The 72,089-nt window shown below is 46.7% G+C and overlaps 1 protein-coding gene across 1 annotated transcript; it reads right to left on the reverse strand.

The window, feature by feature from the left end:
* Positions 1-39,173: 39,173 nt before the first annotated feature.
* LOC123090165 (proline-rich protein 36-like) lies at positions 39,174-40,841 on the reverse strand. The gene is made up of 3 exons (XM_044511590.1): positions 40,833-40,841; positions 40,008-40,725; positions 39,174-39,232 (listed from the first exon to the last, which is right to left on the reverse strand). The coding sequence occupies exons 1-3, from the start codon at positions 40,839-40,841 to the stop codon at positions 39,210-39,212; spliced, it is 750 nt and encodes a 249-aa protein (XP_044367525.1). The 3' UTR covers positions 39,174-39,209.
* Between the last annotated feature and the right edge of the window lie 31,248 nt (positions 40,842-72,089).

Consider the following 72,089-nt stretch of genomic DNA (forward strand, 5'->3'; position numbering starts at 1 on the left):
CTGAATTCAAATTCAAACAAATTTGAAAACAGTGCCAAAACTCCCTTGGATAATTTTATGTCACTTAAGGTCTACTCCTCATAAACATAAAATATCTCAGGGCATTTGAAAATATATTCATTATATATTATGAATATAACTCCAAATTCAAATAAAATATTGATTTAAAATCAGAGCCCAAATAATTCCTTAGAAATGTCCCAAAATTTTGGTTTGATTTATAACTCTTGCCAAAATTGTCAGAGCTATTTCTAGGGCATTTTGGATTTACTGATTGCAATTTTAGGGTTTCTTGCCCCTTTATTAAAATGATTTCCGAGGCTTTCAATTTCCTCATTTCAACTTTCGGAATATAGACATGATGCACACATGAAGCTAGCCTAGAGCATTACCGGAAGCTAGGGATGTGACAACTCACCCCCACTAAACAAGAATCTCGACCCGAGATTCAAGTGTAGGGTAAAACGATGGGGAACACAACCTAACACAATCTTCACGATCCAGGTTGCCCTTCATAAGAACATTGATTCGATCACCATCATTGTCTTGATGTCTTGCTCTGAGAACTCTAGCTAATCATGACAAGAAGAGGAAAGGAAAACTCTAGAAGGATCGATCTTCTCGAAGATCGAACAACTCAGAATCAACTCATGGGATGAGACATTGACACATCTCTCGGGCTGAGACACGAAGCATAGATCTGAAGAAATGGAGTGAGATAGATGACGAGGTTTACCAGGTAGACTACAACTCCACACTTAACAGAGTAGTAAACGGTTGTCAGCGCAGTGAGGAGTTGGGTTGCCATGATACCACAACAATGCACCTTAGGGAAGGTGACTCTTGGAGATATCCCCTTAAGTGGCAAAAAGAATTACCTTTGATTCAGGGATCATTGGAACTCTTAAAACCAGCCTAAGGCAATTCTCAAGCGATCGTTTGGAGGGGGTCGGTAGAATGGCATACTCGGACTTGGATGATGTGGATTACCTTGTTGAAGACAACGTAATGGATGAATTTGCTTTCCACCGGAAATGGAAGAGACCCATGGTAGAATGGCACATTGGTGGTGCGAGCTGGGAACAAAATGCAAATGCTGGGAATGATTCTGGTAACTGGGGAAGAACCCAACAATAGAGAGTGAATTCACTGTTTGAAAAGGTCATAGCATTGCCGAGGAAACTGAGAGCACTATACGGTTAATGCCGACGATCAAACCTAGCACTTGCGCGTGCTCTCAAGAACTTGAGCAATTCCATAATCATCAAGGTTTTACCAACATCCGTGTCAAGGGTCCGGTAACACAACTTACTACCATGATGAATGGTGATGGAGGATGCAGATGCAAAGGAAGATAACACTTTCTTAGATTTCACCCTTGGCGGGGCCAAGGAAATAAAATCTGGATGATCGACCGAGAGACATTTAGCACTCCGCTCCTAATGTTCTCCTTGATGTGCTAGCGTATCCCATTCATTGAAATGGTTTGGTATCTAGAACATCAAGTAAAAGGTCGGACTTCGGGAAGACAAAAATCCATAAGGAACAACTACTAGAATAAGTTCTACGAGATCCTTATGGGGAGGTGGCCAACTTCTTCAATCAAGATACTACAATAATAGGTCTTTCGGCTGGGTGGTGCTGGCCACGACATCCACTTTACCGGTTTTCGAGGGACCGATATTATAGTTCTTGGGAAATGTTCCAAACCATCATATCTGCCTGAGATTCAGATCTGGTTGGTGTCAGGATATTCCAGACTCATCGAGTCTAGGAAGATAAATGAAAGTTTGCAACACAATTTGACGAGATAACGTTGCGAGATTCTCGGGAAATGAACTACGATAGCAAACTCCAAAACATGAGCTGATTCTGCTACACACGTGTGAACACGATGTCCTAGACAAGCATGACCACGTGGTAGTCTTACAATAAAACACTACCAAGTTCAGGTTGGGAACCATCAGCGAGGGTATCGAAGTCCTTACATAAGTCCGGATTAGCTCTTATGAAGGAACTCCTTCTCCTTGAACAAATCAATCAGTGGCTTGGTGTGCTAGGGATACATATAGATTGAAGGTTGCAAGTCTTCAAACCACAGAATTCTTCGCACGTGTGCATGACTGATTTGGAATGATTCCAAAGAAAGCAACATTGACTTTCTCGAATCCACGGCGGCAACTTTCACCAAATGCACGTGTATAAGAGGAAGTCACTCCTTTCATCAAACACATACTTCATGAGTTAGCATGAAGAAATGCTTTCAGAAGTTTCCAACACTAACTTGTTGTCCAACAAGATCATGGAGGAGATAAGCATGTTGTCAATGGGATCAACAACAATTCATCTGGGTTTCCTTTTAAAAGGAATTCCATAGTTAAGTGAACAAGTGATAGCATTGGTCAGACCCAAAAGATATAATGGTGTATGCTCGAGGGATCAACCACGAGTGAGACAACATTACGAATATCGTTGGTTCTGACTTGATTTGAGGATAGCCCACACCCAAATCAAAGGTTGGACAAGATGATAGGTACATTAACTGATCACAGGGATCAATCGATGAAGATATCATCTTTCTTCAACATACACTACACAAAAATATCCCTTTGGAACGAACTAAGTTAGGCAAGCTTTTATCTTCCAATTCTCCAAGTTGTCGTTTAGCCTAACCAACTAGCTCAGGGGTATCCAACACGGATTCTTGGAGAAATGGTGGTTCACAAGAAACCAACTTGATCACGAGCTCAACATAACAGTCAGGAAACAACCCGGTAACACTTCCAAGAAGATATTTGGAAAGTCACGAACCACCGATATGTTACTAAGCTCGAGAACAATCTCGCTTTTGAGGGCAAGACGATATGATCAAATGAGTGAGGACTTGACAAGATCCTAACTCATCAATCGAAGGGTGCACCGAAATAAGGACTAGGTAGCACGATTAGTCTTAGAAGGATGATTCAAAAACCAACACGCTAAGAATGAAATTATTGTCCTTTAACTACCAAGCAACAAGGTTGTTAGGAGTATTGATTTCACACATCACAATTCATTTGTCGGTATTCCGGTTGCATCAACACGAAGACCCAGGAATGACTAATGATGGTGAGAAGTATCACTATGTCAAAATTCATGAGAGTTGGTGCAGTTCTCATGACAATTCTGACATAGAGGGGGTAATACTCCAAGGTAGAACAGAACCAAAAGCTGGATTGGCATTTGATCTGTGGAATACAATTGTTTTGACCCAATCCTAGATATGGATGAGGTACTGGAGTTTGTTTCTCCTAGTCATTCCGGAATAGAATGGCTTGACGGACCACAAGAGTAATAGGTATCGATGAACGATTGCACGCATACTCTTGACTATCAATTGATAAACGAGGGTCAGAAGACAACTAAAGAGGGACAACTCAAAGAACATACGATTTTCTGAGTTGTGGATGCATGGTTTAGCATGTCGAACGAAGATCAACATATTTCTTCCGAATAACCCATGCAGAAAGGTAGAACTGGCAGAGCCACAATATATAATGGAGAACTCATCAAGAATAATCCTGTTGTGATATTTCAGTTCAACGAGGAACTTCTGCCATAAGTAGTTCATGGTATTTGGAAGAAGAAGATACCACGGACTTCAAGGACTATCGCAAAGGTTACTAATATCCTAAAGGCACTAGCAATTACTATCAACATGAAGTAGGTAGAGTGAATCTCGGGTTCAAGAACCCAGGAACAGAATACCTATTACTAAGTAGCATCACGGGATGCTTTCGAGAATGATGGCCAGAATCATCACACTGGGAACACAAATCATGGCTAAATTACTAGATGATCCCCTAAGACACCTAGGGTCATAATAATATCTCCAACATATATGTCAAGGTAACAGAGTACCTCAACTCACTGATTAGTGTGGTTAATCTGGCCCAAAGGAACATTGAAACGGGAGGAAGGAATTTGCAAGTGCATCAGACTGTTTAGAGACCTGAGATGACTCGGACAGCATAACGGCTGTAAATGCTCAAAAAGATTTGAAACATGCTACAAAAATGGTGGCATAGCCACTCAGAGGCACAATATCAAGGTTTGGAGATCAACAGTTAACATACAGAAGTAGTAGGAACTGAACTGAGCTTAAATCCAACAATCTTATAAGTCTACGGATTAGTAACACGTGATCCTGATAGAAAGATGAGAAGCCTAGTTCTTAATCCCCGTAGGAAAGATAAGATGACTCAGATCAGAAGGCATAAGTATAAGGAGTAAAAAGAGCCTTACGTTCCATCCCACAATCAATTCCCTTATATAACTAAAGAATTTCTAGACTCAACTTCGACCAGTTTGGCTTGGTAATCCTACAGGCAGTCAAGCTCTGATACCAACGCTGTCAGGACCCCGACTCAATGCCACATCGATCTAGCATGTAACACCTCATATCACTTTGCGGCCTCACGCACGGTATTCCCACGGGTGTCGCCTTACCTTTACCCGGGACCGTTTGCGCCTGTTGGCACACGTATATGACAGTGTCGCTAGCATCCATATGATAAGGAGCCCGGGCTGACATGGCTAGTCGTAAACCCAAAGTGGCACAAACTTACAGGGACAGGCATCCGTGACCCAGCATCGAACGTGTCGGTCATCAGCGAGTGAATCCAGGCTGTAGCACTGGGCTAGCAGGACTCCGGTGAACCGGGCTGTAGCGGGCTAACAGGACTCCGGTATTCATCGCGTGACATTTCCCCGAAGGGACAGACACAGGAACGAAGAAGGACACATGCCGGCCAGCCTAAGTGTTTCGGAGCAGTAGCAAGCTACCATGGCTCGGTGGAAACACTAGGAGACATTTCCCAGTAAGAGAGGCTACTAAAGATAAACAACTAGATAGTCAGATCCCACACATACCAAGCATTTCAATAACATACACACAATATGCTCGATATGTGCAATACAACATGGCATCACAAAATGACTCTACGACTCAAGTAGTTTATCCAATAGGCTCCGAGGAGCGAGATATTACAAACATGGGTCTCATTACCCAACATTCAGAGCATACAAATCAAAACACAAGCGGAAGCTATCATGTCTGAGTACAGACATCTATAAATGAAAAAGGCTGAGAAGCCTGACTATCTACCAGATCCTGCCGAGGGCACAAGATCGTAGCTGAGGTAACAAGCTAAACGTCGAAGTCCACGCGGAACTACTAGCGAGACCGAAGTCTCTCTGCAAAAACATAAATTAAGCAACGTGAGTACAAACGTACCCAGCAAGACTTACATCAGAACGAACTACATATGCATCATTATCAACAAAGGGGATGGTGGGGTTTAACTGCAGCAAGCCAGCTTTGACTCGGTGGCTATCCTGAACTACGACTGCAAGTAACTCTTTTGAGGTGGCGCACACGAGTCCACATATTCACCATATCAATACACCACTATGGATCCGCTCCCGTCTCCCTGCGAGAACGCCAACCATAGCACTCACGCTTATCTTGCATATTTTAGAGTATCCACTTTCACTTGTCTATGAACTGATATAAGCAACCCAGAAGTCCTTTACCGCGGACACGGCTATTCGAATAGATGATGTTAACCCTGCAGGGGTGTACTTCTTCATACATGTTTCCACCACTTAGCGTCTGCACACGACATGTGCTCGGCAGACTTCAAGCGAAAGCCGACGTGGGTGTAGACCACGACCTACCTAAACACTCAAGTCTCTAGTCCAGGTTTATCGCCTATTCGGGTTCCATCCATGAGGAGATCCGGCCGGAGTTTCGCTCATAGCCCCAAACGATGTGAACAGGGTTCCGTGACACCAAACGGGCGCCCGGTATACCCGGCCACGTGCCTACCGCATCACAGCCCACCCCTACGGTCAGCGCTGTCCACGGCCTCCAGCATACTACAAGCACCAGAAACTACTTGCAACTCCTGGACAGAGGACAAGGGTGAATAAGAAGTCGAGCGGGGTCATATTTTAGGGCCCAATGTATGGTAGTAGCTGAATCATGGATCACAAACACAGAACTCAGTTCCTGAGGACGGCTTCAATGAGACAACCCACCATGTACTCCTACATGGCCTCTCACCGATACCTTTTACCAAATCGTGTTCACACACTTAGCTCACACATAGTAGGACATGTTCACACACCTCTGATTCATCCCCGATGAATCAGACCTGACTCAACTCTAAGCAGTAGCAGGCATGACAAACAAACATGAATGAGTAGGCACAACAGGGCTCAAACAACTCCTACTCATACTAGTGGGTTTCATCTATTTACTGTGGAATGACAGGTCATGCAAAGGATAAAGGGGTTCAGCTACCGCAGCAAGTAACAGATGAATCGTTGTTGTCCTAATGCAGTAAAAGAGAGCAGGAGCGAGAGAGTAGGATTGTATCGGAATGAACAAGGGGGTTTTGCTTGCCTGGCACTTCTGAAGATAGCATTGAGTCTTCATCAGTGTCAACGATCACATCATCGGTATCACGTCTATCGAGAGGGGGCAAATACCGGCAACACAGAAGGGAACACAATCAATGCAATGCACAATATGATGCATGATCATGACATGGCAAAATGAATGTGTTTTGGGCTAATGCATCTAGCAACAAGTTAAATGGGGTTGGTTTGAATACAAGATTCAAATTCAAACTCCATATGTGATTATTTAAATGCCATTTAATTGAATTGTCCTAAACAGCACCTATAAGTTGTTCTAACATGCATGAAAATGGTACAGATGGATTCCTTGAATTTTTCTGATAATTTTTCATATATAATTTATTTAATTTGGAGTTACGGTTGAATTTCTATGAATTTTAGAAGTTTATACAATTTTCTGGAATTTTCTGAATAAAAACAAATCCAGAAAACATTACTGCGTCATCCTGACGTCATGATGACGTCAGCAGGTCAACGTGGCACAGTCCGGTCAAACTCTGACCTGTGGGTCCTGAGTGTCAGTGTCTAACTAAACTAACCTAGCTTAGTTGATACTAACCTAACTTAATTAGCCGGGCGGGGCCCGCATGTCGGTGAGAGAGAGGGGGGTCAAACCGGCCAGTGGGGTCAAACCCGGGTCAAACTCGCCGGAGTTGACCCGAGGCTCGTCGCCGACGAGGCCAGGGACGGCGGAGAGCATCGGGATTCGCCCTCCGATGACCAAAAGAGCAGCGGAGGGGCTCTACGGGATGCCCAGGCTCGCGCGCATCTAACAGGGCAAACGGGAGAAGCTAGGGTGGCCGGAGGCGACGGCAATCATGACGACGGCGGTGGCCGGAGTTCGGGTGGTGGCGGGTTTGGCGCTACGAGCGGTGGTTTGGCGCGCTGAGGGCACTAGGGAGAAGCTCTTGCTCCTCCGCATCCAAAGGAACGGACGGGAGGCCGCGAGGTGGCCGGAGTTGAGCACGGCATCGACCTCGGCGGCGGCCGGAGCTCAGGCGAGCTCGGGGTCGGTGTTAGGGAGCACGGCAGGAGGCGTGGTGGGTGTCTACGGGTTCATGCGATCGTGCTGAGCACGATGGTGGGCTCGGGAGCGAGCTGCGGTGGCTGTGGCCACGGTCATGCCATGGCCGGCGGCGAGAAGCTTCGGTCATGGTTGGGGATCGGGGCTAGAGCTCGTGAAGGAGGACGAGGGAAGGGGAAATCGGGTCAAAGGCTCACCACGGAGCTGCAGGGATGGTTAGAGGGCTCGGGGGCGCGCCGGAGTGGCCGAATCGACGGAGAAGGGCGCCGGGGCCGAAGCTTGGAGATGATGACGATGGCGGCTGCTCGGGGCCCTTCTGGTCGCGTGAGACGTCGAGGAGGTCGAGGGAGGCACTGCGGAGCTCGGGAGCGCGTCGGGGAGGAGAGGGGGTGGCGGTGGCCGCGAGGGTAGCGAGGGTCAGCGACGGTGGCGCTCGGCCGGTTGTGTGCGAGAGGGACGGAGAAGGGGAGAGGCGATGGGAGAGGTCGAGGGGATTCCAGGGGGGTGCGTGGCGTCACCGGGGCGTCGAGGAGGAGCCAGGCAGGCTGGGAGGGAGGAGGTGGCCGGGGCGCGTGGCCGCGCGCGCCACCGAGCCGCTTCGGGGCGAGGGGAGGAAGACGACAGGGGGAGAAGCGGCGGTGGGCTGGGCCGCTGGAGGAGCTGGGCCGGCTGGGCTGAGAGTGAGCGCCAGGTAAGTCTTCTCTCCTCTCTGCTTTTATTTCTATTTAATTCTGTTTTCTATTTAATTGCCACTGAATTCAAATTCAAACAAATTTGAAAACAGTGCCAAAACTCCCCTGGATAATTTTATGTCACTTAAGGTCTACTCCTCATAAACATAAAATATCTCAGGGCATTTGAAAATATATTCATTATATATTATGAATATAACTCCAAATTCAAATAAAATATTGATTTAAAATCAGAGCCCAAATAATTCCTTAGAAATGTCCCAAAATTTTGGTTTGATTTATAACTCTTGCCAAAATTGTCAGAGCTATTTCTAGGGCATTTTGGATTTACTGATTGCAATTTTAGGGTTTCTTGCCCCTTTATTAAAATGATTTCCGAGGCTTTCAATTTCCTCATTTCAACTTTCGGAATATAGACATGATGCACACATGAAGCTAGCCTAGAGCATTACCGGAAGCTAGGGATGTGACAAACATGTCTATGATAATATATTTATATGTGAAATCTCTCTTCCTTCAATATTCTTTCATAAATTGTTCAAATGACCAATACAATGCTTGCTAACCTTCAATAAACTTACTATTTCTACTTCTTAGATGTGAAGTCATTACTCCCCATGATATAAGCAAATGAGACATATATATTTTCAGATTTATGACATTCAACTCATTCAACCATTTACTCATAGGATATAAGTGAAGCACACGAGTAAATGACAAACTACTCCAAAAAGATATAAGTGAAGATCAGTGAGTAGTTAAATAATTATGTAGCTATATGAAGACTCTCTCTCAAAAAAGAATTTCAGATCTTGGTATTGTATTCAAGCAGCAAGAAAAACAAAATAAAATGACATTGCAAGGATAGCACAACTCATGTGAAGAAGCAAAAACTTAGGCTCAACCGATACTAACCGATAGTTGTTGAAGAAGAAAGGTGGGATGCCTACCGGGGCATCCCCAAGCTTAGATGCTTGAGACTTCTTGAAATATTATCTTGGGATTCCTTGGGCATCCCCGAGCTTGAACTTTTGTGTCTCCTTAATTCCTCTCATATCATGGTTTCTCTTTTTATCAAAAGCTTCATCCACAACAAACTCAACAAGAACTCGTGAGATAGGTTAGTATAAACCAATGCAAAACCTTATCATTTTCTACTGTAACAAATCACTAAAATTATTATTCAACATTGCATAATAAATTTCTCTGCATATTTAATACTCCTATCCTCAAATAGAATCATTAAAGAAGAAAACATATGCAAACAATGCAAACATAACAGCAATCTGCCAAAACAGTACAGTCTGTAAAGAATGCAAGAGTATCAATACTTCCCTAACTCCAAAAATTATAAGAAAAATTCTAAGCTGTAGAAGATTTATCATAGCTCAGTATGCAAAAGGATTCAACATTATACCATTCTCTGACTTTTCTAGGGAATTTTTGCAACAGCGGTAAACTTTCTGTTTTCAAACAGCAACATGTATACTAGTGAAATAAGCATGGTAAAGGCTATCCTTGACATTTTTATTGAAAATAAAGATGCAAAACATTAATCTAAATAATATAAAGCAAATAATAACAAAAGAAAATTACGCTCCAAGCAAAACACATATCATGTGGTGAATAAAAATATAGCTCCAAGTAAAGTTACCGATGAACGAAGACGAAAGAGGGGATGCCTTCCGGGGCATCCCCAAGCTTAGTTGCTTGGTTGTCCTTGAATATTACCTTGGGGTACCTTGGGCATCTCCAAGCTTAGGCTCCTTCCACTCCTTATTCCATAGTCCATCGAATCCTTACCCAAAACTTGAAAACTTCAACCACACAAAACTCAACACAAAACTCGTAAGCTCCGTTAGTATAAGAAAATAAATCACCACTTAGGTACTGTAATGAACTCAATCTAAATTCATCTTGGTGTAATATCTACTATATTCTAACTTCTCTATGGTTTATACCCTTACATACTAGGAATAGCCATAGATTCATCAAAATAAGCAAACAACACAACGAAAACAGAATTCTGTCAAAAACAGAAGAGTCTATAGTAATCTGTATTAAACGTATACTTCTGGAACCCCAAAAATTATGAAATAAATTGGTGGACCTGAGGAATTTGTCTATTAATCATCTGCAAAAATAATCAACCTAAAAGCACTCTTCTGTAAAAAATGGCATCTATTCTCGTGAGCACAAAGTTTCTGTTGTTTACAGCAGGATCACAAAGACTTCACCCAAGTCTTCCCAAAGGTCTTACTTGGCACTTTATTGAAACAAAAGCTATAAAACATGATTACTACAGTAGAATAATCATGTGGACACACAAAAACAGTAAGGATAAATATTGGGTTGTTTCCCAACAAGCGCTATCGTTTAACGCCCCTAGCTAGGCATGATGAAATGATGCTCACATAAAAGATAAGAATTGAAACATAAAGAGAGCATCATGAAGAATATGACTAGCATATTTAAGTCTAACCCACTTCCTATGCATATGGATTTTGTGAGCAAACAAATTATGGGAACAATAATCAACTAGCATAGATGACAAAACAAGCATAACTTCAAGATTTTCAACACATAGAGAGGAAATTTGACATTATTGCAACTCCTACAAGAATATGTTCCTCTCTCATAATAATTTTCAGTAGCATCATGAATGAATTCAATAATATAACCGGCACCTAAAGCATTCTTTTCATGATCTACAAGCATAGAAAATTTACTACTCTCCACATAAGCAAATTTATTCTCATCAATAGTAGTGGGAGCAAACTCAACAGAATAATTATCATGTGAGGCATAATCCAATTGAAAACTAAAATCATGATGACAAGTTTCATGGTTATCATTATTCATAATAGCTTACAAGTCATCACAATAATCATCATAGATAGCAACTTTGTTCTCATAATCAATTGGAACCTCTTCCGAAATAGTGGAATCATCACTAAATAAAGTTGACACTCTTCCAAATCCACTTTCATGTTCATCACAATAAGATTCAACATCCTCCAAAATAATGGGATCACTACTTACTAAAGTTGACACTCTTCCAAACCCACTTTCATCAATATAATCATCATAAATAGGAGGCATGCTTTCATCATAATAAATATTCTCATCAAAACTTGGGGGACTAAAATTATCATATTCATCAAACATAGCTTCCCCAAGCTTGTGGCTTTGCATATCGTTAGCATCATGGATATTCAAGGAATTCATACTAACATCATTGCAATCATGCTCATCATACAAAGATTTAGTATCAAACATTCTATAGATTTCTTCTTCTAGCACTTGAGCACAATTTTCCTTTTCATCATACTCACGAAAGATATTAAAAAGATGAAGCGTATGAGACAAACTTAACTCCATTTTTTTGTAGTTTTCTTTTATAAACTAAACTAGTGATAAAACAAGAAACAAAAAGATTCGATTGCAAGATCTAAAGATATATACCTTCAAGCACTCACCTCCCCGGCAACGGCGCCAGAAAAGAGCTTAGTTGACGGGGTGTGAGTGCCGTTTACCTTGCCTCCCCGGCAACGGCGCCAGAAAAGAGCTTGATATCTACTACACAACCTTCTTCTTGTAGACGTTGTTGGGCCTGCAAGTGCACAGGTTTGTAGGACAGTAGCAAATTTCCCTCAAGTGGATGACCTAAGGTTTATCAATCCGTAGGAGGCGTATGATGAAGATGGTCTCTCTCAAACAACCCTGCAACCAAATAACAAAGAGTCTCTTCTGTCCCCAACACACCCAATACAATGGTAGATTGTATAGGTGCACTAGTTCGGCGAAGAGATGGTGATACAAGTGCAATATGGATGGGAGATAAAGGTATTTGTAACCTGAAATTATAAAAACAGCAAGGTAACAAGTGGTAAAAGTGAGCGTAAACGGTATTGCAATGGTAGGAAACAAGGCCTAAGGTTCATACTTTCACTAGTGCAAGTTCTCTCAACAATAATAACATAGATAGATCATATAACAATCCCTCAACATGCAACAAAGAGTCACTCCAAAGCCACTAATAGTGGAGAACAAACGAAGAGATTATGGTAGGGTATGAAACCACCTCAAAGTTATCCTTTCTATTCTATCTATTCAAGAGTTCGTAGTAAAATAACATGAAGCTATTCTTTCCGCTCAATCCATCATAGAGTTCATACTAGAATAACACCTTAAGACACAAAAGGGACCAAAACCCTAATGTCACCTAGATACTCCATTATCACCTCAAGTATCCGTGGGCATGATTATACGATATGCATCACACAATCTTAGATTCATCTATTCAACCAACACAAAGTACTTCAAAGAGTGTCCCAAAGTTTCTACCGGAGAGTAAAGAACGTGTGCCAACCCCTATGCATAGGTTCATGGGTGGAGCCCGCAAGTTGGTCACCAAAACATACATCAAGTGGCACATGATATCCCATCGTCACCACAGATAAGCACGGCAAGACATACATCAAGTGTTCTCATAAAAGACTCAATCTGATAAGATAACTTCAAAGGGGAAAACTCAATTCATCACAAGAGAGTAGAGGGGGAGAAACATCATAAGATCCAACTACAATAGCAAAGCTCGGGATACATCAAGATCGTGCCATAGAGGGAACACGAGAGAGAGAGAGAGAGATCAAACACATAGCTACTAGTACATACCCTCAGCCCCGAGGGTGAACTACTCCCTCCTCGTCATGGATAGCACCGGGATGATGAAGATGGCCACTGGTGAAGGATCCCCCTCTGGCAGGGTGCCAGGAAGGGCTCCCGAGAGGTTTTTGGTGGTTACAGAGGCTTGCGGCGGCGGAACTCCCGATCTATCTTGATATTCGATGTTTTTAGGGTACGTAGGCTTATATAGGCGAAAGAAGTCGGTCGGGAGGTGCTCGAGGGGCCCACGAGACAGGGGGGCGTGCCCAGTAGCGCGCGGGGGGGGGGGCTCCTATCTCCTGGCCTCCTCGAGGTTCTTCTGACGTGAACTACAAGTCTCCTGGGTGATATTCTTCCAAAAAATCACGTTGCCAAAGGTTTCATTCCGTTTGGACTCCGTTTGATATTCCTTTTCTTCGAAATACTGAAACAGGCAATAAAACAACAATATGGGCTGGGCCTCCAGTTAACAGGTTAGTCCCAAAAGTAATATAAAAGTGTATAATAAAGCCCATAATCATTCAAACAGATAATAAAATAGCATGAATGCTTCATAAATTATAGATATGTTGGAGACGTATCACCGGCACGGCGGCCATCTTCTCCGAACACCTTCACGAAGAGGGTGGCTTCACCGTCGAACTTGAAGTGAAGAGTGCATCACTGGCCTAGGCCACGCACGCGGGCAAACATTTGCCAGCCACGAGTCAGGTCCACATTCCTGGCAACAGAAACCTCCACCGCCACCCAAGAGGCCCTGCTGCAGCAGCCGTCCGCCTGGAGCCAGAGCCCGCCCGTGGCACCAACCGGCAGTTCGCCGGCGAAGAAGCGGGGGAGCTGAATCCAGGTATCGGTCGGATCCTCCGACCAAATGACGAACTCCGGCAACACCTCCGCCGAATGGAATCGCGGGCGGGGAGGTCGCACAGCCACGACGCGCCTTCCCCAACCAATCAAGCGGCCCTCGCCAAGCAAGGGGCCTCCGCCATGACCTCGGGCAGTCTTCTCGGGAGTCACGGGGTGCTTGCTGGGGCGACCTCGGCCATGCTTAGTCGGAGGGGAGTCAGGCCCCTCCCGGTGGGCCTTCCCCTTCTTCGCGGCCGAAAACCTCTTCGTGGGCGCCATGGGACGCAACGAGACAAGGGGGGAGGAGCGAAGAAGAAGAGGCGGAGCAAGGAGATATGGACTGGAAGGGCTCTCGTTGTTCCATACTTATAGCCGGAGGAGGCCAACCGTCGGCCTCCATGATCGCAGGTAATCTTGACTCATTTTGCATGTAGGGAGTTGTCATGTCGAACGGTTGCCGAGGCGTCGCGGGGAAGCGGAGACGCCCACGTCCAATCAACCGCCACGCGGCGCCCAAGGCCGGAGGCTGTTGGGGCCCGCGGTGCTTCGCACTTGCCCCTTCGCTTCTTTGCTAAGCCAAGTCCAAGTGCGCCTTGGGCCCGGGGGCTACTGTCGGCGTTCTGGGAACGGGGGTCCCCAGACTTGCCTGTGTGCGGCCTACGGCGTGGCTCAAGTGGTGGCCCAGTGCGACCCATCTCCATCGACTCAAGCTCAAGACCCTCGCGAGGGGCAAAGCCTCGCGGGGCGGACGACGGGAAGCTTCCTCAAGAACGGCCTCGCCAGGCAGGCTCGCAAGGAGGCGGAGAGATCAAGGCGAGGGTACCTCGCGAGGTGCTCATGACGCAAGCCATAACGATAGAGACCAGGCGGGCACCAGGCAGGCTCCGGCCTGCGCAGTGTCTTTATTTCCTCTTTGGTGCAAAGGGAGCAAGCGCAAACCAAGGCATCAGGCAAAGGCTACTGTTTTGGTGCAACGAGACCAAGACCAGCAGGGCGGAAGGATGGAGGTCATTGTGGAGCCCAAGACGGCGTCATCTTCAGAGTCTTTGGCAGTCAAAGACCGACTTTAGTCAGGATAAGTTGTACTAGATGTTCCCCTTCAAAATGGCCGTTGTTGGCGCCCTTCCCGCTCAATATTTGGGAAGAGGACCAGGGCCTCTATATATAGAACTAGCCACCACAGTAGGAGGCATCTCGTTTGGATCTCACCCAGAGCCAACAGAGACGGAGCAACTCCTCTCCAAGCACAAGAACACCCCTCGCGAGTCTATTCTTCCTTTGTATTATTCATCATCAGCCCCTGAGGCAATCCACACACCACACACTGGAGTAAAGTATTATACCACAATGGTGGCCTGAACTAGTATAAACTCCGTGTCCCTTATGTTGTTCATCTTGCTAGCCTAGATCCTTAGCGAGGCTTTGGGACGTAGGTCGGTAGAGGAGAGATCTTTGCGCGCACCCCAGAGGTCGAACCTCAAGGGTCTGCCGAAACCCGAAATCTGACAATCATCTAATAATTTTTGAAATGCAAAAGAAAGTAGGTAATAAGAACATAAAGCTTCTACAGGACACATAAAGCTTCTACAAGACACAGAGATGTCACATGGCAGAGGGGATCTCTATGATAAAGGGAAAAGAGGTATGTGTATGCTAATCACATATCTGGACATAATAAGCTTTCATAACTTTGCCTACATTAATCTTTATCAGTTGTTGATTATGAGAGGAGACCAAGATCACAACCCACCACTACATCCCTGCCACCATCTGGTTTCTTCATACGCGAACAAACGGACACCAGTAACTACAGTGTTTCGTCTTCCGATGATGATGAAAATGTGCGCACACAAGTGCCTATGATGGTTCCCATAGCCGGCAATCTCACAGCCTTCCACCCAGTACAACATGTGCAAACCTCAATCGGTATCAACCTTAAACATGACATTTTTTCAGATTGTGCATTCATACATTTGTTAACAAAGTGATCCACATAAAATGGTTCTTCAGGAAATCATTCTCGTGAAGCCACTTACTATGATCACCGTTTATCACTTCAGCATAATATTGGTTCAGATATACCGGTTGGACTCAACACCTCACACACTGGTCCTGAACACATTCCTTCAAATGCAATCATTACATTGGACAAAAAACAGAAAAGGCGAGAACAATACATGGCACGGCGGGATAGATTAACTCCTCAAGAGAAGGAGAAAATCAATGCACGTCGCAGAGCAGCTAGGAAGAATAAAATAGACGAGGAGAGAAATGCCCGTTAAAGAGAAGGCATGCAAAGATGACACCACAAGAGAAGCAACAAAGTAACACCCTAAGAAGGGTGGCCTACCAATATATGATGATCAAGGAGAAGCAACAGAGGAATAGCTGCAGAAGGGTGTCGTACCAAAATATGTCGATCGAGGATAGACAAGAGAGGAACAGCTACAGAAGGGCGTCCTACCAAAATATGGCAATTGAGGACAAGCAAGAGAGGAACAGGTGCAGAAGGGCATCATACCAAAATATGCCGGTCAAGGACAAGCAAGAGAGGAACAGATGTAGAAGGGTGTCCTACCAAAATATGTCGGACGAGGAGAAGCAAGAGACAAACGCCCGCCGAAGAGCACGTGTGCACAACATACCACCCAAGGAGAAGCAGAATATGCTAGCTCAACGCAACACAATACTCGCAGCTAGGCGCAACATCCCTTGCGCTGAATCCATTGCAATGCCACGCCCAGATGCAACTACCTTAGCTACACCCAACCTGATGTCGAGCACTCATGCATTGGCTGTCAGAGACCCCGCCGCTTCGGCTCCTCCCCCCGGTTAGCGAGAAAGGCTGGTTACAACTACGAATCAGACGGTAATCCTCCCAACTTTACTCTACTTGTTATATCCATGTGCATTGAACCTGTATTTGCCGGCTCCCCAATCGTGCAGGCGAGTACCTTAGTCATACCTTGGATGATAATGAGGCCCCCAGTGACCTCATAAATGCCTCTGAGCAAACCAATGATCAGCGAATACGCGACATCCAGAATCAAGCCCATGAGCAGAGGCAGGAGACCAGAGCACAACGTAGGGCTCGCGGGCGAGCTCACAAATGAGGTATGGCATTAAATAACATTCAAGGGAGTGCCGCAAAATGAAGAGCGCACAAAAAAAGCATAGCTGAAGGTGAGAGGTCAGCATTGCTAGATCATCGTAATGCAAGCTTTGCAGCTAAGCGAAGGTCTCCACAACCAAGTACCTTAGATGTGAACAGAGCAGCAACAAGCTGAGAAACACAACCCACGCGAGCCACTTCACCGGCTTCCTCCCCTTCATGAAGCACGTCATCTTACACCATCGGGACCGATGGTAACACTCTCATCTTTACTCCCCTCCCGGTGACCACTCGCACTAAACCATTACTTACCGGCTCAACAATGTTGCAGCTGACATGGAGGCCTTCCTTAGCGGCATCATGGACGAGAATGGACTCTCCGGTGACCTCATGGATGATGAGTACTACCTATTTTCCGGTGAAGGTACCCCGAGGCGTCTTTCGCTGCTCATCCCTCTATACTATTGATTTATGTTGTGCATCCTAGCATGACATATTATGTCTTGACAATGCTTGCAGGATCCGACGCTAATAGCACAGATGTCAATGAGCCCGTAGACTCCTCGAACACGGGATCTATCGAGCTTGATCCTTTCGACTATGTGTACTCGAACATCCCAGACAGCACACACATCTTGAAGCACGCTGTGAACTATGACCATTGCAAGGCCAAGAAGTTCTAGTACGAGACTGACGGTTTCTGTTGCCGGAACAGGGAGATTGAGCTGGCTGAACCGGAGCCTATCCCGGAGATGATGAGGTTATGGTCTAGCGCGGATGCAGACTCTTGGAATTTCCGGGAGAACATTCGGTTCTTCAACGGGCACTTCTCCTTCACTACCCTTGGCGTCAGCCTAGATAACAACTACACAAACATGAAGTCTGAGGTGTACACATTTCGGGCACATGGCACTATGTACCACAAGGTGCACTCATTCGGTCCAAGATCTTGTCCGAAACATCTGCAGTTGTACTTCTATGACGACAACCCTAGCTTAAGCCATCACAAGGAGGCCACCAAGCAATTGGACCAGTGTGTTGTTAGCAAGTTAGTGGACATCCTCAGCGAAAATCCCTATTCGCAACAGTTTAGGAGTTTGGGTGCCCATAAGGAAAACCTCGAGGAGTACCGAATAGACCTCAACATTGACCAGAAGCTAGACCAACGGAGATATAACAGACCGGTGTCATCTAAGGTGGCTGCGATTTAGGTCGAGGGAAGCGATCTAGCAAACAGGTTCAACCGCAGCATGACACTCTATGGTGACAACAACGAGAAGCATAGTATACATGACACAGAAGGCTGCTATGACCCGCTATCGTATCCCCTCTTTTTCCCAAGGGGGGAGCTTAGTTGGCATCCAAATATCCCTAAGCATAATGTCCCTTGGGAACTTACACAACAACCAAGAGGAAACCGTGGTAACAATTCAGGTTCGCCTGTTTGGTATGCTTATATGAAAAAAACATTGTCTATCCTTCCCATATGGTACATAACCTTCTTCTTTCACATATTTCCATAGAGGGGAATAACCGGTTGTGTGTCTCTGTTAGGGACTACTACTGTTACCGGCTACAGACGCGCCCTACGATATTCAACCCCATACTTCAGGGAGCACGCCTGTTCCAGTAGTGGGGTGTCGACATGTTCATCAAGATTGAGGGTTGTAGGCTGAAGTGGATCAGGGACCACCAAACGCAGATACATGTTGATCTATACCAAGGCCTTGTGGATAGCATGGCAGTTGGGGAGATGCAAGCGAGCGCTGTTGGCAAGAGGATCGTGCTCCCAGGGACACATATGGGGTGCGGACGAGACATGAAGCAGAGGCATATGGACGCCATGGCATTGGGGCAGACGTATGGGAAGCCTGACATCTTTTTGACTATGACATGCAACCCTAGCTGGGAGGAGATATTCAATGAGCTACTTCCTGGCCAGACACCCCAGGACCAATTAGATGTTGTGGCACGCGTGTTCAGGGCCAAGCTGGAGACCATGAAAGAGATGTTGTTCAAGAAGCACATCCTGGGTGTTGTGGTAGCACATGTGTATGTCGTTGAGTTCCAGAAGAGGGGCCTCCCCCATGTGCACTTCCTATTGATTATGAATTCAAATTATAAACTTGTGGTGCCAGAGCAGTATGACCGCCTCATATCTACAGAGCTCGCGGACAAGCATAAGTATCCAGAGCTCTATGCCATGGTAGTGAAGCATATGATGCACGCCCATGCGGTAATCTAAATCCCGGAAATGTGTGCACGCAAGCCTTGAAGTGCAAGAGCAAGTACCCACGGCCGTTCAACCAGAACACCTTACAGGGGAAGGATTCATACCCGGTCTATCGACGGCTGAACGAAGGTCTTAGGGCTAAGGTCCGCCGTCATCTGCTAGATAATAGATGGGTGGTGCCTTACAACCCTTATCTGTTGTGGATGTTCAACTTCCACATTAATGTTGAGGTGTGCTCCAGCATCAAGGCCGTCAAGTACCTTTACAAATACGTATACAAGGGCCACGATCGAGCTTCAATCAGCATCGACCAGCCTGACAGCAACGGGGTTGTAGACGAGATTAAAAGGTACATTGATGCGAGATGGGTTACTCCACCAGAGGCGATGTGGAGGATATTCGGCTTCAACCTTTCTTAGAGTTTCCCATCAGTCCTACAGTTGCCGCTTCATCTCCCTAATATGCATAGTGTCACATTTGAAGTGCAATAGGACCTGACCGATGTCGTCGCCCGTGATAATGCATCTAAGTCAATGCTGATTGAGTATTTCCTCGCTAATCAGAAGCACGAGTTGGCTCGGTATATCCTGTACAAGGACTTCCCGGGAAGTTTCACATGGCAGAGACAGAAGTACTGTAGGCTGATACATCTCCAACGTATCTATAATTTATGAAGCATTCATGCTATTATATTATCTGTTTTGAATGATTATGGGCTTTATTATACACTTTTATATTATTTTTGGGCCTAACCTATTAACCAAAGGCCAAACCCACATTGCTGTTTTCTTGCCTATTTCAGTGTTTCAAAGAAAAGGAAGATCATACGGAGTCCAAATTGAATGAAACCTTCGGGAAAGCTATTTTTGGAACGGAAGCAATCCAGGGGACTTGGAGTGCATGTCAGAGAAGCTTCGAGGAAGCCACGAGGGTGGGGGGTGCCCCCCTACTGGGTGCGTCCCCTGTCTTGTGGGCCCCTCGAGCGTTCCCCGACCGACTTCTTTCACCTATATAAGTCCATATACCCTAAAACCTTCGAAGATGAAGATATATTGGGATTTCCGCCGCCGCAAGCCTTTGTAGCCACCAAAAACCAATCAGGACCCTATTCCGGCACCCTGCCGGAGGGGGGATACCTCACCAGTGGCCATCTTCATCATCCCGGCGCTCTCCATGATGAGGAGGGAGTAGTTCACCCTTGGGGCTGAGGGTATGTACCAGTAGCTATGTGTTTGATCTCTCTCTCTCTCTCTCTCTCTCTCTCTCTCTCTCGTGTTCTCTCTCTATGGCACGATCTTGATGTATCACGAGCTTTGCTATTATAGTTGGATCTTATGATGTGTCTCCCCCTCTACTCTCTTGTAATGGATTGAGTTTTCCCTTTGAAGTTATCTTATCAGATTGAGTCTTTAAGGATTTGAGAACACTTGATGTATGTCTTGTCGTGCTTATCTGTGGTGACACTGGGATATCACGTGATCCACTTGATGTATGTTTTGGTGATCAACTTGCGGATTCCGCCCATGAACCTATGCATAGGGGTTGGCACACATTTTCGTCTTGACTCTCTGGTAGAAACTTTGGGGCACTCTTTGAAGTACTTTGTGTTGGTTGAATAGATGAATCCGAGATTGTGTGATGCATATCGTATAATCATGCCCACGGATACTTGAGGTGACAATGGAGTATCTAGGTGACATTAGGGTTTTGATTGATTTGTGTCTTTAGGTGTTATTCTAGTATGAACTCTATGATAGATCAAACGGAAAGAATGGCTTCATATTATTTTACTACAGGCTCTTGAATAGATAGATAAAAAAGGATAACTTTGAGGTGGTTTCGTACCCTACCATAATCTCTTCGTTTGTTCTCTGCTATTAGTGGCTTTGGAGTGACTCTTTGTTGCATGTTGAGGGATAGTTATATGATCTAATTATGTTATTATTGTTGAGAGAACTTGCACTAGTGAAAGTATGAACCTTAGGCCTTGTTTCCTAGCATTGCAATACCGTTTACGCTCACTTTTATCGCTTGCTACCTTGCTGTTTTTATAATTTCAGATTACAAATACCTTTATCTACCATTCATATTGCACTTGTATCACCATCTCTTCGCCGAACTAGTGCACCTATACAATTTACCATTGTATTGGGTGTATTGGGGACACAAGAGACTCTTTGTTATTTGGTTGCAGGGTTGTTTGAGAGAGACCATCTTCATCCTACGCCTCCCACGGATTGATAAACCTTGGGTCATCCACTTAAGGGAAATTTGCTGATGTCCTATAAACCTCTGTACTTGGAGGCCCAACAATGTCTACAAGAAGATGCTTGTGTAGTAGACATCAGAGGCCTAGAGAAAAGCAGCACCAAGTAGGTCGAATCGTGTCAGCCCATCCAGCAGAGGGGAGCGGTACTTTTTGCGAGTGCTTCTCAACCACGTACCAGGCAAGACATCCTTCGAGGACCTGCAGACCGTGGACGGTGTGCTATGTGATAGATTCCGTGAGGCTACCGAGAAATTGGGCCTCATCGAGGCTGACAATATGCTTGACGAGTGCTACCTCTTGAGCACTGCGTTGGTTTTCCCTTGAAGAGGAAAGGGTGATGCAGCAAAGTAGCGTAAGTATTTACCTTAGTTTTTGAGAACCAAGGTATCAATCCAGTAGGAGGCTACGCGCAAGTCCCTCGTACCTACACAAACAAACAAGAACCCCGTAACCAACCCGATAAAGGGGTTGTCAATCCCTTCACGGGCACTTGCGAAAGTGAGATCTGATAGAGATAATAATAAGATAAATATTTTTGGTATTTTTTATGATATAGATTGGAAAGTAAATATTGCAAAATTAAGTAGATTGGAAACGTATATGATGGAAAATAGACCCGGGGGCCATAGGTTTCACTAGTGGCTTCTCCCAAGATAGCATAAGTATTACGATGGGTGAACAAATTACTGTCGAGCAATTGATAGAAAAGTGCATAGTTATGAGAATATCTAGGCATGATAATGTATATAGGCATCACGTCCGCGACAAGTAGATCGAAATGATTTTGCATCTATTACTATTACTCCACACATCGACCACTATCCAGCATGCATCTAGAGTATTAAGTTCATAAGAACAGAGTAGTGCATTAGGCAAGATGACATGATGTAGAGGGATAAACTCAAGCAATATGATATAAACCCCATCTTTTTATCCTCGATGCCAACAATGCAATACGTGCCTTGCTACCCATGTTGTCACTGGGAAAGGACACCGCAAGATTGAACCCAAAGCTAAGCACTTCCCCCGTTGCAAGAAAGATCAATCTAGTAGGACAAACCAAACTTATAATTCGAAGAGACTTGCAAAGATAACCAATCATTCATAAAAGAATTCATTGGAGATTCAAATATTTCTCATAGATAAACTTGATCATAAACCCACAATTCATCGGATCTCGACAAACAGACCGCAAAAAGAGTTACATCGAATAGATATCCAAGAAGATCGAGGAGAACATTGTATTGAGATTCAAAGAGAGAGAAGAAGCCATCTAGCTAATAACTATGGACCCGAAGGTCTGTGGTAAACTACTCACACTTCATCGGAGAGGCTATGGTGTTGATGTAGAAGCCCTCCGTGATCGAATCCCCTTCCGGTGGAGCGCCGGAAAAGGCTCCAAGATGGGATCTCATGGGTACAGAAGGTTGCGGCGGTGGAAATAGGTTTTCGTGGTGCTCCTGGATGTTTTTAGGGCACGTAAATATATATAGGCGAAGGAAGTCGGCCAGGGGAGCCACGAGGGGCCCGCGAGGGTGGGGGCGCGCCCTGGACCCTCGTGGCCGCCTCGTTTAGTTCTTGACGTCCACTCCAAGTCTCCTCGATTGCGTTTGTTCCAAAAATAACTCTCCCGAAGGTTTCATTCTGTTTGGACTCCGTTTGATATTCCTTTTCTGCGAAACACTAAAATAGGCAAAAAAACAACAATTTGGGTTGGGCCTCCGGTTAATAGGTTAGTCCCAAAAATGATATAGAAGTGTATAGTAAAGCCCATAAACATCCAAAACATGTAATATAATAACATGGAACAATAAAAAAATTATAGATACATTGGAGACGTATCAACGAGTGTCTTACAGAGTCAACAGAGTTCGCGATGCCAGCCTCACTCAGGAGGCTCTTTGCAACAATCTTGGTATTCTGCGAGCCAGGTGATGTGCGCGGTCTATGGCATAGGAACCTAGAGGCGTTGTTTGATGACTATCGCCGATCACACACGTGCTCAAAGGTAGTGGAGCAGATGGTGTTGCTTGACATCAGGGGCATGCTACAGTCCATGGGCAAAGACATAGCATTGTTCCCTCTTCCGGACATCAACGAGACCTATGACACTACTGGAGGTGAGGCCAGAGAAGTCACCGAGGAGTCCACAATCAAGCTTGACGCGAATGACGCTGCTTTAGCATCCTCGCTAAACCCTGAGCAGAGGCTTGCATACGACGAGATACTGGCAATAGTCGATGCCGGGGGTGTATTCTTTGTCGATGGCCCGGGAGGCACCGGGAAGACCTTCCTATACAAGGCACTACTCTCAAAGGTTCGAGGCGAGGGCAAGATCACGGTGGCTACGGCGATGTCTGGCGTCGCAGCTTCCATCATGCCTGGAGGAAGGACAACCCACTTGAGGTTCAAGATCCCACTCAGCATTGAAGATGGGGGGTCATGCAGCTTCACCAAGCAAAGTGGGACGGCAAAGCTCGTGCACATGGCTTCGCTCATCCTATGGGACGAGGCCACCATGACGAAGCTGCAATCGGTTGAGGCACTGGACAATAGTATGCGGGACATCATGGGATGACATGACCAACCATTCGAGGGAAAGACTGTCGTGTTCGGTGGGGACTTCAGGCAAGTGCTTCCGGTCATCAGGAAGGGGTCACGGGGTCAGATAATCGATGCGACCCTGCGGAGTTTGTACCTTTCGAAGGGCATGCGCCAGCTAAGGCTCGTCACCAACATGAGGGCGCATAAGGACCTGTAGTTCACAGATTACTTGCTAAGGGTAGGTAACAACACCGAGGAAACCGACGAGGAAGGCAACATAAGGCTCCCCGAGGATATTTGTGTGCCGCCAACAGGAGACGATGTTGACCCAGAGAAGCTAATCGAACATGTATTTCCTGCTCTAGACCACAACAAGGCTGATCCAAATTACATGACATCTCGAGCGATCCTCTCCACCAAGAACGACAACGTTGATAAGATAAACACACACACATGATAGAGCGCTTCCAGGGTGAAGAGAAGATCTACCATAGTTTTGATAGTGCAGAGGATGATTCACACGGCTAATATGCCCCCGAGTTCCTGAACAACCTGACTCCCAATGGTCTGCCTACGCATGCACTCAAACTAAAGATAAATTACCCCGTTATACTGTTGAGAAACATTGATCCAGCTAATGGGTTGTGTAACGGCACAAGGCTTGTGGTCCGGGGTTTCCAAAGGAATGCCATCGACGCAGAAATCGTGCTAGGACAACATGATGGTAGGAGGGTGTTCCTTCCTCGAATACCTCTCTGCCCATCTGATGACGATATAGTCCCTTTCAAGTTCAAGAGGAAGCAGTTCCCTATTAGGCTCATCTTTGCCATGACAATCAACAAGGTGCAAGGGCAGACCATCCCGATTGTCGGGGTGTACCTACCAGACCCGATTTTCTCTCGCAGTCAGCTCTACGTTGCATTGTCTAGAGCCACCACGAAGAGGAACATTAAGATTCTCGCCATCAAGGACAACAGCAATGGTAAGGGCAATGGTAAGGGCAAGGGCAAGGACGAAAGCAAGAATTCAAAGAAGCAAAAAAGATCTAAGCCCTTATTAACGACCATGAAGAACATAGTCTACAAGGAAGTCCTTAGCACATGAAGTCGCCGGATCAAATTATAGCAACTCAAGGTAAATTATGTTCAATTCTGCATTACAACACATAACTATTGTAGATCTTAATGCACATGACTGAGTTTGTTGTTGTGTAGTACTCGCGGGAGCATAGTCAGTCTTCACAAACCATGAGCATTCCTTTTCCAACATCTGCCTGTCCTATGCTTGATCAAAGATGCACCTGTTTAAGCTAGAAATAACAAGAGACAACGTGAAATTTCAAACATATGCAGGAGGAAGATGCTTGGACAGTGACTTGCTAAAGAAGAACAAAAATAATAAGGTGTCGTATTTCTTTCTAAGGCATAAGTGCTTTTTAAATATGGTAAAAACCTGAGGCATCTAATATCATATAGCAATAAAAATACCGACTTAAACTTCACTTGCATAGAATCTCTTGTTAGAAATACATGGATAAGGAACTATGTATCTAATAATTTGTGAACAAACCAAATTTGAGCTGAGTTTGCCATCAGTGAGCTCCTCGTATCTCTACTATCTCTACCATTAAAGGATGAGTCTTTCAAGCCAATAAATACTTCGAAATGAATAAAAGGAATATAATCTATTCATCTACTTTTTTCTTAGCTTTGTGATAAGATTTAGCACGCAGGTGTTCTTAGATTCTAACACGTTCTTAAACATTAATTTCAGGCCTCAAAATTCATTGCAGAAGGTGATTCCAAAGTGCCATGTACAAGATTACAAACATCAACCCTCAAGCTATTCAGCAAAAGCGTTGTAGTGATTGGTGAATGAGAAACATTGGCCAATACCACTATAGCGCGTTCTACTGAGTTCATTTGCCAAAAGATGCAGACCTGATTGTCACCATTGGAGAGTGCTGACTTTTATGTCAGGTTATCTTGCATAAATTTGTATGATTCTCCCCTCGATGTCCGCCCATCAGGGCAAGCACGGCTTGTTCCAGAGTCTCTTCGTGCTGCATGGCGGGCGCTAGTCGCCGGGCGTTGCCACCAGATGATTCCGACCGGCTTCACCCTGTCGCAGCTGGGGGCGCGGGGCAGGGGCGTGGGGCAGGAGGCATCGCGATATGGATGCCGCCGCCAAGACTACGCGCGCCCCCACGAGAGCGCTGCCCCCGGATATTGCCGGACAGCGGGGAGTGTTGGGGCTGGGTGTGGGAGGCTCGCAATGGCGCAACCAGGTAGTATGGATGGTTCGGAGGCAGGGGTGGGAAGTTGGGCCGGGATGGGTGCCTCGCACCGTCACACGATGTGCAGATGCGCGCCATCACACGTCGGCGGCTGCAGAGGGGAACTCAATGGGTGTAGCTGAAGGGGAAAGGGATGAGTGGTGAGGAGAAAGTGAGACTGAGACTCGCCGCTGTAGAATTGCTTTTGGTCGTAAGGCTGTATAATTTTTTTCATATATTGGTGTATACTGTATATTATAGCATATTACAGAACTGAGGTATTTATACGGTTTGTGAGGGCTATCAAATTTCATACTTTGCTTTTAGAACATCAAATTTCTTACTTTTGGAGTTCTGTGTGGGCCTTTACAAAAATATAAGTACTTGGACCAGGCCCACTCTCAACGAAATCCATGGCGAGACCTAGCATGTAAGTAGGCTTTGTCTTCCTCTAAATATCAGCAGTCGCACCAGCTAATTGCGCCACATCGATATGTACTCCACTGTTTACAAATATCATCATGTTCTCTCAAAAATAAACTTTCAACAAATGAAAATTCTTGTCAGAGTCCACAATGTGTGGCCTAACAAATAAGACCATGTTCGTGTTCTGTTGTCGAAATATACCCCATAGAAAGCAATCATATAAAATATTCATTGTCGACTAATCTTTTCACATCATATTTTGTATTCCCGTGGCAACGCACGGGCATCCAACTAGTAGTCATAGTATATGTATACTCTGCAATAAAAAATGCCGCACATGTTGGTTCAATTTTTTCGTTGTGTTAAAAAATTGTAGCTTGATGCCTACTCGCTCTTGCCTGGGACACACCTTTGATAAACGGTGGATTAAAACAAAGACTTTACTCTACTGTCATCTCCCACAAAAAAGAGGGAAATTTTGAGTTGCTAAAAAGACAAAGCAAGAAACTGGACATTTTGTCTGTGCCTTCTCTATCCTATGTCCCCGTTTAAGAGTGGCAATGGTCTAATATTATGATTTTAGCAGCAAAGTGACTATATACACTTGTATTGTTTTGGACATCATAAAGTCATTATAGTAAGTAGTATATCTAGGTTGCCAATTTTATCACCCTAATTTAAACTATATAACACAAAAAGTATACCGTTTAAAAATAGAACATCTGAAATTTATATTGGTATATTTTTTTCTAATATATGACTTGTATTAGGTTGGTCAAATTGATGATCTAGGGATACGCGCATGCCCTGTAAACTGAGAGAGAGGGAGTAGTAGAGAAGAGTAGAAAACATTTATTGATGAACGAATTAAATATACTGATGCCAGTTATTAGCATTGCTAAAATAAATCTACTTATATTTGTATTAATAGAAATGCACCTGACTAGAAAAGGCGAGCTTTCTTATTTTCTGAACTCAAACTCAATAGGTCTAAACTCTATAAGACTCGCCATAGTGCATAGGAACATACACATATCTCTAGACTATGTTACTGCCTTCATAATGTGTAGTAATATAAGTGTGGTGTCATGCAAAGCTTCATTTATTAGTTTATATACTCATACTACCTCCGTCCTGGTTTATTGGTCCCCTTTATAATTTGTGCCAAATTTTGACTAAATATTTAACTAACAAAATGTTCATGCATGTCAACAAAAAATATGTCGTTGGATTCATATTTAAATGTAGTTTTCAATGATATAGTTTTTGGTGACATACATGAACATTTTGTTAGTTAAATTTATGGTTAAAATTTGGCACGGAATACAATGTGGACCAATAAACCAGGATGGAGGTAGTAGTGAACTGAGACATGTGATGTTACGGTAACTAGCTAAGTTACCTCTTTCCTCATTAACTCATTGCCACATAAGCAAATTTGCTTAGTTGGACTTGATGTTACTGCTAAAGTTACTCCCATTGTGGCTAGTCTAAGAGGCAATTGTTTTAGTAATAACTAAACCCTCTTTTTCATTTATTTGTTTGTTCCGCCTCATGGTTTGAAGAAACATTAATTGAATTGGGAATGTTTGCACTGAAAAAGTAGGCACATGCTCATTCATTTTTGTGAACATCGGAAGATATGAAGTGCACAAATATACCATATGTCACTTCCGGACGTAGATTGAATATGCACTAGTATGCTACCTATTTATTATTGCACAAATGGAACTCAATATTGAGATGACATGTTAATTACTGGCAAATTTTTGAAAGAGTGACGATGATTTATTTTTGTTGTATACAATAGATTCTACTCGCTTCGTTCCTAAATATTTATCTTTTTAGAGATTTCAAATGGACTACCACATATGGATGTATATAGACATATTTTAGAGTGTAGATTCACTTATTTTGCTTCGTATGTAGTCACTCGTTGAAATCTCTATAAAGACAAATATTTAGGAACAGAGGGAGTAGAATATAGAGAACATAAGTTGGCATCCTCGAAATGACATCCTTTTGAGGAGTAAGTACATAGGTCTATTCCTAACTTGGTTAAGCAAACAACACGACATTAATGAAAACCATGATAATCTCTGGAGCTATATTCCATAGTACTAAAAAGGTTTTTCTTTTGCTTGTCACCAGAGTGTAAATACAACTATGTAATCAAAATATGAACTGATCAGCAGAAACAAACGCAAGATGCTAATAAATAACAATCACTTAGTTTCTTGTAAGTTAATGCATGATGATTATAGTTCTGGATCAACAAAAAGGTAAGATATCATTTTTGTAGAGATTCAAATGGGAAAAATAAGACAATGATGTTTTTTTAAGGGAGCGATATATTAAGTAAATAGAGTATATCCCATTCTCCAGCCAGTTCATTAGATAATACATTCTTTCTTTAGAAGGACCAAACTGAAAAACTGCCAGATTTGATTCTACTCAGCAATCTATGTTCACTACAAAAAAAAGACACATCCGTGACATTTTTTGTGCTGAACGGAACTTTTTCTGTCATGCTTATGGCACTTCTATGACGATAATTATGAAAAAACCCGGTATCATCATAGATGTGATGGGCTCCTACTTCTATGCCAAAAAAATATGACAGAAAATGGGCTTTTCGTCCTGGGCGGGCTGGAGACGCAGCTGCATGACATTATTTGGGCCGTCCATGACGGAAAAAACCCGTGGTAGAAGCGAGGGCGAGGAAAATATCGGGGAGTTCCCGGTTATGGTGGGTGGTCGGGGCCGAGCGATGCAGGAAGGTTTTCACGATTCTCTTGTGTATGCGCGTATGTGCGAGGCATTGGCTAACTGAACCCGAGCGATCGCACATTACTAAATCGAACGGTCGATCCCTTGGCTGTTAACTGAACCCGAGCGATTCCTTCACTGCTGCTACTAACTGAACCCAAGCGATCAATCACTCCTGCTGCTTATTGAAGCCGATCGAGCCCCTGTGCCAGACGTAGCCAACCGGTGTTGGGTTGTGTCTCAATGAACAGTGGCCGTTGCTATCATGCACGCAGTACGTAGAATGAGTCGAGACATGGTGAGTCGAGCCGGCTGGTTGGATTTGGATGAACAGTTCCTGATGGGGTTGGATGAACATGACCCCGTGGTAGTAGGTCGTTGCCGCTAGATGAACATGACCCCGAGGAGGCCGCCGCACCCTAGCCGGTTGGTGGTGGATGAACAGGACCCCGTGGAGGCTCTATGAACAGCAGTCGGTGGAGGCTGGATGAACACTAGTTATGGATGAACAGTAGCCCATGGAGGCTGGATGAACAATAGCCCGTGGAGGCCGGAGGAGGTCGACGGTGGATGAACGGTAGCCCGTGGAGGTTGAAGCGAGGCAGTAGATGGTGGATGAATAGGACCCCGTTTCGACCGTAGGTGCTCCAACACAAGTCCGTCTCCTCCGTTTTGCGGTACACCACACCCCTCCCGATCAACAGGATCCCGTTTCGACCGTAGGCACTCCAGCACAAGTCCGTTTCCTCTGTTTTGCAGTACACCAGACCCTTCCCGATGAACAGGACTCCATTTCAACCGTACGCGGTCGAACAGAATGGCCCGTTTCCTCCGTTCTTCGGTACGCCGAACCTCATTTCGGTTGTTCCATCCATGCCGGTTAGCTCCCAATGAACACGACGTCTTTGCTGCCATCCTATGTCTCTCCATGTACACGAGCCCTGGCCGTACGTATACGCGAGTAGGCGTTCGAGACCCCGCCCGTATGTACATACGTGGCCGTATTTTTTGGCATCTAGCTGTACGTACGTGTACACAGTTTAGAAGGGACTACCTGAACTGCTACGTCGGGGGCATGCCGAGTCTTCCTCCGCCACTAACTTGATGCCATCTACTACTACATGTGCTGCTGCTTGCCCGGCCATGGTTCATCATTGCAGAGAGACCGATCGACTAGTGTGTATGTACACATTCGCGACAACTCTACGTATGCTTCGACCGGGTGGGTCCCAGCTGTCAGGGAGGATAAGGATGCACTTCCTTGCATGCAAAGATATAGCTGGTGGGTCTCGGCTGTAAGGGGGAGGAATCATTTTTATTTTTACGAGTAATAAGGAGGCACTTCCTTGGTTTCGAAGATGTAGCTGGTGGGTCCAGCTATCAGCCTCACGGCCTAAAGTCCACCTCTGATGGATGTCGTTTGTTGACCTCGTTGACCACGAGGCACCGAGAGCATCAAGGCGGTGGACGATGGCGAGGCCTAGGAAGGGAACATCGATGAGCTAGAGAAGACGAGGCGGGTGGATGCCCATGTGGAGGGGAGTACGAGGGTTCACTGGTTCAGCTGCGGCATAAGTCCGCCGTCGCCGGAGAATAACGGGGGATGTGGGTGAGTAGAGGGAAGGTCTGGCCAGTCGTAGTATGGTCGGTCCATGAGGCATGCGCGGCAGCATAACCCGCCACGAAAGGCTGGAGCAGGCGGTACGACGGGCCTGGTTTGGGCGGCTGGAGCAAGAAGACCAAAGGTTGAAGACGCAAAATGGCCAATGATTTAACATCCAACGGTCAGTGCAGCTAGAATCGTTGACTAAGTTGACAAAGCCCGTATGCATCAACTTAGTTGGCCCACAAGTCAGCCTCCAAATCTGGTGGGTCCCAGCTAGCAAGGTGAATCATATTTTTGCTCGTCATAAGGTGGCACTTCCTTGCGTGCGAAGATGTTTTCTGGGTTTTTTAGTCTCTTCTTTTCCGAGTTAGAATAAAAAGAATACAATTTAGCATCTTTGGTACATCTATATTTTCGTGAAATGGATCGTAATAAAGCTGGTGGGTCCCAGCTATCAGGGAGAGGTAACTTTTTTCCACGTAATAAAGGAAACACTTCTCTGCATGCGAAGATGTAGCTGGTGGCTCAAACCTGTCAGGGAGAGAAATCATTTGTTTTTGCATAATAAGGAGGGACTTGCTCGCGTGTGGTCATGAGCCATGCGGGTCCCTACTGTCAGCCACTCCATGTTCATGCCTCTTCTGATGGATGTCGTTTGTTCACAAAGTTTACCACGTCGCGCTTAGAGAACCAACGCGGTGGACGATGGCGAGGCCTAAGAAGGGAACGACCTGGAGCCGGCGAAGACACAACACTGGATGCCCACATGGAGGAGAGTACGAGGGTTCACTAGTTCGGCTGTGGTGTGACAGTGTCGTCGCCGGAGAATAACAGGAGGTGTTGGTGAGTAGAGGAATGGTCTAGACGGCGATGGGAGTAGGGTGGGCCGGTGAGGCCTTGCGGCAGCACAACCAGTCACGGGAGGAGGTAGCAGGTGGTACCACCGGTGGTGGTTTGGACGGCTAAAGCATGAATATCCGAGATTGAAGAAGCACCACAGCCGTTAGATGGACATCCAACGACCACTGCTAATAGAATCGTGTCTTGACTATAAGTTGACAAAGCCTTGCGTATGCGTCAACTTAGTAGGCCCACAAGTGACCATCACATCTGTGGCAGAGAAAATATAGCCCATTTATGAGTTGTTATAATATACAACCCATTTTTTAATTCTAATGGAATTTACTCAGACCATTTATTGTTTGTTAAAATTACAGCCCATTTTCTAGCCAGGACTTTGTTAATAATTCAGCTAACCGCTCAAAATAAATTCAACAAAATTTCCAACATTTTGATGGGATCCGAAATATTTTTTCACCCGAAATTTAGAGTCAGATTAAATATAATTTCAAAGTAAATTTGTATTAGGTAAAAATCCAACTAAATTTTGCGCGCGCAATAAGTAATGAAATTAAAAAATGTAACTTTTTTTAGAAGAATAAAAAAATTCATGTTCGGTGCGTTTTTTATATTTACAACCAATTTTTTTTAATTACAATCCATTTATTCTTTCTTAAAGCCCATTTTCTTGGCAAGTCTAATGCGGCCCGGAGAATAGCAAGTTGACCTAGGTTGGGTATTCCGCAAAAAAAGAATAGCTGGGCTAGTCATTTTCATACTCAAATATTAATATCTGGACTGGATATTTTGTCGACATAAAATAATGGCCTGGGCTAGATGGGCCACGGCCCGCCCAGTTGATACCCTACTCCTGTAAAGAACAACAAAAACATCGCTCAAGAAAAACTCTGCTCACACCTGAAAAACACAAATACTGCTTGAGCTGCTAGGTCCCAGCTGTCGGCCGCTCCTTGTGCAATTTTCTTGTTTATTGACTATATAGGTTAATAATTGTGTGGGACCTTAATGTCAGGAAACCAGCAGGAAGAAAAAAATTTATAGTTGTATATACTAATAAGGAGGCACTTGCATATGTGCGGCTATGGCCCTGATGGGATCCACTGTCATCTTCTCCAATTAAAGTCATCTCCTGATTCCTCATGTTCATTGACCATGTTGACAACGCGAGACGGCGGCGCCATGGTGAGCGCAACAACTCAAAGGACGATGAAGAGGGACCCACGGGCCCTATGAATGGTCTGATACAATGCCCACTGCTCATTCAAGAACCCAGGATCATAAGGCTACATGTCCGCGACGACATTGTCGTTCGCTTGTTCGCCGATGACTCGTCCTTCCGCGAGCCGGTGCTCGTTGAGGAGACGAAGGTTGCAGCACAGGTCCTCCTGCGCTGGTAGCTCTTCCACCATTAGGGCATCGAATGTGGCCGCACCTGCTCTATGGTGAACACGGCATGAACCGGCTTGGGTGGTGGCGCCGGCTCCTGGTCGGAAGCCACGTCCATCGTCTGATTGTCGCCGTTCAGCTCGGTGAAATCGTTCGCGAGCCAACATGTCTGACTGCTAGACCGGACCGCTACCAAGCATGAGTTTACCACCCTGGCCCACCCAGACCGCCTCCCTTGCCCACACGCGCTTTCCGCCCGAAATGGTCAGCGCCGCTTCCCTGTGCAGGTGGTTGCTCCACGCTCAAATGACACAAGTGCCGTCCGTCTATCCGTCTGCCGCCCAAATTAATGATACACGGTTGCCGAGGCGGCTACTCCGGCACCACCCGTCCGCCCCTCTTCCGCTCACCATTGCTATATAAACTGCTGCACCGGCCATAACTGCAGTCTGCATATAAGTTTTGTCTAAAGTCAAAGTATCTCTACTTTGACCAATCTTATAGAAAAAAGTATCAACATTCACAATGTAAAATCAACTAACTTGAAAGAAATATAATATGCGAAGTAAAAAGGAACAGAGGGAGTACAAAAATTTTGAGCAGCTTTTTAGCGTTCCTGTACGTTGCAATCAAACACACATGCCTGACAATTCACACAGAACACTCAAAATAATTGATGATTATGCATCTCAGTGATTCACATGTTAGAGCCAATATTTACTTCACAACTAAAGAACAAATAAAAATCAATCGATGCTACTGACAGCAAAGGGCGTCCCACTCGAAAATATCAAACGCATGTCTTCTTGCTAACATCAATGAGCAAAATTTGAGAAGGTTGTGTCATTCCAAAATATCAAATGCTTGTCGTTTTGCGTACATCAATGAGCAAACTTTGACAAGGTTTTCCCATTCCAAAATATCAAATGCCTACAATTGTGGATTAGGCAGGGTTTGCCATCAGTTCAGATATTGACATGGCACCTCGTGCTAAATAAACCAGGTGTTATTTTTTGTGTAGTTCCATCAAAATCAACCAAATTCGCGCGTAGCTTGTATGTTTTCGCCTTTATATGTTGCAACACCTTGAACATATCGACACCTCCTTTCTTGTGGTGGAAATGATTGATTCGAGAATATTCGATGTATTCGAGAACATTTTGTGTAGTTCCCATTGAAATCAAGCTGAGCACCCCTGTTTGCATAAATACAAAAAAAGTAATTAGTATAAAGCAAATTGTACTATGAATTGACAGTTTAAACAGGCAACCTACATGATCCATGCCAAGCACACATTTAAAAAAATGGAACTCACTGGAAAGAATCCTAAAACAACATTGTATTGTCCATCATAGCAACACAGATGGAGATCCGTGAGTCGTTTGGAGCTGAAGTTAGTTTGTTCTTGTGGGCAATAATGTAACCATCCTGGGCTTATGGCAAACATGTCAAAATGGTGAGGTGACAACCGGCCACTGACGAAAAACAATTGATTGCTTGAGATCACCGAAGAGATGAAAAAACACCTCTTTCACCGAGAAGGATATGGAGAAAGCTTGGATCATTGATAAGCACCACAAATAGCAACATCCCCAATGGAAGGCTTTAGGTGAAATATAACCCAAGATACTCCAACGAAGAGATTGCTGGGTCGAAAAGATCTCTTGAACGAAGAGAAAAATGATGGATTTAAAATACCTCATTCTTGACAATATATGAATCATGAAACATGAATGAAATTGTCAAGAGTGACATAACACCACCTCAGAAGATAAAATAGAGAGAATTGCACTTCGGAATGCAAGATGAAGAATGCTTGAACGCCTCAAAACAAAACTTGTGTTGAGCAGCATGTTTATTTTTGAGTATAGCTTGGCAGATCATAACTTCGAGAGAAATCTTGAAGAACAATTGAAGAATGAAAGGAATCCTTGACAAACCACCATGTAGAGCCTCCATGAAGAACTCCGGTAAAAAAGGATGATAACAAAGAAAGAGAAGTTGAAAACACAAGGTGAAGCCTTGCAATGATTTAGATGGAGCTTTGCAACGATATAACCGAGAAAACTTGGAACTCCGGAAAGAAAAGATGAACACTAGAACCGAGAATTACTTCATGATGAACAATCTCCAAAAGAAAAGAGTTAATCACTTGGATGAAACAAGAATAAGAATTATGTCATGCCTATCCTTCACCAATTTAAATTGATGACAAGCAACGGATTTGGCATACTACTTATTCTCGTAGAAAGAATTAAGAGAGATATAGCATAAACTTGAGAAGGTATTGATGGAACCACCGGTGGAATTGAAACAACGAAAGAACAAATGAATTGATACGATAATGAAGGAAGTGAAATCTTGAACAAACCACCGTAAGAATTGAAAATGAATGAAGAAAAGATAAAGAAACACCGGGAAGAATTGGAAAAATGAATGAAGATAATTGAGGGGATTTAGATACATGAGAACGAATAGAACATGAACTGATTAGAGGATATTTGAATGATGCACCGGTTAGATTTGGAGAACAAGAGTTGAAGGTTGAGAATGAGGAATTATGACATGATGGCCTTCTGAGGAAAGAAATGGAAACAACTCATGAAATGCTCCGGATGGGTGAAAAGAATTCTCACAATCAAAAACAATTATGAGAGGATGGCATCAAGCTAGAACCATGAATCTTGAAGAGAATGGAGGAAGATTTAAGAGAAATCCTTCTTCGGTCTTCAAGATCCGAGAATGACGACGAAGAACACCACCAAGAATTGTTGAGATACTCCAGGATGAAAATTAGAAAGTTTGAACCAAGGATGAAAGAATTTGAAAGATCTTGGAGAAGGAATATGATTGATGATAATTCATTCTTACGTCAAACTTCAAAAGAATTTGGGAATAGCTCCGGGAAAATTAGAAGAGTCAGGTAAGATCCTGGGAAAAGATCTGTGGGTTAGGGCCCACTCAAAAGAAAACACCGTTGAACGATTTTGAAGAGAGATTGCACCGGTTGAATTAAATAGCTTGAATGAGAGAAAAACTTGAAGTAACTCGAACGGATTAAGAAAGGAAACATGATTCTTCTGAGATATCTTGAGCACTCCAGAACAAATGAATAGCAAGAGGTGAGTGATTGAGAGGTGCACCGGCATGAGAAAGCATTTGACATGAGGAAAGGAATATGATCAACACTGAAAGCTTGAATTGGATCCACCGGAGAAGAATACAAGAATGAAGAATGATGAACTTGAAGCTCGTGAGCATCTTCACGAGGGATCACCGGATCAAAACAATGATTGAAAAGAGTGAAGAGACTTCACATGATTAAATGGATACTTGATTATAATATATGAGTCCTTGAAGAAAAGGGGTGGGAGGGTGGGGAAAAACAAAGACAACTTGGGACGAACGAAACAAACATCGTTGAGAAAACTTAGAATTGATCTTGCGGATGGGGAGAATGATGGGATCATCTCGAAGAGAAGCGCCCTGGTTGGAAAAGAATTAACATGACAACCTCCATGATCAAAAGGATTAGTATTCACATAGCAATATGAGAACACCGTTTAGGAAAGGTATGGAATCAACACTTGACATTGAAGCAACTCAAATACCACAAATAAAACAAAACAAAGGATTTGGCTTGCAGAATAAGCCGGAAACACACATATGATAGATCCCATATGGTATCATGTGTCTGTTGGAAAGATAAAACTAGAGCTACTTGAATTCCCACCTATAAAACTCCCGAAACTTTCTGGTTATGCAATCTGGTGTTGGGGATACAGGGGAAGCAATATATCTCACCCAAACTAACAATACCTACATCCAAGTTGTATCCATCTGTCAACACATAACCAAGAAACCTTCGGAAATCGTGTACCTCAACCTTCGAAAGGCATCCGTTATACGAGTTATGGCAATACTCCCGAACTCCCCAGTACTGGGTGACGTCGAGGTTATCTCACCAACAACTGCATAAAAGAGATTTTCGATGTCTGCAAAACTCAGGTATTCCAGAACTGCAACGATAAAATTGTGACGACAACACCTCGGAGCTCAACTCCCCGGGTCAAAGCCACATAAATAGACAGGAGGCACCAAGAACAATGTTCTCGTCACAAAACCATCGAAATGATTCCAAGATACCCGCGTGATCCTAATTTTTTTTAGTGAAATTTGAGGAGAGGAAAGACAAAACATCTACGTCAGGAGACCTCACCAGAGCGACGAAGGGACTGAGGAGTAAAAAGAATTCTTACACTCCGATATATATAATCCTAAGACTCAAAATAGTTTTCTTCTAGACTCAACAACGGCCAACAATCAAGGGGGCTCCTATGGTCGGTCGAGGCTCTGATACCAACTTGTCATGCCCAATATGCGACCCTATCCAAAAGGAACTCGAAGGTCCCACCAAGGATAGACCCGCATATTAAAACGCTTTTGCAAGGTGGATATCATTACATCAACATTACATAATAGATGGGGATACATACATAAGGCATACAATGACACACGAATACAACATCACAAAACATCAAAGCATCATCCGACTACGGATGAAACACAAACAGAAACTCAAACGACATCCACCCTGCTAGCCCAGGCTGCCGACCTGGAACCTATCCCCTGATCGAAGAAGAAGCAGAAGAAGAACTCAAACACAAGCAAACATCGCTCTCGCGTCATGATCATCGCATAAACCTGTACCTGCAACTGTTGTTATAGTAATCTGTGAGCCACGAGGACTCAGCAATCCCATTACCATGGGTATCAAGGCTAGCAAAGCTTAAAGGGAAAGGAAGGGGTAAAGTGGTGAGGCTGCAGCAGCGACTAAGCATATATGGTGGCTAACATATGCAAAGAAGAGCGAGAAGAGAACAAGCGGAATGGTCGTCAACTAGTAATGATCAAGAAGTGATCCTGAACTCCTACTTACGTCAACCATAACCCAGAAACCGTGTTCACTTCCCGGACTCCGCCGAGAAGAGACCATCACGGCTACACACGCGGTTGATGCGTTTTAATTCGGATCTGGTGTCAAGTTATCTACAACCGGACATTAACAAATTGCCATCTGCCAATAACCGCAGGCACGACTTTCGAAAGATTATACCCTGCAGGGGTGTCCAACCTTAGCTCATGACAAGCTCTCGCGATCAATGAAGGAATAGACCTTCTCCCAGGAAGAACCGATCAGACTCGGAATCCCGGTTTACAAGACATTTCGACAATGGTAAAACAAGACCAGCAAAGCCTCCCGCTGTGCCGACAAATCCCGATAGGAGCTGCACATATCTCGTTCTCAGGGCACACTAGATGAGCCAGACGTCGGGTTGGCATAGACCCTGGTTGACCAGGGGGAGCCGGACATCGCTCGGTTCGGACCAACACTTAGACAAGCACTGGCCCGGGGGGGGGGCTAAAATAAAGATGACCCTCGGGTTGGCCGACCCAATGGAAAGGGATAGGTGGTGGTGAGGCAAATGATAAAACCAAGGTTGGGCCTTGCTGGAGGAGTTTTATTCAAAGCAAACTGTCAAGGGGGTCCCATTAATCACCCGACCGCGTAAGGAACACAAAATCCGGGAACATAACACCGGTATGACGGAAACTAGGGCGGCAAGAGTGGAACAAAACACTAGGCAAAAGGCCGAGTCTTCCACCCTTTACCAAGTATATAGATGCATTAATAATATAAGAGATATTGTGATATCCCAACCAAAATCCTGTCCACCATGGAGAAATCTTCAACTTCACCTGCAACTAGCAACGCTATAAGAGGGGCTGAGCAAAAGCGGTAACATAGCCAAACAACGGTTTGCGTAGGAAAGGTGTCAAAGGTTAGAGTTTCATGGCAATATGGGAGGCTTGATGAGCAACAGATAGGTAACGCAGCATAGCGATAGAACGAAACAACTAGCATAGCAATGATAGTAGTGAGATCCAGGGTAGCGGTCATCTTGCCTGAAATCCCGCAAGGAAGAAGAACGAGTCCATGAAGAAGACGAACGGAAGTAGTCGAACGAATCCTCACAATCGCAACATTACCGGAACTAAGAAGCAACACCGGAAAGAAACAAACAACATGGTAAACACACAAGCATAATCATGGCATGATGCACAATCACGTATGATGCATGTCCGGTTTAATGAGGCATGGCATGGCAAAGTGCACAAACAATACTACAAATTAAGTGGAGCTCAATATGCAACGAGTTGCATATTGAAAAAACACCACATGCAATTATTTAGTTTGATCTCGGTTAGGTACCCAACAATATTAAATGTTATTAAACATGGCAAGGGGTGAAGCATAATGAAACTACCTATCTAGGCAAGTTTAAATGAGGCCGGAAACAACAAACAACAATTCCGGAAAATCCCCATATGCAAATTATGGATTTGGTACGGTTCTGCCCTAAACCATATTTTAATGTTGTTAAACATGCAAGATGAGTGCACCAAGTTAATCTAGGCATTTTTTCCACCCCATTTACATATAAAGTTTATTAAATTCGGAGCTACGGTTATTTAGTTATGAAATAAATCATTTTAACATGGCATATTCGCAAAATAAACACAAACAGCATGTTAAACATTTTTAACATAGATGAAAGTGGCATATTATTAATCTACACAATTTTCTGAGCATTTTACATATATAAATTATTTTAATCTGATGCACAGTTTGAGAGATATTAAATGCATGAAGTGCAAGGACTTTTCTGTAAAACATTAATCACTAGATAATTGGACAAATTGCAGACAGAAAAAAAACATGATCCGGGACACATCTGGAGGCGTACTGGGCTGGGGAGAGCTGCTCACGTTGGGCTCCAGGGAGCTGGGCCTTGGCGCGGCTGGAGAGGCTGGCGCGCTGGGCCTGGAGGGCTGGGCCGCGGCGAACGGAGGCGTCATCCTCCAGGAACAGATCGGCCGCGAGAAGGACCAGGAGCGGCGGCGGCCGGCGGTCAACGGTGATGGGGAGGCGCGGGGAGGCCGGAATGGGGCCGCAGGTGGCCGGATCCGGTGGAGGTCGTGGCCGGGGACCCGTTCCGGGCGTCAGCGGCGAGACCTCGGGCGGCGGCTGCAGTTCCCTGGCAGCAAGGAGAGAAGGGAGCTGTGAGGGAGGAGAGGAGGGAAGAAAGGAGGAGAAGGAGGCGGGCGGCGCGTTCTGGCCTGGCCGTCGAGGTCGCCGGTGGCAGTGGTGCGCGGCCTCCGGCGAGGACGAGTGGCGGGGCGGCGAGGATCCCACGCGCCGGCGGCAGAGGAGTCGGGCAGCAAGGACGGGATTGAGCGGGGCGCGGGCGGGCGCCTGCGGGCACCTCGGGCCCAGATCGGGGCCCGGGCAGGCCTGGCACGGGCCTGACGGCGCGGGGAGGCAGGGGAAACAGGTGGCGCGCCCAGAGTGGCTGGAGGCGGCCACGTGTCCGCGCGGGAGAGGTGGAGGGCGACGGGTGCGGTGGCGCAGGGCGGCGGCTGGCCGTTGGGCCGGCGCCAAGTGGCGGTGGGGTGCTGTCTGGGCACGAAGTCTGAGGAGGAGGGGCTAGGAGGTAGGGGAAGGGCTAGGAGATGCCCAAAATGGCATGATGGGGTCTATTTATAGGGTAAAAGCTAGGGTTTAGGGGGGTTTGAGGCCGTTTTGGACCGTACGATCGCCATCGTGCGGCTCCGGTTAGAGGGCTGCGGGAGGGATTAGTGGGCTGTGTAGAGACCATGGGCTGCAGGAGAGAAGAGGGAGAGAGGCCCGGCAGCAGTTTCCGGAGACCGAAAACGTCCGACGATAGACCGGCTATATTGCGGTTGTAGGTTGAACGGTTGGGCTATCCAATGGACTCCGAATGCGACGAAACTTGGTAGGCGGTCTGTCTACACTATAATAAGACCGCACGACAAGTTGCAACCCATTCCGAGAACATTTTTATGCCACTTATAAAATAATATTTCGGAGGTGCCGCGGGTGCGTGCGAGTGTGGTCGGGCTCAGAACGGACAACGGAGAGAACTGGCGGAACCAGAACGGATGCAAGTTTTGAAAAACATGCAGATGAAATGCAGATGAAGTGCAGATGATGACATGAGACGAGATGCATAACAAGAACAAAATGCAAAACAACAGACAAAAACCCAACCATGGAGGAAATAATAAATCACATAGCCGGAAATGGCAAGAGTCGGAGTTACGAATATGGAAAGTTGTATCCGGGGCGTTACAACGGGGTTCTCACCTAAGGAAACCACAAGACCCCTCGGCAAGGTCCTTGCCGGGGACGACCGCAACACCGCGGCAAGACCCTTGTCAGGGCCCCGGCGAGGTCCTTGCCGAGGACATCCGCGAGGCCACGACCAGGCCCGCGCTCGTCAAGCCTCTACCACCACTCCCATGCAGCTACCAACCCACCAGCTGGGCAGGCGCCTGCGTGTCAACATGAGGCTTCTCACAATCTCTGTGCATGCCTACGTGGTGGTATGCAAACCTTCATGAAGGCCCTACCACCGCGCCACCTCAGCTGCCTGCTAGCTTACATAGCGCTGACCGCCTTGTTGGCCTAGGCACATGTCAAGACAGGGCGAGGCGACGATAAAGTGGGGGGGACACGTCAGGGGGCGCATTAAATGCGTCTTGTCCCGTAATAGCTAGCGATAAGCTTAGCTACAGTGCCCCGATGCCACCTCCTGTGTGCCATTGTGGCGATCCCCTTGCCTATAAAAGGAGGCCCGAGGCACCCAGGAGAAGGATTTGGACTTTTGGACAAGTTACGCCCATTGTAGCTAGTTCAAGAACCTCCAAGAACACAAATACACACATCCAAGCAGGACTAGGGTATTACGCATCCCCGCGGCCGGAACCTGGGTAAACGACACGTGTATTTGTACTGACTGCTGATCCCGCTCTTCTCAACGCCCAGCACCCCGCAACCATAGTAGGGATGCCCAGTGATCCCATAGGTGTCGTCTCCGCACTGACAAAAACAGAAAGATCAGTTTGTTACAGATGTGCGTACTGTGTTTGTCATTGTTTTCCCTTTTGACCAACGTAGGTGCTGGATAGCCAGTTTGTACTACTTTCCCCCTTCGTTTCCTCTTTGAACCACGTCCTATATTCATGCTATGCAACTTTCCCCACTACTTTCCTGTTTGATCCAACACCTAGATTCGAGTGCAGAAGTGGAAAAAGCCCACATGCAGCTAGAACAATGCATGTGGAATAAGTAAATTATACCTTAAGGTTCTTGGGGTGTGGCTTAGTGGGCAGCCAGAGGCAAATCTGCCTACACTATGTACGACAACAAGGAAGAAGGGGTCGGAGGCCCTCCCGTGCCGCTGCTGGGTGAAAGAGAACAATTGCGTCAGTAGTGGATTCCCTCCCTCGCCGACGGCTACAACGTTAGGCCTCCTTCCCTTCTCGGCGGACAGATTATGTCGGCTCTTTGACCAGCAGTGAGGGGAGAGACAGAGAGAGGCCAATGAAGTCTTGTTTAGTGGAGAGAGAGTGTGAAGAGAGAAAACCTGGAAAACAAGCGTCGAGGCTGTAGCGTATATAGATGGAGTGGTTTTCTTTTTCTTTCCATAAAAATTGTTTTAAATTGTGCATGAAATGGAACTCTTTATTTAACGTGGTGAAGAAAAATACTAGGGGCAATGCTTACATGAAGAAAATTTAACGCTCGAAGGAGTCAACTCGCAATTAACATTGCACGCCTCCCGGTCGTGCTTACTAACGTTCACGTGTGGTACACGACCCTCCGAAGTGAACAACAACTAAACCACACACGATCAAAATATCGAAAAGGTGGGATGCACCATCCTCCAATTTTAAATATTTTGGGCACTTGTATTCGGCCTAAGTCAGTGTGCCACCATATGTACTAAGGGTTACAACGGGTGCTAAGAAACTAGGGCGTATTGAGAGTAATTGCCATGCCGTTTATTTGTAGGGTCACTTGCAAACTGTGAAACTCTATTCTCCTCTTATTTAGTGGATGAGGCAAATCTTTTGCCTCTGTTTCGAAAAAACCCGAGAAATTCAATTTTAATTATTTAGTTTGTACACTTTGCTCTTTTCCAATAATTTTGGGCACCTGTATTCGACGTAAGTCACTGTGCCACCGTATCTCCTACTACTCCCTCCGTCTAGGTGTAAGTCATGTTAGAAGGTGCAGCGAGACCAAGGTGGAAGCAGATTGGAGGAGAAGGAGAAACTTGACCGGTCCTTCCTCCAATCAAAGCCCTGATTTCTGTCTCTAAACACAACAATTAATCACAACAATTAAGAGATGCCATTTTAGCTACCATGCAGGGCCACGTATTAACTCGCATGCAAGCCGACTTTGATTCCTTGACTGATCAACGCATAGTTGCGCTCCATGCATTGGGTTTTCGGGGGGGATAACAAGGCTGAATAAGTAACAACGCTTGCTAGCAACGAGGCTAGGAGGGGATTGAGATGCGAAGTTAAAGGATGACGCCTAAAAATTTTGGGAATATCTGATTTTCGTAAGATGACTTAACACCTAGACGGAGGGAGTACTACTCCTCAGTCCAAGTTTGATGAAATATTCGTCACCTCTTCTCTTCTTGTACGTACTCCATGTATCTCACTTCGTGTGGCTTCCCACTCGCACGATATTCCTATTATATGAGCATGTGTGTGTGTGTGTGTGTTCTAGCAACGTGTGTGTGTTAGAGAGAGCGACACATTGACCTACTCCTACAAAGAGATGGTGTGTAGTGTGCGATTTAGCCACGAGAGTCGGTGCATCCTCTTGTTTTCGGGTGTCCGGTCAGGACAGCTGCCACGCCCGCTCCTGACTAGCCTGGCCCACCCAAAGCCCTTCCATTGCCCATGCGCTTCCCTCCCGAAATGGTCAGCGGCACTCCAGAGAATCGGTGCCGCATTCATGCCCGGGCAGAGCGGGCGCGACCTCTCACTGGCGCCTATGTTGAAGGGAGAAGCGGATTCAAGAGTGATGGTGGCTTTGTCCGTCCAACTTACTTCTATGTCCTCCGCTATGTGATTTTACGGCTCATTGGTCATTATTATCAAGGTGGTACGTCTGCTCGATGTCCCACGTTTCGGCGAAAGGAGGTAGATTACAATTTTCTCCATTCTTATAGCGGAGGGGTGCAAAATAAGTAAAAACACGCAAGCTCAGTGATTACATGGCCCACCTCACACTATCACCATATTTTCTGGACACCGTGTGACACCTAACTCTTTACATAGTAGTATAATACGTACTGTAATTCCTCAGCGAGATAAATTTGTATAATTCTATGAAGCTTCCAGCTTCTGTTTCATGTATCTCGCGTCCAAGGTTGCCCCGTTGCAACATTTCATCAAATACAAAGGTGACTAACATGCATGCTATTGCATCTCAATGATTGACAAATCATAGCCAATATGTACTCCCTCCATTCCAAAATAAGTGTCTCAACTTTATGCAAACTTTAGTACAAAGTTGTACTACTACTAAAGTTGACACTTATTTTGGAACCGAGATAACTAAAGAAAAAAAATGATCCATGCAGTCCCTAGCCCTTGAACCCTAAACCCTAACCAGGCTTTAATTTGCTGGCGACGTTGAACCTTCTGAAGAAATGAAGTTTGCAACCCTTTGACCATCGGATCATTTTGTGCAGTTTCACTAAAATCGAGATGAGCATCCCTGTGGCAAAGAAATTGAAGAAGCGTGATTAGAATAAGATTACCGGTACTAGTTGATGCAACATAAACTCATCACAAATATAGTAGAAGCCAGTAGAGGTATGTGCGGGGCAAAGAAGTAGAGCAATATCCACATGGAGCAATGTGGGCAGCCGGGGCAGTGGTGCAAGCCGACTCTATAGGAAGTTGTACCTCAGGAATGTCGGGACGTAGCTCAACCTAGAGGATGGTGGTGGAGGCGGCAACTTCCCACACCACAGCAGTGAGCAAGGGACAAAGGCAACCACACCGGCTTTGTGAGAGAGAACGTCGGGGACCCCTGATCGGGGCGTGCCGACGGTGGTTTTTCACCGTTGGCGACGATGACCGCATCTACACAAAGAATCCATCCCTTCCCCCGGCGCACGTGATCTTCCCGGATGTTAGAGATGTGGCCAGAGTCGTTTTGTGCGAGAGTGTGTGAAGAGAGCAACCCCAGCAAGAAATAATGTAGGCTCGTCCTGGATATGTATATAGTGGAGTTGTTTATTTTTCTCTCCATATGAACCTATTTATATTGCATACGTGCCACTGAAGAAAAAAACTTTATTTATAAATGATGCGGCACCATTCATATGTGGTTCCCGACCCTCCATTATTTATATGTGAGTAACTACTACTAGACGCGTCAAATTATCATGTGGGCTACATCATCATACAGAAATGAGCTCCACCATGTCACGTGTGTGGTTGGGGAAGACGCAAAGAGTGCTACAGGTACTACATGTGTGGGTGCGTGCACCTCTTCTCTTAGAGCATGGTTATTAAAAGTATAGCCCACTACTCTACCACGCGGTTATTATATGGGAAAAGAGTATAGGCAGTAATAATGGCTAATAAGCCGTCAAATCACGAGGCCCAACTTTCTCTATGTTTGACCGGGGAAGGAGCCATCATTTCACTCCTTGTTGAATATCCATCCGCTTCTACCTCCGCAAATAAATAAAAATCTGCTTCTACCTCCACAGCATGGTTAATAATATAGCCATGTCAATCACGACATTGAAATATCATTCACTGATACAATAGGGGTGGCTCTAAGGTTGGTGATTTTTTTACTTTATCTCTTTCTCTTTTTGTCTCATTTACTCATTCTACATAGGAGCACGTGTAGAGGATGGCTATTCCTTTCGATGGGACTTCTTCATGGGGTTTAAGACTAAGTAGCTCCGAATTATTCCCGCTGCCCACCACTCTGAATCATGCCATCTATGATAGTACTCCCATTGAAACAATGAGGTCCACTAGGTCTAGCATGTCTTGTAAGAAGAGACTGTCACGCAAAACATACATCTTGTTGCCTTCTTCCTCGTATAGTACACACCACTGGTACGTACTACTAGTACTACTACTACCCGTTCTCCTATAAACCTTGCGCTTGGCATCTCAAAAATATTAACCTTGCACTTGGCTCTTCGCCTCTTCGGGAAGTTGAGCAATAATGGTACTACAGTATATCATTCTGGCTATCTGAGACCGAATGAATTGTTGCACGTCCACCACGTGGGTGAGGGTCAAGGGGCGAGGGAGAGTGCGTACTAGTACGTCCGTTTCAATATGGACTACATACAGAGGAAAATGAGTGAATCTACACTCTAAAATACGTCAATATACATCATTGTTTGGAGTATGTACTAGTAGTTCATATTGAAATCTACTAAAAGACATATATTTCAAACAATATGATAATCTCTCTAATCAAGGTAGGTACGGGAGTAACGGAGGGACTAGTAAAATTTTCTCCTCGTTCTGCGAGCCACCGTGCGCATGGGCGAGGGAGCGGGCGTAATCATAGTAAGCAAGCTTCTCCTCGTCCTGCGACTCTACGAGCCACCGCACCCGTGGGCGGGGGATATGGCATAGTAAGCAAGCTTCTCCTTGTTCTATGAGTTGATGGGACATATCAAAAGTAATACATACAGAGCATCTCCAGTGTATAGAGCCTTGCCTCTAAGGTAGGCCCCACATGGTTTGCCTCTTTTTTAACATAACACGTCAAGTTACAATTTGTTTGTTCATCCATGGTACACGATCCTCCATCAAGTGGACAACTAGTACATGTATCATGTACACGATCCTACATCAAATTACCAAGGGGGCGATCCACGAGAAGAGAGGGAGGGGTCATAGAGATCGATAGAGTTGAAGAGAGGATCAAGAGGGTCATCAAAATTGTGTGTGCAAGTCAAACATATAGGGCGACTGACCTACCGGAACGTCAGAGGGCACAAGGCAAGTTTGTTAGTGGCAGGGAGACATGCCTAGAGCGCTCGATGTATCAGTGTGTGTGTGGCGGGGGGGGGGGGGGGGGGGAGACAGATACCTAACTAGAGGGGTAGATCAACTCGTATATGTGTTGAGAAGGAGATGCCCAACTATGTCTTGAGGGAGATCGGTCGACATCCATACATAAGTGAAGGATGGGAAATAGGTCAGGACAGAGAGAGAGAGGAGAGAGAGAGAGAGAGAGAGAGAGAGAGAGAGAGGGAGGGAGAGGGAGAGGGGTAGAGTGTTGGATGGGTTGTGGAGTTGCTTCTTGAAGATGGTGGGAGAGGCCTACTAGACAAACTAAGGGTAGAACTGCAATATTATCAACAAGAGTGGGGATGTGTTTCTGTGTGTGTATGTGTGCGTGTGCGTGATAGATGCGTCGGGAGGCATGCATGGATGATGAAGGGGGGCCATATGTTTGGTAAGTAGACCTAACTAGATCGGTAGATCAATTGTTGTGTGTCGGAGGAAGGGAGAGACATAACTAATGAGGTAGATCGATAGACGCGTGGGCAAAACGAGTTATAACGACCTAGATAGCTATATGTATAGTGGGAGATCGGTCGGTGTACATCCATGTGTTAGAGGCAAATAAGGCCCGGCGAGATGGATAGACAAAGAGAATGGAGCTAGGAGGTGGTGCGAGAGGCCTATTAGCTAGATAGGGGGAGGAGTGTGCGATTGTGAGATTGATGAAAAGAGGGGCGAGTGTTTACATGTGTGTGGGACCGTATGAGAGATGCAACTTCTTGAGCTTGCATTGGTTTTTCCCTTGAAGAGGAAAGGGCGACGTGGTAAAGTAGAGTAAGTATTTCCCTCAGTTTTGAGAACCAAGGTATCAATCTAGTAGGATACAACGCACATGTCACTGAATACCTACAAAAACAATCAACAAACTTGCACCAACGAGATAAAGGGGTTGTCTATACCTTCACGGTTACTTGCAAAAGTGAGATCTGATAGATATAGATAAACGATAAGGTAAATATTTTGGTAGTTTTGGTTTATAGATCGGAAAGTAAAAGATTGGAAAATAGTAGATCGGAAACTAGTATGATGGAAAATAGAACTTGTATGAGGGAAAAGAGAACTTGTGTGATGGAAAAGAGACCCGGGGCCATAGGTTTCACTAGTTGCTTCTCTCATGATAGCAAATAATACGGTGGGTGAACTAATAACTGCCGAGCAATTGATAGAAGAGCGCATAATTATGACGATATCTAAGGCAATGATCATGAACATAGGCATCACGTCCATGTCAAGTAGACTGAAACGATTCTGCATCTACTACTATTACTCCACACATCGACCGACTCCTGCCGGCATCTAGAGTATTAAGTTCATAAAGAACAGAGTAACACATTAAGTAAGATGACATGATGTAGAAGAATTAACTCAAGCAATATGATGAAAACCCCATCTTTTTACCCTCGATGGCAACAATACAATACGTGCCTTGCTGCCCCTACTGTCACTGGGAAAGGACACCGCATGTCGGGGAAACAGATCCTCGAACACCTATGGGGCCGGCGGACCGGGCCCCTTTCGGTTCGGCGGGGGGCGGAGATCGCACGAAGAGCAGATTGAGGCGAAGCACACGAGCAGTTTACCCAGCTTCGGAGCTCTCCGGAGAGATAACACTCCTACTGCTGCTTGTCTGGTTCTATTCTGTTCTTGCTCTAGAGAGAGAGCGTAGTGTCTTTCTGGGTTACGAATGAGTCGACCGAACCGAACCCCGAACCCCCTCTATGTTGCGCATGGGCCTCCTTTTATACGCTAAAGGGGTCACCGACAGGTGGCAACGCAGAGAAGGGCACAAATGTAAAAAGTGAGGTGGTTGGTACAGTTACTTGTACAGTGCACCCTACCTAACCCTGACGGCAGGGGACAAGGGCATTAAAGGCCCGTCTGAGTCGCCCAAACAGTGCAGAAAAGGACCGTTAGGGGCGCCACCGTTCGCCACGATGGCGATCTTGTCAGCTTCGCATGCCACTGCGCACCGCTGGCTGCACAGCCTCCCGCCACGCGCGCCTGGAGAGGCCCCCAGAGCGACACGTTGGTGAATGCGCTGGAGCGTGGGCACAGAGTGGCCGCCTGCCGCGGCAAGCGCCTTGCCGCTGTTGTTATCTTGTCGGGTCCGGAAGCTTGTCGCTCACCGGGCCTCGAGGTACCTTGGTTGGTCTTCCCGGCAAGCTCCTCTTGCCGGGGCCTTGTTGCCTTGCCGGAGCGCGAGGCGCGTCGCGGCAAGTTCCTTGGAGTGCCTGGTTGGCCTTCCCGGCAAGCTCCTCTTGCCGGGGCCTTGTCTCCTGAGCTTAAATACTTTGTTCTTGAATGGCTCCAAGGGAACCTTGGAGGATCTTGGCGTTCGCCCGGCAAGCCTTGCCGCGGGGTGCTGCAACTGCCCGTGCACAAGTTCGGGGTACTAGGGTACCCCTATTCTAGTACACCGACAGGAGCCCCCGGGCCTGGGCCAGACACGGTGCCGAGCGCTGTTGGGCCAGGCCCAAGACAGGGCACGGGCACACGCGGACTGGGCCACACCGAATCTCGCTCCGTATCCACCGCGCTCTCCCATAACGGCACGCGTTGAATGCGGCATCGTGGGAGAGATCGTGGGTGGTTGTTTATTCGGAAGGGCGAAACGTCCGCCCCGTCCCTCTTTATAAGCAGAGGAAACAGGGGCAGTTCGTTCCCCCTCGCTGGTTGCTGCTACTCCATCTTCAAGAACCTCCGCCGCTCCCCCCTTCTTCTCGAAGCCGAGAGAGCAGCGCTCCGCCCCCCATTGCCACCAGCATCACCACGCCGTCGACCTCCCTCACCACCTCCGCCATGGCCCCGAAAGCCGACAAGGGAAAGGGCGTGAAGTCGGCCGAGGCGCAGCGGCTCGCGGCGCTGCGGAAGGAGCGGGCGATCTTCTCCCCTCAGCTCGGCGTGCAGGAGCTGAGGGAGTACTTCTACCTCTTTTGGGCGACGGAGACGCGTGCGCATCCGCGCACGAGGGTACTCCCGGCCGCTGCTTCGGAGCTGGCTCCAAACGGGTACCCATTCTTCGCGCTATTCTTCTATTGCGGGCTCTGCCCGCCCTTCTCGGAGTTCTTCTGCGATATCATGAACACATACGGCTTCCGCCTCCTTGACTTCACCCCCAACGCCGTTCTGACCATGGCAGTTTTCGCACATTTGTGCGAAAACTTTGTCGGAGTCCACCCCAGTGTTGCCCTTTTCCGCCACTACTTCATACCTCGGGTAGAGAGAGGAGAGCCGCTTGCCGGAGGGATTGCCTGGATCTCGAGAGTCGGCAAGAAGGAGGCGTACTTGGAGGGTGAGCTCCGCAGCAAGTGGGATGAGTGGAGAGCGGAGTGGTGCTGGATTGTCGAGGAGAATCCGCAGCCCTTCACCGCCGTGCGCCAAACTCCAATAGTGCGCGGCAATGACTGGAGCAACGTGGCCCCGGAAGACGAGAGGCTGAAGATCGCCATTACTAGGATCCTTCGCCTCAGGCTTGCCGGGCTCACTGTAGGCGCTGTAGGCGCAGATTTCCTCCGCCGCCGCATCGCCCCCCTGCAGGAGAGGGGGAGGCCCGCCTGGGAATTCAAGAACTCGGCGGACATCATGAGGCTGCGGCCGGGCCTCAACTACAACTTCACCGTCTTGGAGCTGGATGCAATGCTCCTGGAGTTGTTCAAACGCGACCCCCAGCACCCATTCACGCTGCCGAGGGGCGTTGTCCCATTATGCAACAATTCTTCGCTTGACCGGATCCGCGCCATGATGCCGTTGTGTGATTCACACGGAATCGTTCCAACTTGGCAAGAGCCTGCGGATGACGTCGTGCAAGCGTTCTTCGACAACTTGGAAGAAGTGCCGGTCCACGCTGACGAGCAGAAGAGCCTCACCCGTGACACCACCGACGAGGAGCTGCAGCGCATCGCCACTAGGGCGGAAGAGGTTGCGGCCGCAGCTGCCGCGGGCGTGTTTGGGTTCACTGTGGAGGAGGCGGAGGCTGCAGAGGCGGCAAACCTTGCCGAGCGCGCGGAGTTCATTGGCGAGGAGGAGCCTGCCGGTTCCGAAGCCGAGCCGAGCGAGGCCGGCGAGGAGGAGCCCGAGCCTTCAGAAAACTTGCCGCAGGCGGAGCCCCCGGCCCCGCCAAGAAGGCGCCTTCGCAGGGCCGGGGACGCAGCGGGGCGGCAGCCGGGTCAACAGCCGCCGAGCCGTGCGACGCGCTCTACCGCGGCAAGCAATGTTGCCGCGGGAGCGCCTCACGCAACAGCGGCAACTGGAGCGGGATCTTCCCGGGCCACCGCCACCGCCCCCGCCAAGCGGGCAAGGGATCCTACTCCTCCGCCTCGCCGCACCGGAGGAGGGCCGGACTTCGATCTTTCCGCGCTCAGCTCCGACGAGGAGGAAGAAGAGTAAGTTTCTTTGGTGCTCTTGTAGTTCTTCAATCTTGCTGTTTATATCTTGTATCTGACTTGCTCCAATCTGGACTCCTTTCTTTTCAGGACGCTGGCCCAGAGAGCGGCGAAGAGGGCCAAGGCCGCGGTGATTGTCATCGAGGATGACCCCACCGTGTCAGCAGGAGGTGGGTCCGAGACCACCTTGACGGACCCGGCAATCACTCCTCAAAGCAGCCCCCAGCGCAGCCCCCAGCGTAAGTTCATAGTTTAGCCTTCTGCTGCCGGGCGCGCTTGAGTGCTTTTTCCTTTGTTGATATCTTGCTTGTTGATTTGTGTAGGAGCAGAGCAGCCACATCAGGAGCGCCCGGAAGCTGGTCCCGAAGTGCCATCTGCTTCGACTACGCCGCCAAGGGAGGGGTTCCCGGTAAGGGAGCGCTCTCCGGCAAGGGAGAACTCTCCGGCAAGGGACAGCACCGTCGATCCTGCGGCGACCGAGACCGCAACTGCAGATCTTGGCGCAGGTAATTCACTTGTCCAAAAACTTTCCCTTGGGTTCTTCTTCTTCTGATTTTCTTCTCTTGGATTTTTGATTGATTTTTCTCCCTTCTTCGTTCTTCAGACCCCTCTGCTACTGAGCCAATGGAGACAGAGGGCGCCGGCGAGGAAGGGGCCGGTGCTGATGAGACCACCGGTGAGGAGGCCGCCAGGGCTGCCGCTGCAGAAGCCGGCGAGGGGTCGGGCGATCGCACTGACGACCCTGAGGCCGCAGGAGCGCCAGGCGCTGCGCCGACCGCCGATCCCTCTGCCGCTTCTGCGGAGCCGGGCTCCGAGGAGCCCCAGCCCGGCGCCTACTTGAAGGCCGGCGACAATATCTTCATCAAGCTACCCTGGGCGTCGAGCTCCAGGGCGCCGATCGAGGGGGAAACTTTCGACGGGGAGGTGCTCGCCTCTGCTGGACTGTCGTTAGTCGATGCGCCCAGCAGCAGCAGCGGCGAGCCTGAGGAGGAGCAGCTGCTGTCACTCTACCGCGCCCGGCAAGCCAAGCTGGCTTCCCGGGAAGCGCTTGTCGCGAAGGCGGGAGTTGACATGGAGAAGCGCGCGGAGGAGCTCCGGGGCCACAATCAAGAAGCTCTCCGGTCCCTGGCGCAGGAGCGGGAGCGACTCGACGAGGAGCGCACGGCCTTCCTTCTCGAGAAGGCCGAAGCTGAGGAGGAGCAAAGGCTGGCCGCCGAGAAGCAGTCCGCGCGGGAAGGTGAACTAGTGCAGCGGAAGGCCAACCTCGACAGCTACGAGGAAGAGCTCGCCGAGCGCGAGCAAGCACTTGGCGGGGCGCTCAAGGAGGCAAAGGACGCTGCGGCAATTGCAGAGGCCGCCAAGAAAGAGCTGGAGGAGAAGGTGGCGCAGCTGGAGGCCAACATTGGGAAGAGCGGCGAGGAGCTTGCCGCGCTCAAGCGTGAGCGTGAGAAGGATGCTGCCGCCCACGGTGAGCTGCAAGGTCTTCTCGCTGAGAGGGGCAAGGAGCTCAGCGCCGCCAAGGATTCCAAAGCAGACCTGGAGCTGAAGCTGGCCACGCTGACGCAGACGCTGGAGGCCGCCAAGGAGCGGGAGAAGACCTTGTCGGAGAAGGTCAAGGCTGACGCGGCGCTGCTGGAGAGCATTGCAGTTACCCAGAACTCGTTCAGAGACACTGTGGAGCACTGGACCGAGGGTCTGGTGAACATTGCCGCAGTCATCAACGAGGAGCTGGCGCAGCTGGGGATGGAGGACTTTGGGTATCCTTCCGACGAGAGTCTTCAACCCAGCGCCAAGCTCAGCCTGTTCTTCAAGGGCGTGGCGACGGCACTCCAGCGGCTCCGGGAGAGGATCCCGAAGCAGCTGGCCGACGAGTCGCGCAAAATCTGCGCCGGGGTTCTCCAGAAGGTGCTGATGAAGGTGGCCTTCCGCAATCCAGGCCTCAGCTTCACCAACGTCCTCAGGTCCTTGCCGCCTGACGCCGATCTGGATGCACTCAAGGCCCTTGTCGCACCCATTGTGGACAAGGTGAGCGAGATCAAGAGGGTCGAGGGCGGACGCGTAGACTAGGCCGTCCATTTCTTCTTTTCCCTTGCCGCTGCTAATCATGTTATGAAAACATTCTGTTAGAGCTGCGACAAGTTATCTTGTAATATAACTTTATTTCTGTTATCAATTGCTATGTTATTTCCTCTACTAGATTCCTTCCTTTGTATGTTTTTACCCTACGCTTCTAGGGAACTTGTCGGCGCAGGCACCCGAGCCGCGAGCGCTGAGTGCGGAACTTCAGCAGCCTGCTGGCGGCGCTGCTTCCGACAAGAAACCTTGTTGCGACTAGATGCAGCACACTTAAGCTGTTGAGCGGACTCGAAACAAAGTAAGGGCGCAACTAGCCACGAGTTGGTTCCTCCGCGCACAGGTTTTCCATACAAAGCAGGGTCGTTCGAGGAAGATAACTCAAAAATTTAAAAACTGATTGCTCAAACTTTGGCAACTTAGCTTTTCTGTCGTTTGCTTCCCGGCAAGGCAAAACTTTGCTTGAACGACGCCTGGTCCATACCACAATCTTCTCCTCCCCCCCGGCAAACTTGTGTGTGAGGGAACCTTCTTTTCCTTTGTTGAAAAAGAAGAAAGAAGAGAAAATAATAATATGGAGCTCTTCGGCTCGTTACTGCTTACTGGATGTAGGTGCTGCACAAAGTGTCAGATAATCGCATGCAAGAAAGAAACTAATGCATGAAATGGACAAGTTGTGCGGAGCACATGGGGTTTTACTTATGCACGGGATCTGCGCCCGGCTTTGTACAAAGGATTACATGCAACAGCGGCAAGACTTGTACAAAAGGTGGTTGCCGGAATGGGTTCCGGCAACCGCGCCCTACGGGAAAAACTTACGAAGATATTCTAAGTTCTAGGAGTTGCTCACCGGAATTCCATCTTCGGTCTCAAGGCGGACAACGCCGGGCCTTGTGACTCGTTTTACCCTATAGGGGCCTTCCCACTTCGGCGCCAACTTGTTGGAATTCTTGGCGGACTGAACGCGCCGAAGAACAAGGTCGCCTTCCTCGAAGCTTCTGGCCTTAACTTTGCGGCTATGGTAGCGGCACAAAGCTTGCTGGTATCGAGCAGCTCGTACAGCAGCCTGAAGATGATCTTCCTCGAGGAGCTAGGCAGGTCCAATGAAATGGACTCCGGAGGCGGAGGCTGCGCTGCAGGACTTGAAGAGATACCCGTCCTCCACTCCAACACTTGTCGCACCTAAGCCGCAAGAGAAGTTGCTGCTCTATATAGCGGCAACCAATCAAGTGGTTAGTGCTGCGTTAGTGGCGGAGAGAGAGGCAGATGATGAGCCAGCAATCACGGCAAATGCATCCAGCGACAAGCAGGGGGCTTCGCCGACAAGCTCTGGTCCCGACAAAGATGGATCTGCGCAGGAGCATGATAAGATGCAGAAGAGAATGGTGCAGCGTCTAGTTTACTTTGTCAGTTCCCTTCTACAGGGGGCTAGATCAAGGTACTCTGGTGTGCAGAAGTTGCTTTTCGGCCTCCTCATGGCCTCGAGAAAGTTGCACCATTACTTTCAAGCACATGAAATCACAGTCGTCACTCGCTTTCCGCTGAAGAGGATACTGCAAAATCCAGAAGCAACAGGCAGGATTGTCGAGTGGGCACTCGAACTGTCAAGCTTTGGCCTCAAGTTTGAGAGCACTTCAACTATCCAAAGCAGAGCATTGGCAGAGTTCATAGCAGAGTGGACGCCAACCCCAGATGAAGAAATTCCAGAGACGAGCATCCCCGTCAAAGAGGCAAGCAGAGAGTGGCTGATGTACTTTGATGGTGCCTTCTCGCTGCAAGGCGCTGGTGCGGGCGTGCTGCTTGTCGCACCCACCGGAGAGCACCTCAAGTACGTAGTCCAGATGCACTTTCCCAAGGAGCAAGCAACCAACAATACTGCAGAGTATGAAGGATTGCTTGCTGGTCTCAGAATCGCAGCAGACCTTGGGATCAAGAAGCTCATTGTCAGGGGTGACTCACAGCTTGTCGTCCGCCAAGTGAACAAGAACTACCAGAGGCCATTGATGGAAGCATATGTTGATGAAGTGAGGAAGCTAGAAGAGCACTTTGACGGCCTACAGATGGAACATATCCCGAGAGCTCAGAATGACATTGCTGATGGCCTGTCAAAGTGCGCCGCACTAAAGTTACCTGTGGAACCAGGGATCTTTGTGCTCAAGTTGACTCAACCATCCGTAACACCCTCAACTGGACAAAGCAAGAATAGGAAGTTGGTTTCTGGCGACTACTTTCCGGCATAGCTCCCCGAAGCCGCCGCCAAGAAAGTCCCCAAGATCAACACCAAGAATGCTGAGGGGCAGTCTGCTCCGGCAAACCTTATGGTTTGTTCCGTTGAAGCAGACACACCCAACAAGTTTTGCTCCGGCAAGCTTGCCGGGGAACATCAAGCTCCGGCAGGGCTGCAAGTCCTTGCCGTAGAAGCGGATGTTCCCGCAGCAGCAGATGTGCCTTTAGTCCTTGTTGTCGAGCCACAAGCTCCAGCATGGGCACAGCAGATTGTCCATTTCCTTCAGACAGGAGAACTTCCCCAAGAGCAAGAAGAAGCGGAAAGAGTAGCCCGGCAGTCAAGTATGTACCAGTTTGTCGATAACATACTGTACAGAAGAAGACTCAATGGTGTGAAATTGAATTGTATTTGCCGGGAAGATGGACAAAAGCTGTTGGCAGAGATACATGGAGGCATATGTGGTCACCACATAGGCGCAAGGGCACTTGCCGGCAAAGCTTTTCGGCAAGGCTTCTTTTGGCCGACAGCCCTCCACGATGCAACTGCACAAGTAACCAAGTGTGAAGCGTGCCAGTTCCACTCCAAACAGATACACCAGCCAGCTCAAACTCTCCAGACGATCCCTTTATCCTGGCCATTTTCGGTCTGGGGGCTCGATATCCTCGGCCCCTTCCCCTGAGCTGTCGGGGCTTTGAGTACTTGTACGTCGCAATCGACAAGTTCACAAAGTGGCCAAAAGTGCAGCCAGTGAGGAAGGTGACAGCACAGTCAGCAGTCAAGTTCTTCAGGTCAATTGTTTGCCGTTTCGGGATCCCTAACAGGATCATTACCGACAACGGCACGCAATTCACGAGCCGCACCTTCATGCAGTACGTCCAAGACCTTGGCGCCAAGGTCTGCTTCGCTTCTGTTCCTCATCCGAGAAGCAACGGTCAAGCAGAGAGGGCAAATGCTGAAGTGCTGCGCGGACTCAAGACCAGAACTTTCGACAGGCTGCGCAAGTGCGGAAGAAACTGGATCGAGGAGCTGCCGGTGGTTCTTTGGTCGATCAGAACGACGCCAAATCGAGCCACTGGCCAGACACCTTTCGCTCTAGTCTATGGAGCAGAGGCAGTTCTCCCCACGGAACTCGTATACGGATCGCCTCGAGTGCTCGCTTATGATGAGCTTGAGCAAGAACAGCTGCGACAAGACGACGCGCTGCTCCTTGATCCAGTTTCTTCCGCACTTGCGCAGCCTGTCGAAAGTTCTGGTCTTGAGTCCGCGCAACACTTCAGCATTTGCCCTCTTTGCTTGACCGTTGCTTCTCGGATGAGCAACAGAAGCGAAGCAGACCTTGGCGCCAAGGTCTTGGACGTACTGCATGAAGGTGCGGCTCGTGAATTGCGTGCCGTTGTCGGTAATGATCCTGTTAGGGATCCCGAAACGACAAACAATTGACCTGAAGAACTTGACTGCTGATTGTGCTGTCACCTTCCTCACTGGCTGCACTTCCGGCCACTTTGTGAACTTGTCTATTGCGACGTACAAGTATTCAAATCCCTCGACAGCTCGGGGGAAGGGGCCGAGGATATCGAGCCCCCAGACCATAAATGGCCAGGATAAAGGGATCGTCTGGAGAGGTTGAGCTGGCTGGTGTATCTGTTTGGAGTGGAACTGGCACGCTTCACACTTGGTTACTTGTGCAGTTGCATCCTGGAGGGCTGTCGGAAAAGAAGCCTTGCCAGAAAGCTTTGCCGGCAAGTGCCCTTGCACCTATGTGGTGACCACATATGCCTCCATGTATCTCTGCCAACAGCTTTTGTCCATCTTCCCGGCAAATACACTTCAATTTCACACCGTTGTGTCTTCTTCTGTACAGTATGTTATCGACAAACTGGTACATACTTGACTGCTGGGCTACTCTTTCTGCTTCTTCTTGCTCTTGGGGAAGTTCTCCTGTCTAAAGGAAATGGACAATCTGCTGTGCCCATGCTGGAGCTTGTGGCTCGACAACAAGGACTAAAGGCACATCTGCTGCTGCGGGAACATCTGCTTCTACGGCAAGGACTTGCGGCCCAGCCGGAGCTTGATGTTCCCGGCAAGCTTGCCGGAGCAAAACTTGTCGGGAGCGTCTGCTTCAACGGAACAAACCATAAGGTGTGCCGGAGCAGACTGCCCCTCAGCATTCTTGGTGTTGATCTTGGGGACTTTCTTGGCGGCGGCTTCGGGGAGCTCTGCCGGAAAGTAGTCACCAGAAACCAACTTCCTCTTCTTGCTTTGTCCAGTTGAGGGTGTTACGGATGGTTGAGTCAACTTGAGCACAAAGATCCCTGGTTCCACAGGTAACTTTAGTGCGGCGCACTTTGACAGGCCATCAGCAATGTCATTCTGAGCTCTCGGGATATGTTCCATCTGTAGGCCGTCAAAGTGCTCTTCTAGCTTCCTCACTTCATCAACATATGCTTCCATCAATGGCCTCTGGTAGTTCTTGTTCACTTGGCGGACGACAAGCTGTGAGTCACCCCTGACAATGAGCTTCTTGATCCCAAGGTCTGCTGCGATTCTGAGACCGGCAAGCAATCCTTCATACTCTGCAGTATTGTTGGTTGCTTGCTCCTTGGGAAAGTGCATCTGGACTACGTACTTGAGCTGCTCTCCGGTGGGTGCGACAAGCAGCACGCCCGCACCAGCGCCTTGCAGCGAGAAGGCACCATCAAAGTACATCAGCCACTCTCTGCTTGCCTCTTTGACGGGGATGCTCGTCTCTAGAATTTCTTCATCTGGGGTTGGTGTCCACTCTGCTATGAACTCTGCCAATGCTCTGCTTTGGATAGTTGAAGTGCTCTCAAACTTGAGGCCAAAGCTTGACAGTTCCAGCGCCCACTCGACAATCCTGCCTGTTGCTTCTGGATTTTGCAGTATCCTCTTTAGCGGAAAGCGAGTGACGACTGTGATTTCATGTGCTTGAAAGTAATGGCGCAGCTTTCTCGAGGCCATGAGGAGGCTGAAAAGCAACTTCTGCACACCAGAGTACCTTGGTCTAGCACCCTGCAGAAGGGAACTGACAAATTAAACTGGATGCTGCACCATTCTCTTCTGCATCTTATCATGCTCCTGCGCAGATCCATCTTTGTCGGGACCAGAGCTTGTCGGCGAAGCCCCCTGCTTGTCGCTGGATGCATCTACCGTGATTGCTGGCTCATCATCTGCCTCTCTCTCCGCCACTAACGCAGCACTAACCACTTGATTGGTTGCCGCTATATACAGCAGCAACTTCTCTTGCGGCTTAGGTGCGAGAAGTGTTGGAGTGGAGGACAGGTATCTCTTCAAGTCTTGCAGCGCAGCCTCCGCCTCCGGAGTCCATTTCATTGGACCTGCCTTTTTCAAAATTTTGAAAAATGGCAGGGCGCGCTCAGCAGATCTAGAGATAAACCTGCTAAGAGCAGCCACGCAACCGGCAAGCCTTCGTACATCCTTGACGCGCTTTGGTGCTTCGATCTGCTCAATGGCCTTGATCTTGTCGAGATTGGCTTCAATTCCCCGCTGAGACACGAAGAACCCGAGAAGCTTGCCGGAAGGGACTCCAAACACGCACTTCTCGGGGTTAATCTTGAGGTTGATCTTGCGTAGATTCGCAAATGTCTCGTCTAAATCTTGAATCAGGGTCGCCCTATTCTTGCTCTTGACCACTATGTCATCCATGTAAGCTTCCACATTTCTGTGCATTTGCGGCTCAAAAGCGTGGTGGACTACCCTTGCGAATGTTGAACCAGCATTTTTCAAACCGAAAGGCATCCGTATGAAGCAGTACGTGCCACACAGGGTGATAAATGCGGTTTTCTCTTCATCCTCTTCTGCCATGAAGATCTGATGGTATCCTGAGTATGCATCAAGAAATGAAAGCAAATCACATCCGGCCGTGGAGTCAACAATCTGGTCAATGCGCGGCAAGGGAAATGGGTCTTTGGGACAAGCTTTATTAACATCAGTGAAGTCAATACAAAGTCTCCATTTCCCGTTAGCCTTGCGCACAACAACAGGATTGGCCAACCACGTGGGATGGAGCACTCCTCTGACAAGGCCTGCTGCTTCCAACTTCTTGATTTCTTCTGCGATGAATTCTTGGCGCTCCACTGCCTGCTTCCTGACTCTCTGCTTGACGGGCCGCGCATGAGGACAGACGGCAAGGTGGTGCTCAATTACTTTCCTGGGAACACCGGGGATATCAGACGGTTGCCATGCAAACACGTCGACATTCGCCCGCAGGAAAGCAACGAGCGCGCTTTCCTATTTGGGGTCAAGAGTGGCGTTGATGGTGAAGGTACCACCAGTGCCATCCTCCTTGGCGGACACCTTCTTGGTCTTAGGTGGAGCTGCCATTGCCTTCTTACACTTGCCGGTGGAGCTCGATGGTGCGTCCTCGATGGTAGCGCAGCACTCCGAAGAGGTGCGCTTGCCGGAGTGGGCATCATAGCTCTTGCCGGACTTGGTCTTCTTCTTCCCCCCGGGAGCTTCAGCGGCAAGTGTCTTGCGTTCTGCTGCGGCTGCTGCTTCCCGGTAGATCTTGTCGGCACAGATAAGAGCATCTTTCTTGTCGCCAGGGACAGAGATGACACTTATCGGGCCTGACATTTTCAGTACGTTGTACGCATAGTGAGAGGCTGCCATGAACTTGGCGAGTGCCGGACGGCCAAGGATTCCATTGTAAGGTAATGGAAAGTCAGCAACATCAAATGTGACCCTCTCAGTCGTGAAGTTCAGCTTGCTGCCAAATGTTACCGGCAACGTGATCTTTCCCTTCGGCTTGCTCCTTCCCGGGTTGATTCCTTAAAATGTGCCGGTCTCTTCGAGCTCGCTGTCAGGGATCTGGAGTTTCTGGAGCACCGCGGAGGAGATCAGGTTCAAGCCGGCCCCGCCATCAACTAGCATCTTAGTGACCTTGAGGTTGCGGATTGTTGGTGAAACCAACATCGGCAAGCACCCGATCGCAGTTATGCGATCAGGGTGGTCCTCAATATCAAAGATGATAGGCGTGCTGGACCATTTCAGAGGCTTGCGTGACTCGATGGGTGGTTCTGCTGCATTAACTTCCCGCACCCACTGCTTGAGCTGGCGGTGCGAGGTGTGCAGAGAAGCACCACCGTCAACGCACAAGACCTCCGTGGCTTTCTGGAGCTCCTGCTCATCAGTCTCCTCATCATCCATGTCTTCATCGTCGTCGTCATCTTCATCCTTGTCGCGGCCGCGAGGAGGTCTGTCTCCTTGCCGCTGCTTGGCCTTGCCGCGGCGTCCTCCTCGGCCGGGACGTTTCTTGCCGGATCCCCCAGCACCTTCCTGGGCCTTCTCCTTGTCGCGCCGCTCGTATTCAGCTTTCTGTTGCTCAACGAGTTGCTCGACTTTCTTACAGTTCTGGAGATCATGGCCCTTGGTGCGGTGGATCTTGCAAAACTGCTTGTTGGTGCCGTCCTGCTTGTCGGCGACCGCCACCTCCGTGGCAACCTCCTTGCCGGAGTCACCAGCTTTGGCTTTGTTGGCGCCACCACCGTTGCCGGACTGCTCAACAACTAGCACCTCTTTGCCTTTCCTCCTTCTGTTGTTCCGCCGCCGGTTTTTCCTTGACAGGGCAGCATCTTCACTGTCAGATCCTCCCACTCCTACATTCTCTCCGGGGAGTCTCCTCCCTTCCTCAGCGCGTGCACACTTGTCGGCCAGTGCATATAACTCACTGACGTCCCTGATCTTGCACATCGCCATTTCCTCCCGCATCCTGCGGTTTCGCACATTCTGATGGAACGCGTTGATCACCGCGGCAGGGTGGACGTCTGGGATGTTGTGCTGCACACTACTGAATCTCTGAATGTACTTGCGCAGGGGCTCCCCTTCCTTCTGGGCGAGCAGATGAAGATCACTCTCCTGGCCATGAGGCTTGTGTCCGCCTGTGAAGGCGCCGACAAACTGATGGCACAGATCAGCCCAAGAAGATATGGAGTTGTCCGGCAAGTGCATGAGCCAGGACCTGACGTTGGGCTTGAGTACCAGCGGGAACTAGTAGGCAAGGATCTTATCATCCCGTCCCCCGGCAGCCTACACCGCGATGGTGTTGATGCTGAGGAACTCTGACGGATGCGTCTTGCCGTCGTACTTCTCCGGTACGTCTGGCTTGAAGTTCTTTGTGCTGGGCCACTGGACTTGCCGCAGCTCACGAGTGAACGCAGGGCAACCTACCGCGTACGGCAGATCGCCTGGTTCCCCTGGCGCATGCATGTCAACAGAGGGCCCAGCGCGCTTGTCGGATTGACGTCGCGCTTCTCTTCGGCGCTCGATGCGAGTTCGAGCGTCTTCTTGTTGTCGATCATGAAGGACTTGGCGCTGATCGCGACGAGCTCGTGGATCCGACGATGCAGTGGAGTCGCTGTCAAGGTGGATCCGGCGAGTCAGCGATCTTGGCCTTCGGGGCGGTGATTGCATGGTAGTTGCACCTCCACCCGTTTCGTCGCCACCGGCTCGCACCTGGCGACCCTGCCGCGGCGGTGACGCGCTCGGCCGCTGTGGAGTGTCGCCGTTGGCGTAGCCGATGAGACTCTGAATCGTGGCCCTCCATTCATCGATCTTGTCCGACGTCGGAGGGTAATCTAGGAGAAGTTGAGCTCGCGCCAAAGCTTCTGCTGGAGTGGTGGGTGGCAGTGGCGGACGGCGCGAGGAGCGGGACGTGCTCGGACTTCTAACTATGTTGGAAGGAGCAGTATCCCGTCCAGGCGATCGTGCCCCGCTCGTGCCAGCACGCTGGCATGCATGCTGGTCTTGAGCACCCCGAGATCCACCAGCTTGGTCTTGGCCTATCATGCGTATGGTACTGCTAGTGCCATGACGCTGTTGGTCTTGCGCCTCCTGAGAGTGGCGTGGAACATGTACAGTCGCCGAGGTTTGTGCAGCCTTGTTCTTGGACCTGGCGGCATCATGAGCTTCCTCGTCGACGTCTATTCTTCCGCCGGCGTCCATTCCACCACCCGTTTGCTCCAACGGTGGCGGAAGTGACGTGGACGGAGTGGCTGACGCTGAAGTCTTCTTCTTCGGTGGCATGTTGATGAAGGGAATGAAGATCTAGCTCGTGTGAACGCCGGATCAGGTTCGCACAATCTCGACGCCCCCTACCTGGCGCGCCAAAGATGTCGGGGAAACTGATCCTCGAACACCTATGGGGCCGGCGGACCGGGCCCCTTTCGGTTCGACGGGGGGCGGAGATCGCACGAAGAGCAGATCGAGGCGAAGCACACGAGCAGTTTACCCAGCTTCGGAGCTCTCCGAAGAGATAACACTCCTACTGCTGCTTGTATGGTTCTATTCTGTTCTTGCTCTAGAGAGAGAGCGTAGTGTCTTTCTGGGTTACGAATGAGTCGACCGAACCGAACCCCGAACCCCCTCTACGTTGCGCTTGGGCCTCCTTTTATACGCTAAAGGGGTCACCGACAGGCGGCAACGCAGAGAAGGGCACAAATGTAAAAAGTGAGGTGGTTGGTACAGTTACTTGTACTGTGCACCCTACCTAACCCTGACAGCAGGGGACAAGGGCATTAAAGGCCCGTCTGAGTCGCCCAAACAGTTCAGAAAAGGACCGTTAGGGGCGCCACCGTTCGCCACGATGGCGATCTTGTCAGCTTCGCATGCCACTGCGCACCGCTGGCTGCAGAGCCTCCCGCCACGCGCGCCTGGAGAGGCCCCAGAGCGACACGTTGGTGAATGCGCTGGAGCGTGGGCACAGAGTGGCCGCCTGCCGCGGCAAGCGCCTTACCGCTGTTGTTATCTTGTCGGGTCCGGAAGCTTGTCGCTCACCGGGCCTCGAGGTACCTTGGTTGGTCTTCCCGGCAAGCTCCTCTTGCCGGGGCCTTGTTGCCTTGCCGGAGCGCGAGGCGCGTCGCGGCAAGTTCCTTGGAGTGTCCTGGTTGGCCTTTCCGGCAAGCTCCTCTTGCCGGGGCTTTGTCTCCTGAGCTTAAATACTTTGTTCTTGAATGGCTCCAAGGGAACCTTGGAGGATCTTGGCGTTCGCCCGGCAAGCCTTGCCGCGGGGTGCTGCAACTGCCCGTGCACAAGTTCGGGGTACTAGGGTACCCCTATTCTAGTACACCGACACCGCAAGATTGAACCCAAAGCTAAGCACTTCTTCCATTGCAAGAAAAGCCAATCTACTGGGCCAAACTAAACCGATAATTCGAAGAGACTTGCAAACATATCAAATCATGCATATAGGAATTCACAGATTACTCAAATAATGTTCATAGATAATGTGATCATAAATCCACAATTCATCGGATCTCGGCAAACACACCGCAAAAGAATATTACATCGAATAGGTCTCCAAGAACATCGAGGTGAACATGGTATTGGGAATCAAAGAGAGAGAAGAAGCCATCTAGCTACTAGCTATGGACCCGCAGGTCTATGGTAAACTACTCACGCTTCATCGGAAGGGTAATGGTGTTGATATAGAAGCCCTTCGTGATCGGCCCCCACCGGTAGATGCAGGAAAAGGCCCCTAGAAGGGATCTCACGGGTATAGAAGGTTGCAGTGGTGGAAAAGTGTTTTCGGTGCTCCCCTTGATGTTTTGGGGGTATAAGAGTATATATAGGCGAAAGATCTAGGTTAGGAGAGCTCCGAGGGGCCCACGAGGTAGGGGGCGCACCCTCCACCCTCGTGTCCGCCTCGTTGCGTCTCCTACTTCATCTCCAAGTCTCCTGGATTTCTTCTGGTCCAAGAAAGATCATCGCGAAAGTTTCATTCCGTTCGGTATTCCTTTTCTACGAAACTCTAAAACAGGCAAAAAAACAGAAACTGGCACTGGGCTCTAGGTTAATAGGTTAGTCCCAAAATAATATAAAATAGCTTATAAATGCATATAAAACATCCAAAACAGATAATATAATAGCATGGAACAATAAAAAATTATAGATGCATTGGAGACATATCAAGCATCTCCAAGCTTAATTCCTGCTCATCCTCCAGTAGGTAAATGATAAAAACAAAATTTTTGATGTGGAATGCTACCTAACATATTTATCCATGTAATTTTCTTTATTGTGGCATGAATGTTCAGATCCGAAAGATTCAAAACAAAAGTTTAATATTGACATAAAAACAATAATACTTCTAGTATACTAACAAGGCAATTATGTCTTCTCAAAATAACATGACCAAAGAAAGTGTATCCCTACAAAATCATATAGTCTGGCTATGCTCCATCTTCATCACATAGAATACTCAAATCATGCACAACCCCGATGACAAGCCGACAATTGTTTCATACTTTGATGTTTTCAAACCTTTTTAGTTTTCACGCAATACATGAGCGTGAGCCATGGACATAGCACTATGGTGGAAGAGAATATGGTGGTTGTGGAGAAGAAAAAAGAGGGATATAGTCTCACATCAACTAGGCATATCAACGGGCTATGGAGATGCCCATCAATAGATATCAATGTGAGTGAGTAGGGATTGCCATGCAACGGATGCACTAGAGCTATAAGTGTATGAAATCTCAAAAAGAAACTAAGTGGGTGCGCATCCAACTTGCTTGCTCGTGAAGACCTAGGGCATTTGAGGAAGCCCATTGTTGGAATATACAAGCCAAGTTCTATGATGAAAAATTCCCACTAGTATATGAAAGTGAAAAAAATAGGAGACTCTCTATCAAGATCATGGTGCTACTTTGGAGCACAAGTGTGGAAAAAGTAGTAAGATTATACCTTCTCTCTTTTTCACTAATTTTTTTCTTTTTTCTTTTCTTTTTCTTTTTTTCCTTTTCTTTTTCTCCCTTATTTTTCTTGGCTTCTTTGGCCTCTTTTTTCTTTTTTATTTCCTCACATGGGACAATGCTCTAATAATGATGATCATCACACTTCTATGTACTTACAACTCAATGCTTAGAACAACATATGACTCTATGTGAATTCCTCCGGCGGTGTACTAGGATGTGTGACGAATCAAGAGTGACATGTATGAAAGAATTATGAAAGGTGGCTTTGCGACAAATAATACGTCAACTACATGATCATGCAAAGCAATATGACAATGATGGAGTGTGTCATAATAAACGGAACGGTGGAAAGTTGCATGGCAATATATCTCGGAATGGCTATGGAAATGCCATAATAGGTAGGTATGGTGGCTGTTTTGAGGAAGGTATATGGTGGTGGTATGGTACCGGCGAAAGTTGCGCGGTACAAGAGAGGCTAGCAATGGTGGAAGGGTGAGAGTGCGTATAATCCGTGGACTCAACATTAGTCAAAAAGAACTCACATACTTATTGCAAAAATCTATTAGTCATTGAACGAAGTACTAGGCGCATGCTACTAGTGGGATAGATTGGTAGGAAAAGACCATCGCTCGTCCCTGACCGCCACTCATAAGGAAGACAATCAATAAATACTTCATGCTCCAACTTCGTTACACAACGGTTCACCATATGTGCATGCTACATGACTCACCAACCTCAACACAAGTATTTCTCAAATTCACAATTACTCCACTAGTATGACTCTAATATCACCATCTTCATATCTCAAAACAATCATAAAGAATCAAACTTCTCATAGTATTCAACGCACTTTATATGAAAGTTTTTATTATATCCGTCTTGGATGCCTATCATATTATGACTAAATTTATAACCAAAGAAAATTACCATGATGTTCTAAAAGACTCTCAAAATAATATAAGTGAAGCATGAAAGTTCATAAATTTCTATAAAATAAAGCCACCGCCACGCTCTAAAAAGATATAAGTGAAGTACTAAAGCTATATTGCCTAGCTAAAAAGATATAAGTGAAGCACATAGAGTATTCTAATAAATCACAATTCATGCATGTCTCTACCAAAAGGTGTGTACAACAAGTATGATTGTGGTAAAGAAAAAAGAAAAGACTCAGATCATACAAGACGCTCCAAGCAGAACACATATCATGTGGTGAATAAAAATATAGCCTCAAGTAAAGTTATCGAAGGACGAATACGACAGAGGGGTTTCCTTTCGGGGCATCCCCAAGCTTAGGCTTTTGGTTGTCCTTGAATAATACCTTGGGGTGCCTTGGGCATCTCCAAGCTTAGGCTCTTGACACTCTTTATTCCATAGTCCATCAAATCCTTACCCAAAACTTTGAAACTTACCCAAACTCATTCTTTATGTCTATTGGTGTAATATCTACTATATTCCAACTTTTCCATGGTTCCCCGATACTACCCATAGATTCATCAAAATAAGCAAACAACAGGCAAAAAATAGAATCTGTCAAAAATAGAACAGTCTGTAGCAATCTGTAACTCGCGAATACTTCTGTAACTCCAAAAACTCTAAAAAATTAGGAAGACCTGAGCAATTTGTGTACCAAAGCAGAGCAAAAAGAATAAGATCAAAAGAACGTTCCTGTAAATTTTGAAAATTGTTATCCTGGGTGCAAAAGTTTCTGATTTTCAGCAGGATCAACAGAACTATCACCGTAAGTTATCCTAAAGGTTTAACTTGGCACAAACACTAATTAAAACATAAAACCACATCTAATCAGAGGCTAGATGAATTATTTATTACTAAACAAGAATAAAAAGTAAATAACAAAAATAAAATTGGGTTGCCTCCCAACAAGCGCTATTGTTTATCGCCCTTAGCTAGGCATAAAAACGTGAATAGATCTAAGTATTGTCATCTTTGGTATGCAATCCATAAGTGGATCTCATAATAGATTCATATGAAAATTTAATTTTATTCCTAGGAAAGTGTTCCATGCCTTTCCTTAACGGAAATTGGAATCTAATTTTTCCTTCTTTCATATCAATAATTGCACCAATCGTTCTAAGGAAAGGTCTACCAAGAATAATTGTACATGTAGGATTGCAATCTATATCAAGAACAATGAAATCTACGGGCACATAATTCCTATTTGCAATAATAAGAACATCATTAATCCCTCCCATAGGTTTCTTAATAGTGGAATCCGCAAGATGCAAATTTAAGGAACAATCATCAAATTCACGGAAACCTAACACATCACACAAAGTTTTTGGAATCGTGGAAACACTAGCACCCAAATCACGCAAAGTGTGGCACTCATATTCTTAATCTTAATAGTTAGTTCCCACTCATCATTAAGTTTTCTAGGGATAGAAACTTCCAATTCGAGCTTTTCTTCAAAAGATTGCATCATAGCATCAATGATATGTTTAGTAAAAGCTTTGTTTTCACTATAAGCATGAGGAGAAATTCAACATGGATTGCAACAAGGAAACACAATCTATCAAAGAACAATTATCATCATGAAATTCCTAGAAATCCAAAAAGTGTGGGTTCATTGCTACTTAAAGTCTTGACCTCTCCAATCCTACTTTTATCAATTTTTGCATCTAGGTCTAGAAACTCTGAATCATTGGGATGCCTTTTAACTAAAGTTGACTCATCTTCAGTCCCATCTTTATCAAGATTAATATTGGAAAACAAAGATCAATAGGAGTCACATCAATCACTTTGAGATCTTCATAATTATTATCATGAAAACTAGAAGAACACGCTTTTACAAACCAATGTTTTTAGCACGCATCTTAGCGGTTCTTTCTTTGCACTCATCAATGGAAATTCTCATGGCTTTGAGAGACTCATTGATATCATGCTTAGGTGGAATATATCTAAGTTTCAAAGAATCGACATCAAGAGAAATTCTATCCACGTTCCTAGCAAAATCATTATTCTTGAGAAATTTTTCTTCGATCAAAGCATTAAAATTCTTTTGTGAACTCATAATTTTTAACACTATTCTCAAAATCAAAGGGAATCTTGTTAAAATTTTCATATGAATTATTGTAGGAATTACCATAATTATTAGAGGAATTACTAGGAAACGGCCTAGGATTAAAATTGCCTCTATACGCGTTATTACCAAAATTGTTCCTACCACCAAAATTCACATCCATAGATTCATTATTATTCTCAATCAAAGTGGACAAAGCCATATCATTAGGATCAGAAGAAGCACTGTTATTAGAAAATCACATGAACCTTTTTACTACTCCCTCCGTCCCAAAATGTAAGACGTTTTTTGGCCCTAGTGTAGTGTCAAAAAACGTCTTACATTATGGGACGGAGGGAGTAGTAGATCTTTCGGTGTGCCATTGAGAATAATTAATCATGATATTATCTAGGAGCTTAGTAGCCTCTCCCAAAGTAATTTCCATAAAAGTGCCCCCCGCGACTGAATCTAAAAGATTTCTAAAAGCAAAATTCAATCCGGCATAATTATTTTGTATAATCATCCACAAATTCAAACCATGTGTAGGGCAATTTTGTATCATCAATTTCATCCTCTCCCAAGATTGTGCAACATGCTCATGATCAAGTTGATTAAAATTCATAATATCATTCCTAAGGGAGATGATCTTAGCTGGAGGAAAATAATTAGAGATGAAAGCATGTTTACACTTATTCCACGAATCAATACTATTTTTGGGCAAAGGTGAAAACCAAGTTTCAACACGATCTCTAAGCGAAAACGGAAATCGCCTCAATTTAAGAATATCATTATCCACATCTTTCTTCTTTTGCATATCGCACAAATCAACGAAATTGTTTAGATGGGATGCGACATCTTCACTAGGAAGGCCAGAAAATTGATCTTTTGTAACAATATTCAGCAAAGCGGCATTAATTTCACAAGATTTAGCATTAGTAGTGGGACCAATCAGAGTGCTAATAAAATCATTGTTGTTGGTGTTGGAGAAGTCACACAATTTAGTATTTTCTGGAGCCATCGTGACAAAGCAAGCAATCTTACACGCGAGCACACAAGAAGCAAGCGAAGAAGACGAACGGAAGAGGGGCGAAGAAAAGGCAAATCTTTTTGAAAATCCTTTTAGAGGTAGGGAGAGGAAAACAAGAGGCGAATGGCAAATAATGTAATGCAAGAGATGAGAGTTTATGATGGGTATTTGGTATGTCTTGACTTGATGTAAATCTCCTCAGGAATGGCGCTAGAAATTCTTCCTGCTACTTCTTGAGCTTGCGTTGGTTTTCCCTTGAAGAGGAACGGGTGATGCAGCAAAGTAGAGTAAGTATTTCCCTCAGTTTTGAGAACCAAGGTATCAATCCAGTAGGAGACAACACAAAAGTTAGTGAGTACCTGCAGAAACAATCAACAAACTTGCACCCAATGCGATAACGGGGTTGTCATTCACTTCACAGTTACTAGCAAAAGTGAGATCTGGTAGAGATAGTTAAACGGTAAAGTAAATATTTTTGGTATTTTTGGTTTTATAGATCAGAAAGTAAAAGTTTGCAAAATAGTAGATTGGAAACTATTATGATGAAAAATAGAACTTGTGTGATGGAAAAGAGACCCGAGGGCATAGGTTTCACTAGTGGCTTCTCTCAATATAGCAAATAATATGGTGGGTGAAGAAATTACTGCCGAGCAACTGATATAAGAGCGCATAATTATGATGATATCTAAGGCAATCATCATGAACATAGGCATGACGTCTGTGTCAAGTAGACCGAAACGATTCTGCATCTACTAATATTACTCCACACATGACCGACTCCTGCCTGCATCTAGAGTATTAAGTTCATAAAGAACAGAGTAACACATTAAGTAAGATGACATGATGTAGAGGAATTAACTAAAGCAATATGATGAAAACCCCATCTTTTTATCCTCGATGGCAACAATACAATACGTGCCTTGCTGCCCCTACTGTCACTGGGAAAGGACACAACAAGATTGAACCCAAAGATAGGCACTTTTCCCATTGCAAGAAAAACCAATCTAGTAGGCCAAACTAAACAAGTAATTCGAAGAGAGTGGCAAAGATATCAAATCATGCATATAAGAATTCAGAGAAGACTCAAATAATATTAATAGATAATCTAATCATAAATCCAGAATTCATCTGATCTCGGCAAACACACCGCAAAAATATATTACATAGAATACATCTCCAAGAACATCAAGGAGAACATGGTATTGAGAATCAAAGAGAGAGAAGAGGCCATCTAGCTACTAGCTATGGACCCGTAGGTCTATGGTAAACTACTCACGCTTCATCGGAAGGGTAATGGTGTTGATGTAGAAGCCCTCCATGATCGAATCCCCCTCTGGCAGGACGCTGAAAAAGGCCCCTAGATGGGATCTCACGGGTACAGAAGGTTGTGGCGGTGCAATAGTGTTTTCGTGGCTCGCCCTGATTTTTTGGGGTATAAGAGTATATATAGGCGAAAGAACTAGGGCGGGAGAGCTCCGAGGGGCCCACGAGGTAGGGGGTGCGTCCTCCACCCTAGTGGCCGCCTTGTTGAGTCCCCAACTTCATCTCCAAGTCTCCTGGTTTGCTTCTTGTCCAAGAAAGATCATCGAGGAACTTTCGTTCCGTTTGGACATCGTTTGGTATTCTTTTTTTGCGAAACTCTAAAACAGGCAAAAAAACAAAACTGACACTAGGTTCTAGGTTCATAGGTTAGTCCCAAAAATAATATAAAATAACATATAAATGCATATAAAACATCCAAAATAGATAATATAATAGCATGGAACAATCAAATATTATAGATATGTTGGAGACGTATCAAGCATCCCCAAGCTTAATTCTTGCTCGTCCTTGAGTAGGTAAATGATAAAAATAGTATTTTTGATGTAGAATGCTACCTAACATATTATCCATGTAATTTTATTTATTGTGGCATGAATTTTCAGATCCGAAAGATTCAAAATAAAAGTTCAATATTGACATAAAAACAATAATACTTCAAGCATACTAACAATGCAATTATGTATTCTCAAAATAACATGAACAAAGGAAGCTTATCCCTACGAAATCATATAGTCTGGCTATGCTCTATCTTCATCACACAAAATACTCAAATGATGCACAACTCCGATGACAAGCCAATCAATTGTTTCATACTTTGATGTCATTACTAGGAAAAAGGCTATAGCTAATATGGACATAATGGCGCACCACGTATAGCTATATAGTAGTGGCGCACCATATATATGTACACCATTAGTCTCCATATCACTAATGGCGCACCACACACACGGTGCACCACTACTAACATTTTTTTTATTTTTTTTCAAAACTAGTAATAGCGCACGAGGGGATAGTGCGCCATTACTAGTTTTAACTAGTAATGGCGCACCACACCTTCTATGCGCCACTACTAACATTTTTTTGACTTCTTTTCTTCAAAACTAGTAATGGCGCACCTGGTGATA

Source organism: Triticum aestivum, chromosome 4B (assembly GCF_018294505.1).
Source record: "Triticum aestivum cultivar Chinese Spring chromosome 4B, IWGSC CS RefSeq v2.1, whole genome shotgun sequence".
Lineage (NCBI taxonomy): Eukaryota > Viridiplantae > Streptophyta > Magnoliopsida > Poales > Poaceae > Triticum > Triticum aestivum.

Bases quoted from the DNA above. Each gene is read 5' to 3' on its own strand.
- LOC123090165 (XM_044511590.1), bottom strand. The intron at 39,233-40,007 runs GTGAGCAGCTCT...GTTGCTTCTTAG, and splicing joins CCAGCTCCCTGGAGCCCAAC to TTCCGGTAATGTTGCGATTG.